The sequence below is a fragment of the Microtus oregoni genome, unplaced genomic scaffold (assembly GCF_018167655.1).
Source record: "Microtus oregoni isolate MIOR12 unplaced genomic scaffold, Mior012 000024F_ref0000369, whole genome shotgun sequence".
Lineage (NCBI taxonomy): Eukaryota > Metazoa > Chordata > Mammalia > Rodentia > Cricetidae > Microtus > Microtus oregoni.
In genome coordinates this window covers 9664158-9736246 of record NW_024543083.1, presented here as the reverse complement: position 1 = coordinate 9736246, position 72089 = coordinate 9664158, and the positions used below count along the sequence as shown (strand labels likewise).

Here is a 72089-nt window from a genome sequence, read left to right as displayed (position 1 = left end):
AAACAAAACAACAACAGCAACAAGTTTCCTTATAAAATACAAATACAATGTCTAATACAAGGAAACTCTGATGGCTCTGGTTATTTAGTCTGGCAATTCTGAGGATTGGGCAGAGGGCCTCACACATGCTAAGTAAGAGTTCTACCCTGTTTATTTTCTTATTTAAGTCAAGCTTTCCCATCTTCCCCCCTCTGGGATCCAATATGGACCGCATTCTGCCCTTGGTTCTCATGCTCCATTCATAAAAAGGACTCCAGAGTCTCTTTTCATCTTGACCCTTGTGCTTTTGAAGAGCAGTGGAGTGTTGTGCTTAGCCTGGGCCATCCTGCAGCCGTTTGGCGGTTGGATTCACAAAGAGTATTGGGCTGTACATCACAGACACAATGCTGTCTTTCTCTCCATGTCACGCCAAGAGTCACATGATGTCTGTTTCCTGAGTGGTCATGTGACCTTGCACACCTTTTTAAAGGTACATCATGATATCTGTATGTATAATATTGCTATTCTTCTGCCAAGAACTTTCCTAACTCATTCATTTTTTTATCTTCCTTTTCAACATAAATATGTAGTCTTTATCAGTTCTTATGACCCTTATTTGTGGGTTAAAAATAATAATCATTTATTTAGATACTCAAATTTTGATTTGACTAGAGAAAGGGACCTTTTCAAGTTTTTTTAAATGACATTTTGACATATCTCATTATTCTTTGAGCATTTCTTTTCTTTGGGAAATGTTATGATTTAGATATGAAGTATATCCCCAAAAGGCTTGTGTGTTAAAACTTTGCTTCCCAGCTCACTGTACCATTGAAAAGTCTGTGAAAGGGTTATGAGGCTACTCAACTTTATCAGTGAGTGAGTCCACTCATGAGTTTATAGCCGAATGAACTCTTAGGTGCGGATATGGGGATAGCATGAAGAAAATGGGTCACTAGGACTTTACCTTTGAAGGATACTCTTCCTTTAATGTCCTCTCTCTCTCTCTCTCTCTCTCTCTCTCTCTCTCTCTCTCCTATGCATACACACACACTCCCCCTTTCTCCTTCCTCCTTCTCCTCCCTTCTCACTTATAGGTACATACTCTCCCTTCTTTTTCACACACACACACTCTCTCATACACAGGCATTCTCTCTCCCTTGCCCGCTCCCCACCATGAGATTGACAACTTTGCTCCCTTACCTTGGAGATAAAAGAATATGGTGTATATGCTCCTATTGATGGTTTCAGTGTCCCAAGAAATTGTCAGTAGGCAGAGTCAAGAAAAACCTCGATGTACTGTAGCGGCGTAAACAAATGCAGACAGAGTGTAAAAATATATATATATAGCTTTAATGTAGAAATAGACTTACAGAACCACCGTTCCTGCGGAGACCAGGAAAGCAGAAGCGAGCTCGGAGCTTGCTCGCCAAATTTATAGGCAGACATTAGCCCGAGGCAAACACGCCCCTTAAGGGGCGGGACTTATCCCTACATCTCCCCTTTTTGTCTAAATAAGACAGAACTAAACCAAATACAACTACATACAATAACAACAAATAATAAATACAACAAACAATATTGAGAACAAAAGCTTTGCTAAACATTCTATCTCAAGAAGTCCAAAAAATGTAAAGAGTAACTACAATTATATAATCTTCAACTCAGTCAAAGATCTGAGAAGGGAATAAACACTACTCAACAAACGAGATATATCCAAAATGTGCAACAATTGACAGAGACAACTGACTACCTGGGCAATCACCCAAAGTCTCGTTTGCAACGTTGAGTCAACCAATTTGGGCTAAGGCCTAACATAACTGACATACCATTATTAAAGGCAAGGAACTTTTCAAAACTATCTTACCCTGTCTTGGCAGGATATGACAGTCCTGTTTTATCCATTGATGCACGCTCTGTGTCTGTGTCAGTGGTTGAGGTATGGGCATTTCTTTGCACAAAGGCCAGTTCTGCCAAATAGAAAGGCTCCAGGTGGAGTGTTTTTGGTGCTCAACATTTTCTCGGGAATAGAGCGGTGTTGCCAGGAGCAATTGTGTCTCACTATCACGAAACTCTGAGTTAGATTAAAGGCCATTTTCTACAGCTCTTTGAAGAGGTTGAAGATTATCTATCTATACTGAGTATAATCTCTATATATCTAAAGAACCTGATTAGTCTAATTATAAATGACAAACTTAGATGACAATTAGTCTATATAATTCTCAATATCTATCTAACTTAAAGAATAAGATAATAAACGACTGTGAAACAAATGAGGACAATGACCTCCAAATACAAACAATGTACAAATATACATTGCAGTAGGTAAATATATATCAATACACAAATATTATATAAGTATCTTAATCAGAGGTAGAAATGTACACTGCAATATGGTAAATATATACAATATATATATCAATACAATATATGTCAATACATAAAAATGTTTTAAACAGAGGTAGAAACATGCATGCGTACAATAGTCAATATAATTTAACTTTGTATCAATATACAAGAATCTATACCAATATATTTGTCTATTATCCCATCATCCCTCTTTTTTTTTTTTCAAAATGATCCCTGAGCTTATAAAATTCCTCTCCCAACCCTCAATCATATACTAATTATAATCAACCCCTAAATGATGTCCCTAAACCCAAGGGCAAACTTTACTGGGAGAGGGGACGTCGTTCTCTAGAATTACTTCCAGCTGTCATGGGGGCGACGTTCTTTCTGGGGGATCCTGTGAAAGTAAAATGATGGTTAAATTTCAAGATAATGTCTTTTAAAATTGCAAATAGTCTCTGAGTATTTTCGTGCAGGTCTGGCCAAAATGTTGTATAAGATGTGCACCATTTCAGCTAACCAAGTTGGAACTGTCTTGTGCAGCTGGTACCAAAAGCAGGTCTTGTAGTAGCGCTATCAGTATCATGACGTCATATCAACCAGGTGGAGTTGTTGTTATGGGGCCCCATCTTCTTCCTGGAAACTTCAAATGTCACTTCAGGAAAAACTCATTGTTCATTATGAAAAACTTAAACATTAATCATATAGACATATATAGACATATATATATATATATTCAATGAAAGACATGATAGATATATTCAATGAAAAGTATGATAGATATGAAGAAAAGCAAAGATGTTTTCTAAACTCATATTTCTTTCTGTCCCATATCATGGCTCTTGACATGAGACAGAAACTCCAGAAACTCTGGGTTTTTCTCTCACTAACAGGCTTGGAATTGGAGAGGGACTGAGCCAGAGTCCAACTTCAAAACCAGCTTTATAAATTTAGAAATATGGTTTAATATTACTTACACAACCCATTCAGTTGTCTTGATATTTCCTATTGGGCAGGTATTTTTCCATCTGTCAGTATCCAAACATCCAGGGTCCCTTGAATTTCTCAAAGATGAGTGTTTTCCTGTGGAGATAAGAACAGAACCCTGCCCCCATTCTATATGTTTTTCTTACCACCTGTATGAATATCATCGTTGTGGATGAGTTGTCATTTCTCCTTTCCAAGAGGTTTCTCCTCTTCAAATCGAAACTTTATTAATTTTGATGGTATCCACAATTTTTCTTCTCCTGTGGAAACAAGAGCAAAACCCCTTCCCCAACGTAGCACATCTCCTGGCTTCCACTGAGAGGTCAGCACATCTTTGAAATAAATCGGTTGATTTAGTTCAGCAGACTTTTCCATTATCCAATGTCTTTCTGCTGCTGTCGTTCCTTTCTCATTAGCGTTAAGAAAATTCAAGGTTAATAAAGCATTATGTAATCTATTTCTGGGGGTATTTTCAGTCCCTTTCTGTTTGTTCAGCATATCCTTTATAGTACGATTTGATCTTTCTATAACTGCCTGACCTGTAGGATTATTTGGTATACCTGTAATGTGTTTTATATTATAATAATCAAAAAAGCGTTTCATTTTCTTAGATACATATGCTGGACCATTATCTGTCTTTATTTGCGCAGGTATACCCATGATGGCCATAACTTCCAATAAATGTGTGATTACTGAATCAGCCTTTTCTGAGCTCAGGGCAGTAGCCCATTGAAAACCTGAATACGTGTCTATGGTGTGGTGTACATATTTTAATTTGCCAAATTCTACAAAGTGGAACACATCCATCTGCCAGATTTCATTCCTTTGGGTGCCCTTTGGATTAGCCCCTGCAGGCAGTGGCGTTTGGTTATAGAAAGAGCAAGTAGGGCATTTCTTTACAATCTCCTTAGCTTGTTGCCATGTAATTGAAAACTCTTTCTTCAAACCTTTGCTATTAACATGATGTTTTTTATGAAATTCAGAGGCTTGTAGCACACTACCAATCAATAATTGATCAATTTCTGCATTACCTTGTGCTAGAGGACCTGGCAGACCCGTATGGGATCGGATGTGTGTTATGTACATAGGGCAAAGCCTGTTTCTGATCAAATCTTGAACCTGGAGGAACAATGAGGTTAGTTCAGTATCATCAGGTATAAATTCAGCAGTTTCAATATGTAAAATAACTCTTTCTGCGTATTGTGAATCTGTAACTATATTAATAGGTTCTTTAAAATCCCTTAGCACCATAAGAATGGCATATAATTCCGCCTTCTGGACAGAAGTATACGGACTTTGTTCCACCTTATCCAAGTCTTCTGATTTGTAACCTGCCTTCCCTGATTTATTGGCATCAGTATAGAATGTACGGGCTCCAGTTATTGGAGCATCACGGACGATTTGAGGAAGAATCCAAGAAGTTCTCTTTATGAAGTTAAGCCGCTTGCTTTTTGGATAGTTGTTATTAATGTCTCCCAAAAAATTAGCACAAGCTCTTTGCCATGGTTCATTATCTTCCCATAATTTCTTTAGTTCATCAGCAGTGAAAGGCACTATAATTTCTGCTGGGTCTATGCCTGCTAGTTGACGAAGTCTCAGCTTGCCTTTTATAATTAACTCAGAGACTTTTTCCACATAAGTTTTCAGTTTCTTACTTGGTTTATGTGGTAAAAAGATCCATTCCAAAATAATATCATCTCTCTGCATTAAAATTCCTGTAGGAGAAATTTTTGATGGTAGTATGACGAGAATACAATCGAGCTCTGGATTCACCCTGTCCACATGTGCCTGTTGTAATTTTTCCTCGATCATTGTCAGTTCCTTTTCTGCTTCAGCTGTTAATTCTCTGGGACTGTTTAAATCTTTATCACCATCCAAGCTTTTGTTCAAATGAATTATTAAATCAGGTGTTATTCCAATAGCTGGTCGTAGACTGGAAATGTCTCCTAACAGTCTTTGAAAGTCATTAAGAGTCCGTAGGCGATCTCTCCTAATTTGTGCTTTTTGTGTCTTAATTTTTTGCAAACCTATTTTATAACCTAAATAATTAACAGAATCTCCCTTCTGAACCTTTTCAGGAGCTATTTGCAATCCCCATTTAGGTAAAAGTATCTTTATTTCTTCAAACAGTCTGTTCAAGGTATTCATGTTTGAATCGGATAACAAGATGTCGTCCATGTAATGGTATACTATAGATTTGGGAAATTTCTTGCGTATTATTTGCAATGGTTGGTTCACAAAATATTGGCACAGGGAGGGGCTATTTAACATACCCTGGGGGAGGACGGTCCAGTAGTACCTCCTCGAAGGTTGAGAATTGTTATAAGTAGGCACTGTGAAGGCAAAGTTTTCTCTATCTTCTTTTTGCAAAGGTATAGTGAAAAAACAATCCTTTAAATCAATAACTATGAGAGGCCATCCTTTTGGTAATAAAGAGGGCAAAGGAATTCCAGATTGCAGAGGGCCCATAGGTTGAATAACCTTGTTGATGGCCCTGAGATCTGTCACCATTCTCCATTTACCTGATTTTTTCTTAACCACAAATACAGGAGAATTCCAAGGGCTGGTAGATTCTTCTATATGTCCAGCATCTAATTGTTCTTGTACCAGCTGTTCTAAAGCCTGTAACTTTTCCTCAGCTAAAGGCCATTGCTTTGTCCATATTGGTTTCTCAGTCAACCATTTTAGAGGCAAGGCTGTTGGTATCTCTGAAGGGACATCAATTGCTTGTTCTTGTACAGCCCGAATGGCCGGTTTTCTCCGTTTGTAATATCTTTTAATATTATTCTCAGAAATATAGGCTCTAGATTTAGCAGGAATGTTAATTTCGGTATTCCATTGTTGTAATAGGTCACGACCCCATAAATTCATTGCGATATTGGCTACATATGGCTTTAATTTTCCTATTTGTCCCTCTGGCCCTATACATTCAACCCATCTCGTGCTCTGCCTTACTCGAGATAGGGTTCCAATTCCCAGGAGCTGAACATTTACATTCTGAAGAGGCCAACACGGATGCCAAGATTCTGGGGTAATGATACTTACATCAGCACCTGTGTCCAGCAGGCCAGTAATAAAAATGCCATTTACACACACTCTCAGTTTAGGTCTTTGATCATTTATAGAAGTTTGCCAAAACACACGTAACTTATCTTTCTGATCATTATTGCTTGTAACAGTAGGCATGGGGCTTCCTAATTGTCCTGATGAGGCACGTTCTCTGCAGAAACTGGATATGACTGAACCATGTTTGCCATGGGGGCCTGTGAGGCCCCCCCTCTCACGTTTCCCGGCTGTATCAGGTTGCCTTGTCTATCTCTTGTAGACCTGCATTCATTCGTCCAATGTCTGCCCTTTCCACATCTTCTACATAAACCTGAAGGCTGAGTCCTCCTATTTCTGTTATTTCTAGAAGATGCATTATTATTATTATTTCTGAAAGATGCATTATTATTATTATTATTATTTCTGAAAATCCGTTGTCTACAATTCCTTTTCATATGACCCATTTTTCCACAATTAAAACATTTGGTATTCTGGTGTCTCCTTTTACCATTGGAAATTGCTTCTTCTACCCATGCTTCAGTGCCATAATCAAATGTATCAACATTGAGTGTATGCAAGACCCATTCTTCCAACGGCGCTGATCTGAGCTTTAAAGGACCCAAAATCCTTTTGCATTCCACATTTGCATTTTCATAAGCCAAAGACTCAATCATTATACATCTTGCTTCTGGGTCAGATATTCCTATTTGTACAGCCTTAGTTAATCTTTGTAAAAAGTCACTAAAGGGTTCTCTCTGACCCTGTTTAACTCTGACAAATGATTCCATTCTCTGTCCTGGGTCTTGTACCCTGTCCCAAGCCCTTAAGGCTGCTGTAGTACACATGGAGAGTGTGTTTTCATCCAAATTAGCTTGTTCCTGAGGATCGGAAAAGAGCCCTTCACCTAGAATTTGATCTAGGGAAATGTCAATTCCCTTCGCTTTTTCCTGCTGTTCTAAGAGTCTAGCCTCTTGCCTGAATAAGCATTTCCATTTCAATTGCGGTCCACTCTCGAGTACCACAGAGCTCAGCTGGAGCCAGTCTGAGGGGGTTGCTCTGCTTGTCGTGGCCCAAGATCTTAGCATCTCTTTAACAAAAGAGGCTTGCATCCCAAAAGTCATGACAGCCTGTTTTATTTCCTTGAGATCATTCATAAGCACAGGCTCCCATGTATCCTCCTTGATGACCCTAGGGTTTTTGGAACCAATCACCTTCTCTGTTGTTATTACTGGAAAGGCAGGTAGAGCTGTAGGTAGAGCTTTGTGGAAATTGTCCCGGAGAGACTTACCCACAGATGTAGTTAAAATTTGCCTTTCTACCCTTTGCTCTTCCTCATCAGAATTTAGAAATTCCTCAATCTTTTCAATTCTATTCACCATTGCCTTCTGCAATGTCTGAATCTCCTGTCCAGAATTATGTTCCAAAGCCTTCATTGAGGATTCTAAAGTATGAAGTTTGTCCGTTAGAGATAACATCTCATCTTTGGACATAATTTTTATGGCATAAACTGTGCCTTCTTGTATTGACAATCTTTCTGTCAATCTGTCATAAGCTTTAGACAAAATCCGATTGTCACATTCAGCAGTTTTGATTCTCTCAGTTAATGTTTCATTTCCTACAGAAAGGGACTGAATCTTATGGTCCAGATCAGCTGTTCCGTCTTCCATAGTAAAGAATTTCTCCTTAACATCAGCCTGAAGAACTTCAACCTGATTCTTGAGAAGATTGTTATCAGCCTGGAGAACTTCAAACTGATTCTCGAAAAGATTGTTATCAGTCTGGAGAACTTCAACCTGATTCTTGAGAAGATTGTTATCAGCCTGGAGAACTCCAAACTGATTCTTGAGAAGATTGTTATCAGCCTGGAGAACTTCAAACTGATTCTTGAGAAGATTGTTGTCATTCTCAATTGTTTTTAAGCGTTCAATCTCTACCTTAAGAATGCTGGATTTGTCTCGTAAAGACTTTATCATATTTCTATTATCAAACCATTTGGTGCCAATGAAAACTACGAATCCCAGAAGGATCCATATATGTGGGGTGATAGACACCTCTTGTAAAATCTCCCACATGGTACAATTAAAAAAATCATTAAATTCTTGAACAGTAATGTGTTCAGACATTTTATTTATAAAAGAAAATTTTTTTACCTGCAATGATCAGTTCCTGCCAGTGGTGGTCTCTGTGTTTTTGGAGCCTGTCCTAGAACTAGCTCTTGTAGACCAGGCTGGCCTTGAACTCACAGAGATCCGCCTGTCTCTGCCTCCCAAGTGCTGGGATTGAAGGCGTGCACTACCAAGGCCTGGCAGGCCTCAAACTCACAGAGATCTGCCTGCCTCTGCTTCCCAAGTGCTGGGATTAAAGGCGTGCTCTACCACTGCCTGGCCGGCCTCAAACTTGTGATCCTCCTGTCTCTGCCTCCTTCAGCAAATCCTACCGGCGTGGGCCACCACAACCGGCCAAGTCACTTTGTAACAGACCAAATCTGACACTGTGGCAGCTTTTGTTGCAAAACCGCAAGTACTTGAGCTTCTGCTAATTCAGGCAGTGGGGTTCCGCTGCAAAACTTAGCCAAGGCAGGCAGAATGGGCCTGTGTAGCCGAGTGTGTCTCGGACTCGGCACTGGGGCTGGAGTCACGAACTGAAAAACAGCACCCGGGAGGGTGCTGTGTTAGCTAGCGGGCTACCCGCTTGAGTCGGGGCAAAATAGCCTGACGTTGGACGCCAAAATGTAGTGGCGTAAACAAATGCAGACAGAGTGTAAAAATATATATATAGCTTTAATGTAGAAATAGACTTACAGAACCACCGTTCCCGCCGAGACCAGGAAAGCAGAAGGGAGCTCGGAGCTTGCTCACCAAATTTATAGGCAGACATTAGCCCGAGGCGAACACGCCCCTTAAGGGGCGGGACTTATCCCTACAATGTACACAAATACTCACAAAGAATTTTGTATTTATTTGGTTTTGTGCATGTACCTTCATTTCTAATCCAAGACTTGAGCCCTCAAAATCAAACTGTTTCTCATGTTTAGAAAATAATCACAAATAAACAATAAAATCCCATACTATGTACATTTAGAAACATTTTAACATATCAAGAAAAAAAGAAAATCAGTTAAATTTGACTAGAGAAAACATCTATCTACTGAGAGATCTAATTGGTTTATAATCTATAACCAGACAAAGCTTTAGTTTTTGAGGTTGGTAAACTGAATATATTTTATCAGCCCTGGTGGAGATGGCTCTCTCATGCAAAGGCACTTACCATAAGCAAAAGGGGAAATAGTCTCATGAAACTTGATGAATCATTTTAAAATTTCAAGTAAAAGAAAATGTTAAGAATAACCAAGACAATGCTTTGAAAAACCAGAGAATGCTTATCCTATTAAATATCAAGGCATGTTTTGAACTTTAAAAAACCAAAGCAGGAGAAAAGAAGCAAAAGCATAGCAACAGGGCCACAGAACAGATTGTGTTCAAAAGCATAGCAACAGGGCCACAGAACAGATTGTGTTCAAAAGCATAGCAACAGGGCCACAGAACAGATTGTGTTCAAAAGCATAGCAACAGGGCCACAGAACAGATTGTGTTCAAAAGCAGAACACGTGAACAAGAGAGATTCCTACCCGACTTGAACGTTACAGTAAAGGGCACAGGGAAAGCCGCCTACACATCTGGTAAGCTTGCAAGACAAAACACAGGATATAAAAATAAAACTTTAATTCACAAAAGAATGGTGCAATAACGAAACAAAAACTCTTCACCTATAACTCTATACAAACAGTAAAGCGTATTCAGACAACTCACAGACAAACCAACAACAACATAAAGAATGAAATGAGGGAGGGGACGGTAAGTAATCATTAACATTACAGGGGGGAGCGGCGTGTAGTGTCCAGCGATCAAAGAAAATGCAAGTCAAAATGAAAAAGGATTCTTCCCACTCAACCGACAGGTGCTGAGTTATGAATTTCATGGACAACACAGGCAAACACTTGACTCTGGCTATCAAAGGCAGAAGGCAAATGGACACAATCTTTTTCCATTAAAACTTGCTATAATTCATTAAAAAGAAAACCATGGGTCTCGGCAACTCTGCTTGCAATCACTGCTCTGGAGAGTTTCATGCAATACTCACAGAAATGCCTGGAATGTTGTAAACCGAAGACTTGCTTGACCTAAAGAAATATAGTAAAATGTCATCCATATGGGATTTACTACCAAATCTTATGAATATTTATCTTGTATATATCTCTAGGATGCAGTGTACAGGAGGAAACAAATTAGAATGAAAATATATTGGGGGAGGGGAGGGAAATGGGAGGCGGTGACAGGGAAGAGACAGAAATCTTTAATAAATTAAATAAATAAATTAAAAAAACACAAAAAAAGGCAAATGCTTATTAAATAACTCAGAAACCTAAAAAAAAAGAAAGAAAATATGATACTCCAAGTTTAAAGAAAGAGAGAAAGCAACAGCTAACAGATTTTATTGTGCAAATGAATGTGAATATTTCAATGCAAATATTTCAAATTCATTTTCCCTAGCATTAGAATGCCAGAATGGATGGAGTTGCATTAAAATCAAGTTGCCTGTGAAGGTGTGACACCTGGTAAGGGCTTTAAATTGAGTGGAAGAGGCCAAACAGAAAGGATACTAACATGTAGAGCTCTCCCATCAAATGTCAATGTCAGTGTAGTTCTAATGAAGGGCCGAGAAGGAACAGAGAGCAAAGGATTGTTCAAGGAAGGTTTAGATATTACGGCCATTGCTTTAAAAAGAAAATGCAGACTTTACAATTGTTGGGCTATTTCCTTTGCCATTTATTAAAGATCTGCACACTGCAAAGTGAGGAACGAAGCCATTCGAAAGCAAAGGTCCGTCTACCACAGCTCTGCGCTACACTGCTGCCCCTGTTGGCCCATGTCCTTTCATTTCTGAATGTAACCCAGATTCTCCACCGTTAGCACCTGCTCTCCAGGAATTGCTCTAGAATTTCATACAATTGTCCAAAAGAATAAAAAAACCAAAATGGATGTAATGGCATGCACCTGTGATCCAAGCACTTGGCAAGAGGATTGCTTCAGGTTGGAAGCCAGCCTGGGTAACACAGTGAGTTCCAGGCCAGCTAACGCTACACAGTGAGACCCTTTCAAAAAGTATAAATCAGTTGAAAAGGAAATAGCTTGGGTCAGTGAGATAACTCAGCAGATTAAAGCACTGGACTGTATAAGCCACGCCTCTGAGCTCCGCCCCTGGAACCCAAAGTGAAGGAGAACCAGCTCTCAACAGTTGTCCTCTGACTTCCATACGTGCCCCATGCGTGTATGTGCCTGCACTCACATAGAACACACACACACACACACACACACACACACACACACACTGCCTCAAACACAAGCTTTGCATCCCAGAGGCAGGCAACCAGGTGTCTTTTTTTTTCTCATAATGCACAGTTTAATAATCACACATCAGGGAAAGGACTAACACAGCAATCTAACAACCTAACAATCTAGCTCTAAGAGATGCCATCAATGTTGAGAGGCAGAGTTCACTCCCAGGCAGCAGGCAGAGGAGGCACAAGCAAGGCACAGTTCAGTTGTTCAGGGCACAGCAGGCCACCGTGGTGGCAGAAGGACAGTGATTGGGTGCTGGTTCTGTATCAGATTCTCCTTGAGAGCAATGGGGGCTAGCTGGTGACAGCCTCAGTTGTGTTTGACCAGGGTAGGGGACAGTCAAATGTCACCAATGTCAGAGCCAGGCCAGAGGCAGGAGGTCCTGGGAGATGCGGTTACTGAAAGGGTCCCTTGTTGCGACTATTGGTGGCTTGTGTGGGTTGAGGTAAATTGGACACTGCCATCGGCTGAGCTGCCTGAAGGCTGAGATTCTGTGGTCCTCTAGAGGCTTGTCTCGTTCTTGCAGACTATTTGGTCCATGCTCCTGATTGGTGCAGGCTGTGGGCTCCCAGCTTTGCCAGTTATACCCAGGTGCTCCCTTTTGCAGTCAGCACATTCTAAGGTCAGGACCTTGAGCTGTGGTACCTCTTTGTTGTTTTTTTTTTATGTGTTCATTATACATACTAATGAATGTTTTTTTAAATAACTCCTAAAACAGGTTTACACATTGCTTCATTAGGCGCTTCTCCAGTCAACCCATACATTCTATGATGGACACACAGACATTTTTATTCTCACCTGTGCACTGACAAACTCGAGACCATGGGTGAGCTACCTCTGAAGTTGGAGTTAGAAGAATGTAGGTACATAGTCAGGAAAAATGTAGGTAGGCTCCCTGAGAGATGGCCACTACTTGTGGCCTATAAAACCACAAGCAAAATTGTTGGGAAGCCATAGCGGCCAATAGGAGAAGAGGAGGTTCCAAGCTAGCTAGCTGTTCAATAAACTACCAGCCTTAGGCTTTGCCCACCCCAAGTGTGGAAAGCTATAACCCCACCTCACCCCCCCCCCTTTTTTGTCTTTCCTGGTCATTCAATTCCTTCGTGGTGCCAGAGGATAAATTCAGCAATCCCCTGGACAACTGTTGTCCCCGCCTTACGTATCTTGGTGGCTCTTCTCTGGGATTTGAGAAGTCCTCGAAGCCACATACTCGATGGGAAATCACAAAAGCAAACTCAGAAGCAGCTGTGACCTGTCTTGTACACCAAGGGCCCCTTTGCCTTCGGAGTAAAGGGGACACTCTAACCTCGAGCAGCCTTAGCTACCGCTACCGTCTCCAGCGGGAGGAAAGGCAGGGACTCTGGTTTGAAAGGATGTGGCGTTTTGATCATTATTGACTGGAAGGTTTCAACCTGGAGTACCAGGGTGGCAGCTTCCTGAGTGAAATGATCAGGTGAAAGGCATCCCAAGGCGCCGACAGTCTTCTGAGGGGAAAAGATGGGCGAGCAAAGATGATTCACGTGATCCGCCTGGGAAAGGGACTTCTAAAGAAAAAGAGGTGTTCTGAAGCTGCCTGTTTCTGTTTAGTTCAGGTTCAAACTGTGAACTTCGAAGCAAAAGAAGCCTAGGATCAGGGCAGCCTGTGGAGACCACTCAGGGCTTCTCAAGGTCGGACCCCATCCAAGGACTTCGGGATGCAGGCGAGGCATCCGGAGCCGGGTGGGGTGAGGGTGGAAAACGCAAGGAGCTTGAGAGCAGGGCTTGTGTGATAAACAGAGGAAGCCCAAGGTCAGCCAAAGGCAGCCAGGAGAGGCATTAGCTTGGCGAGAGCAGATGCCTCGCAGAGCAAACAAAGCCCAGGGAAGCTTTTAAAGCTCGGTCAGCACAAGCTTTGTCATCTATGTTACTGCCTACCCGAAGGGGAGAAGGGCTAACAGACATCTTCAAACGCCGCATCCAAGAAATCAATTTGGTGTTCAACCATCACCTGTTAGGCATTCTAAATGAACATGACTAAATTTGGTTTATAATGGTTGAATGCCACTTTATAGATGGCTCAGTAACTTCCCAGACACAAGGCAATGGCAGGCTCAGATGACAGATAAAGCGAGTCGGATGGCACTGTCTGAGACTAGCCATTGTGGCGCTTTTGTTAGCATCAGTGTTTATCAGGAAAGGGAAAATGAGAAAAATGGGAGCCTGGTTCTGAAGCACCTGCTGCCCTATGAAGGCAGGCCTGAGGGAGCCACGGGAGGGCCACTCTCCTTTGTCTCCACCTGACAGTGTGACATCTTTTGCATTCATTTTGGGAAAATGCAGACACTTAAGGAAACGTTGAAGATATGGGAAAAAGAATCGCACGTGTGTTTGTCAATCGGACTGAAAGAGGTGTCCACATTTGTCACATCCAAACGGCACAGGAAGCCATAAAACCCCTCCCAGACCTGGTCCTGTCTCCTAAGAGGTGACCATGGTTTCCTAGTTGCAATGTGGCATTCACATTCGTATTGGTATGTGGGAAGACTTCCCTTCCTAATCAACCATCAGGGGTCCTGAGATGGCTTGTTGGGGTTGTTTGGTTGCAGTTCTTCGCCTCTGTCCTGTGTTTTGCAGAGCCAGGGATCAAACCTGGGGCTGCTCTATCCTCCATACAACCTCTGGAGCCTTGTGTTTGTGTCTAACAGTGGAACCTCGCATTTCATTCTCTTTGCTAGGATGCTGCACTGAGCACTTTCCAAGAGCAAGGGCTTACCGGCTGTCTTGGCAACAAGCAAGCTATGCCATGCCTTTACTGTGTGACTGGGCACACTCAGCCTAGAGAGAGGATCATGGGAGAGGTGAGCTGACCTGGAAACCATCTCTAGACTACTCCCTGCCTGCGGTGGGATGAGGATGAGCAGTCTACCAATGCTAGTAATCATTTTTATGATTATGGTGCAAGGCAGACATATAAATGGAGAATTACTCTAAACATGCTCGTCCTTTTTTGTTTGCTTGTTTGTTTTTGTTTTATTTTTTTCACAGATTTCAACCTATCCTACAGGGTCACAGTAACTGGCATACAAACAAACAAACAAACAACAACAACAAAACCAGTTGCCTACATCCATGAACTAGACTAGAGGATCTAGAAACTGGTCCTCTAGCAATTACCACCTGATTTTTGACAGTGATGCCCCAAACATACACTAGAGAAAGACAGGTGGGGCGGGGGAAATTTGATAAATACATGCAGAAAATAAATGAAACTAGACTCCTTTCTGTCACTTTGTGCAAAAACCAGTGCCAAATGAATCAAAGATCTTTAACATGAGACCTGAAGCTCTGAAATCATCCCAGGGAAAGTGCTTAAAGACATTGCCAAGGGCATGGACTTCCCCAGACTGTTTCTAATGGCCCAGGAATAATGCTAAACAGTGCTGTGGGACAATGGTCTTGTACTTTGTAAAGATTTGTCACTTGTATTTTAATAAAACACTGATTGGCCAGTAGCCAGGCAGGAAGTAGAGGTGACCAGAATAGGAGAATTCTGGGAAGAGAAAAAAGTCAGTCTATGGCCATCACCCAGACAGAGAGGAAGCAAGATGAGAATGCCTCACTGAGAAAGGTACCAAGCCACGTGGCTAACACAGACAAGAATTGTGGGCTAATGTATGTTATAAGAGTTAATAAGAAGCCTGAGCTACTAGGCCAACCAGTTTATGATTAATGTAGACCTCTGTGTGTTTCTTTGGGATGGAATGGCTGTAGGTCTGGCCAGGACAGAAATCTCTGTCAACAAAACAGAATTGCATAAAGTTAAAAAGCTTCAATATAGCTAAGGAAACAATCAGTAGAGAGAAAGAACAGCCTCACAATGAGAGAGAAATTTATGCTCACTACAAATCTGATAGAGGACTCATATATAGAATGTATAAAGAACTAAAAAAATTAAAACACAAGGAAACCAAGCAACCTAATTGATAAATGGGCTAATGAAATGAGTAGGTGGTTCTCAAAAAGTAAAGTGGAAATAGCTAGTGAGCAATGAGAGTGTTCAATCTCTGCCATCAGAGGAATGCAAATTCAGCTACAGAGAGAGTCCACCTCACCCTGCTCAGAATAGCAGCCATCAAGAAACAAAGAGCAGCCAGGGAGGATAGAAGAGAAAGGAAGAGACTAAAGCACTGCTACTGGGGATTTATAGACTGGCTCCCCCCACGATGGACGTCTGTGTGGCGGTTCCTCACGGTGGCCCAGCCGTACCACCCTTGGAACAAGTTGACATGCCACAGAGATGAATGTGCACATGGACGATTATTGTAGCATTGCTCGCAATAGCTGATAGCTGATAGATACTGTCTATACATGGAACTGAGAAGGGAAATCTGGTAGACATACAAAATGGAATTGTATTCAGCCACAAAGAAAAAAATTATGCATGCCATTTCCATAAAAAATACAACTGGAGATTATCATAGTAAGGGAATGGAGTCAGAATCAGGAAGTCAGCTAGTGTGTGTTTTTTCTTATTTGTGGGGTCTCATTTTCATATAAAAGCATGTATGTGCATAAGACCTAAAAGGAGACATGGGACTGGTGGAAGGAGGGGAAAGTGGGGGAATTGGTCAGAGTTCACTACGTATTTGTGAAAATGTCCTTTTGAAACCCAGTACTGCTATATATAATGAATGTACAGCAATAAAAATAAACATAAAATTACTACTGTCCCTGTCCCTGTAAGTGACATCTAACATCGCTGTTTTGTTTATCCTCAGAGGAGCTTCATTTTAGCTAACGAATAATCAGTTAGCTAAACACGTTTGAAATTACTTGGATACCAGTTTTTATTACCTGTTCTATTTATTCTTTTGTTCCTCTTTGTCTTCCTCCCTTGTTCGTATGATTAGATTTCTCTCTACTCCTTCCCTGCAGATAGTGTTTTGCTCTGGTTAATGCACTGTTGGAACTCAGCATACCTGCATGAAAAGTCTTAGCTGAGAACAGGCCAGGGAAACAGCGTTGCTATGTCTTGCAGTTAGTGCTGTGGAGGTGTTTCAGTCCTGGCCTCCTTCCTTTAACTGTCTTCGCTCATGTCTATAGTGAGCAACGACCCTGACCCTTCTCAGACATCTGCTCGCCTTCCCCAACAGCTGGAAACCCTTGTCAGATTCAGCATCTGCTGTGGCAATGGGGTCACCACAGTCCTTCTGGAATTAAGATCTCCAGGTGCTTCTAGCCAGTAGGAACTCTCCTGTCTCCCTCTTTTTCAGGTTAAAAGTGTATTAAGACACCTTTGCTTCCGTAATGGCAAACATTTCTATGAACTTAAAGCAGAGAGGTAGCAGCATAGCTCAGTTTTCCTGGTAGGGATCAGAGATGTTTTAAAGCAGTTCCTATAAATTAAATGCATGTGTGTAAGAGTCCATCTGTGTGTGTCTTTGTGTATGTGTGAGTGTATATGCCTGTGCCTATGTGTGTGTGTCTGTATGTGTATGTGTGTCTGTGCAAGTGTATATGTCTCTGTGTGTCTATGTGTATCTGTGTATGTGTGTCTATCTATGTGTGTCTGTGTGTAGTCTGTGTGTGTTTGTGTGTCTGTTGTGTGTATGTCTATGTGTGTCTGTGTGTATGCCTGTGTGTCTATGTATGTGTGTCTGTGTGTAGGTTGTATGTGTTTATCTGTGTGTGTTATGTGTCTGTGTGTTTCTGTGTGTGACAGTGTGTCGGTCTGTATCTCTGTGTGTGTGTCTGTGTCATGAATAAACACAGGTCACTTTTCAGTCCCGCCTGCCTCCCTCAGTCCCAGCCTTCACCTCTGACCGAGCCATAATTACCATCTGACTTCATAATTGCATTTTCCTGTTTTATGCAATAGCTTTGCCGCTTATATTAATTATGAAACAAAGTTTTTTTTCTGTGATTTTTTGAACCATAAGTGATTGAAATAATTACCGGTTGGAGCAATTGCTTACTTTCTCTTTGGGACTTAAGGACCAGCTGTCAGCCTGCAGTCAGCCCTTATGGTTGGCCGAGGCCGGGTTGCCAGGTTACAAGGAAACACTCTTGAGTTATGCTGTGTCAAGCAAAGTTGCAGTTTGCTACATGTAGAGGCAATTTGGGTCAAATTCTATCACCCAAATATGAAACATATTCAGGCCAAGTTTATTAATTTACCGTTGGTCATGCAAATCTAGGCAATGGTGAATTTGCTTGGTTCAAGGGGCCATGGCTTGCTGGCTCTTGGGAGACTGTACCCAGATGGATGGAGCCATTTGATTCTATTTCTTGCTGCAGTTCTCACTGACTCATTTCAGTGTTGGTCTGCATTTGAGTATTTTTCAAATTTCCTGCTGATATTATTGTGCTAGAATGATATTCTGCATAAGCGCACTTTTATGTGTTTTATAGAATATGTATCAAAGGATGAAAATATATAGTTTTCCTATTAACATACTTCTATTATATTTATATTACATATTAATAATTTATATTGATATAGACAATAGTATATTGATTATATATTATTATAGATGTAACATAGATTACATATACTTATGTATTAGTATTCATATAAAGATTTTGAAAATATTATCAATTACTACATACACACAGAAGTCCAGCAAGGACCATGGATGTAGCAATAATAGGAACGGCTGCCTGTGTCTTGGGATCCTATACTTGGCCCAGAAACAGACCCGTTGTAACTGCTGTGATGGAGGAAGGTCATTGGTTAAAAAATAAAGAAACTGCTTGGCCGTCATAGGTTAGAACATAGGTGGGTGGAATAAACAGAACAGAATGCTGGGAGGAAGAGGAAGTGAGGTAAGACGCCTCAGACAGAGGCCATGCTCCCCTCTCCCGGGCAGACGCAATGAAGCTCCGACCCAGGATGGACGTAGGCTAGAATCTTCCCGGTAAGCGCACCTTGGGATGCTACAGACATTATTAAAAATGGGCTAGTCCAGGTGCTAGAGTTAGCTGAGAAGAGGCTAGATATAATGGGCCAAGCAGTGTTTAAAAGAATACAATTTGTGTGTTGTTATTTCGGGGCATAAGCTAGCCAAGTGGCCAGGAGCCAGGCTGTGGGAAGAGACCCGCAGCTCCAGGACTAAAAGCAGGCCCGCAGCTCCTTCATCCTCGTTGCTACCCATTCTGTTGAAATAGGAGCAGAGCAGCGGGCTGCGTTCCTGGCACCCGGCCGCCAGCCTGCATGGCTAGCTTTATACCTGGAATAATTACACGGAAACTGTATTCTTTTAAACACTGCGTGGCCCATTATATCTAGCATCTTCTCGGCTAACTCTAGCACCTGGGACTAGCCCATTTCTAATAATGTATGTAGCACCCCAAGGTGCGCTTACCGGGAAGATTCTAGCCTACGTCCATCCTGGGTTGGAGCTTCATCGATCGTGTCTGCCCGGGAGAAAGGAGCATGGCCTCTGTCTGAGGCATCTTACCTCACTTCCTCTTCCTCCCAGCATTCTGTTCTGTTTACTTCACCCACCTATGTTCTAACCTATGACGGCCAAGCAGTTTCTTTATTTTTTAACCAATGACCTTTTTCCATCACTACTGGAATCTGCTACTGGGTTGGTTCTCAGGGAAATACTCCCACATCTCAGGCCTCAATGTACTCACAAGTAAAGGAGAAAAGGAGCCTCTCTTCAGATCCTACAAAGACACCTTTCAACATCAAAGAACACAGCTTTGAGTTAAGGATAGTGCTGGGTCTCAGGCTGTTCAGATATCCAGAAAGACCTAACCCTGGATCATCTAGGAGTGCTTCTAGCAGTTAGGGAAAAGCCAGCATTCATTAGGAACCTATGAAACTGGTTCCCATCTGCCAAAAGGAATCATTTCCCTTATGTACAGTAGAAGGGGTATTTGGTTGCCTGTGACACCTATCAGCACATCAAAGCCTATGTGGCCTCCAGGATCACAAGGACCTGCGACATATTTCAAAGTCCATGATAGCATCCTAGCCTTTCTTACCTCCTCCTCTACCCTAAACTCCCTTCAGCTCACAGGCTTCCCTTTCCCAGCTATTCACCCTTCTTTTAACCTGGGTATACTCGCTATCCTGTCTGTCTGTCCCTTCTTCTGCCCATTTGTCCATCCATCCATACAAACATCCATCCATCCATCCATCCATCCATCCATCCATCTGTCTACTTACCTATCCGTCTGTCCGTCTGTCTGTCTGTCTGTCTGTCTGTCTGTCTGTCTATCCATCTATCCATAGCAGCACTTGCTATCCCTTACCTGTGGATGGACACTTTATTGGAGAAGACCAAGCGTATGTGAAAGGGACTAAATTTGAAGGCATTTACAGTATGCCGAATAAAACAGAGAGTGGTTAAGACCATAACCTAGACTAGTGCTTATATGCAAGGCCCTGTGTTCAACCCCTCCAAACTCTTCCCCACATGAAAGTTTATGTAAGTCATACTGCCATCGAAACACCTCCTAAGGTAACAACTTTGTGTCTTTTTCAGATGGTATATATTAGTCACAAATATATTTATTACTTATTTATTTGTATGTACTATGACATTTATGTATGTCAGAGAATTCATATTCTAGGTGGCTTGCCGTTTGTTTCTGTCACCATTATTTCAATGCTAAAATTGTTCTTTTGGCCACTGAGCTGTCCTTCAAGCTGGCTTCTTTAGCAGACTGGCAGGCATTCTCTATGTCCCATGTCACTTTTGGCTCTGCCAGCCTGATCCTTGATGACAGCAGCACTGAAATGTTTCTTCAGGCAATGATTTTCTCTGTGCTGTGCTTTTGCCGTTAAACCTACTTCCAGTAATAATAGCATTTTATGTATTAAACCCTTTTAATGTTAATCAATTTGTGTGCAATTAATTCATTCGTTTCAACTGTCCATGTCTGAGAAAGGGGGGAAGAGTCACAGCCGCCCTCTCCAAAGAGTAGATGGATTATATGCCTGGGTTTGAATGCGAAATAATCTAACTCCAAACATAATTCTGAGCTTCCATGCTTGACACTCTTTAGTCTCTATATCATGGATGTGCAGTCCACATTCCCACACCATGCTACATGCCAAGGGCAGGTAAGAAGGCTCAACCCTCTATGATATGGCCTGCAACCCTGCTGCAGAAAGGAGTCTGGGCATGCTGGGGAGAGGTGGGTCATTGAGTGCTGTGTGGTTTGGAAGAAAATGACCCCTATAGGGAGTGGCACTATGAGGAGGTATGGAGTGGGTATGGCTTTGTTGGAGGAAGTATGTCACTGTAGGGGCGGGCTTTGAGGTCCCCTATGCTCAAGTTACACACACTGACACAGTTCACTTCCTGTTGCCTGTAGATCAAGATATAGAACTCTCGGCTCCTTCTCCAGCACCATGTCTGACTGCACGCTGCCATGTCCCACCATGATGATGATGGATTAAACCTCTGAAACTGTAAGTTACCCTTAATTAAATGTTTTTCTTTATAAGAGTTGTCATTGTCATCCTGTTTCTCCGCAGCAATACGAGACCCTAACTAAGACAAGCAGCCTTTGCTATTCCCTTCTGTGCCTTGGTCTGTGTTGGAAGCTATGATACCTAGGAAATCTCCTGCCTGCAGTCCCATCCCCTGGAGGGATTGCTCCACATTTTAGACTCCTGCTAGAGCCACCTTTGTCCATCTTAAACTACCAAGGAAGATACGTGACATTTATCGCCTCTTCCTTCGTGCATCTCTGCTTGTGCACAGGAGCCACGGTTATAGGGCTCTTCAGAAATCATGTCACAGAAATCACCTCTCCTGAAGCAAAAAGTACACTAGGGTGGAGAGTTATGGGGCTGAGTCACTCATGAACACTTTCCAGATGCAAGAGTTTGGTAGATGCACACCAGATATACAGGAGGCCTCTATGGACACAAGAGACCAGCCAGACCTGTCAGCTCTCTGATGGTGCTGGTCAGCGGACATAAAGACTGTGATTTTGATATTTTTCTGATGTAAAAATCTGAGTGACTTAGTGGTCCAGTGTCTCTGCTTTCAAGGTGACTTTTCTGTGTGGTTCAGTGCCCCCTCTGCTGGCTTCATCCCTTAGAGACTGAGGCATTTCATTATCCATTTATGCAACAATACTGGCTTGAGGGTGCCCGGCTCTTGTTAAATGGTACAGTTTAGGTTTTGCCAGCCAAGTTGGATGGTAAGGACCAGCTTGCATTGCACCTCATTCTGCAGAAGATGTGGAGTAACCCAGGCACAGTTAGGTTTCTCTTAGCATACAGAATGGAGATTGCAGAGAGATGGGGCAGGGAGTCCTTGCTGAAGAAAGTCTGAACTGAACACAAACAGCACAGCCACACATACAAGAATGGGGGATGGTCTTAGAGTTCAGCAGTGCCCTCTCTGCATCCAAAACTGAGAGACCTAGGTAGTGGATGAGGCAATTTCCTGAACTATGTGACCCTGAGATAAGGCCATGGCCCTCAGAGTTGGGAGTTGCCTGTGGACACTGCACCTCCATTCCCCTGCAGGCTCAAGGACTGCTAAATACCATAGTAGCTGTCTAGAAACCCAACAGTCGCCATTTTTCATGGGACTTACATTTTAAAGTATTTTACTTTTAGTTATTTTTATTTTGTTTTCTGGAGGTTTCGTTTTTATTATTGCTTTGTGCAGGGTCTCATTATGTAACCCAGGCTGGCTTTGAACTCACCATCCTTTTCATCTTTCTTCTTCAGTCTCCCAAGTACTAAGAGTATAGGTGTCCACCACACCCAGCAATATACTTCACATTTTAACTAGCATACCACTGTTTATATTTATGTGATGCAGTGTGGCATCCCACACATGTGTGTCCACAGTGCGCACTATTCAGGTCCAACCTCCTTTAGACATCTAGCCCATTTTCCTATTTCCCCAGCCTCTATTATTCACTATTCTACATTTAGGTAGAGTTTTTTTTTTCTTTTTAACTTCCAAATACGAGAGAGAACATATGGTATTTGTCTCTCTGTGACTAGCTAGTTTTTCTCACCACAGTATCCTCTGGTCCCATCCACTTTGCTTGCAAGTGACAAGATTTCATTCTTTGCGGCTTAATAAAACTCCGCTGTGTACACAGAACATATTTTCCCTATTTGTCTGCCTGGGACTGTGAGTCTTAATGTCATAGCAATACACACAGCACATGCTTAAGACAATGCAGTTCATGGCGTGTGCTTCTGCAGTTCTTAAAACCCTTGAAGGCCCTGCCTCATCACGACTCCCTCCAGGTAGCTTTTCTTGTCCTGTGTTTTTCTACAGCCCCGTCTTTTCCATGCAGCACTTGGTACACTTGGTTAAACTGGCCTGCTATGCTGTTGTTTGCTTCTGTTCACCCCCGGGTGAGTCAGCAATCAGTGAGAAGGAGCTATCCCCGCCTTTCTGTACTGCTTAGCACCGTGCCTGACTTACCTATGGTATTTAATGCCATCGACTGGATAAATAGATCAGTTCATAACAATACTCGATCTTATGTAAATATCTGCATCTTCTTATTCAGCCTCCTTAAACCTCTGCAAGGAAGACGAGGCAGCTCTTCAGGCCTCGCAGCTGGGACACTTCAAGTCTAAAAGCATTAAGGCGAGCAGGCAAAATTGTGTAGATCTGAAGCGAAGCCGCTTGCTGTCAAAGGCTTTGTTCCTCCTGCAGAATCCTCTGCCTTGGCTTCCTGATACACAGACATGCTCTTCCTCCCTAGTACCCCTTCATGAGTCTCTCCCCAGATGCTAATTGTGTGGCTGTACCCCAGCTTCCTTCTGCTGACTGCCACAGAGGTTCCCCAGACCCACAGTGTGGCGGTCCTCCTCATGGACACGACAGTTGACAGATGGGTGAAACTTGCCACCCACAAACATCACCTTTACTTGGTTCCTTTGCCTAAGTTTTTCTTTAGGAACACAGATGTTTGTTCCTTACAGACTGGTACAACCGAGAAGTAAGTATGTACAGGCTGGAGGTGTGTTTCGTGTCTTGTACTTTGACTGTGAAATGCTGCCTATAGCTTTAGGGAGTTGGTTGCGAATTGATTAGTCCTAGGGGCGTTGGTCCCTTAATGAATCTCTTCATCTGAAGTCATCACAGGGAGGTGATGAAAAGTAGGAGTTTCCTGCTCTGGGGCAGCATTTGCTCAAGCTCCTTCCTGCACCCCCAGTTATAATGTGAACAGCCCCTCTCCCCGCCGCAGTGGAGTAAGCCTCTGAAAGCTTGAGCTGAAACCGACCATTCTTCCTTTCGGTTGTCTTCCTTGAGCATTACATCTGAGCTGCGCATAAGCCTCACTAACACACTGCTCTGGGAAGCAACCCCACCCTGCCCCCGCCACGATGAGAGTGGCTGTCACTGGGTGAACAGCACAGGCTCTGATGGGGTGTTTCAAGGGAGTGTTCGCACAAGTGCTTTAGGAAGGGATTGAACTCTCTCTGCCTGCCTGTTAGCTCATGCACCAAACACACCCTTTCATGGCTTTTCTTCTAGAACACCATGGCGGCTCTTTTGTCTGTGCTTCCAAATATTACATCAAGTAAAAAATCACCTTCAAAGCACAAGCCTTTAATCCCAGCACTCGGGGGGCAGAGGCAGGTGGATCTCTTTGAGTTCAAGGCCAGCCTGGTCTATAAGAGCTAGATCCAAGACAGGCTCCAAAGCTACAGAGAAACCCTATCTCCTCCTTCCCCAAAACATCACCTTCATCCATTCTTTTAATCAAAGTCTTCTCTTTAAGGAAAACCAATCAATCCAAAACTGGCAAACCCACAAGTAGCAGAATGAAAATAAAGAACAGGACTATCTTTCTTCTATTAAATATTGTTGCAAAACACCCCCTCTTGCCGCTTGTTTCTCCTCCCTGGATCTTCCCAGATAGGTCACAAATCTGTTCGTTCACCAAACATCAGGAAGTCATTCTTCTTTTTGCCGTGAGCCTTGTTGTGAGTGCACTGGCTTGCTTCCTTGGGGGCAATTACCCACGGTAGGCTTGCCACTGAAACTACACCCAGAGCAGCTGCCAACCCCTAAGCCAGCCAGTTCTCTCTGCTCTTTGTTTATCAGAACTGGCTGAAATACCCGACTAGCATGCCTGGGAGAAGACAGAAGTCACAAACCATCGTGGTTGTCTAGGCTCCCTCAGCTGAGGCCAGCAGAGCTCACAGCATAATGGAGCATTCACTTCCAGACATACCTGTTTAGATCGACTGGGGCGAGCAGGGAAGAAAACACACCCAGTTGGCAAAATGCAGGTGAGAGCCGGCCCTAGGTGACCTTGCTTAACTATTTCCAAAGCAATTTCCGAAACCAGTTTCTCCAGCCTTGTAGAAAGGTTTGTTTATACAAGAGGCAGTTCTCAAAATCCAAAGGTCAACGTCCTTTCCGCCTCGTCCAGGAAAGGGACACTTCTGACTTGTGCCCTCCTTCGGCCTCCCTTATGATCAGGACTTCTACCTTATCGTCACCACCTGGCCACCACCTTAGCTTTTCCCCTCAGCCACTGCTGCACCTTGAGGATGGTGACACATCACAGGTGTCCAGGAAGAGCTGTGGGTACAGAGAGGCAAACTCGTTAGTGACAGATTGACCAAGACTTTCACCTTATATATATTCACATCCTATTGCTCAGCTCAGTGTCTTTCACTTATCAGATGTTAAATATTTGTCTTGAGTCCTTGGATACAGAATGGATTAATGAATATATTCAAAATTCATACAGTCTGACGGGTTTATGTTGGTTCTGTGCATAGATCCTCTGACTAATTAGCTCTGTGAATAGTGAGTGCTCCTTGGTTTTGCCAGTGATAAAACATGATGAAAGGTCTGTGGATGAGACCCCTCCTTTGTGATAGGATTGTGCCTGTACCACTGTAGTTATGGCTCACCTAAGTGAGTTGTGACTGCCAGCACTGCTGAGATCCAGCAGCTGAGAACTGTGACGTCAGCACTGCTGAGATCCAGCAGCTGAGAACTGTGACGTCAGCACTGGTGAGATCAGGCAGAAGTCAGCTATGAAGTCAGTACTGCTGAGACCAGGAAGAAGTGAACTATGACGTCAACTGTGGGGCCATGATAGCCAAGCCCAACCTGCAGGCACCATGTTACCGCCTGCTCTATCCTACTCAATTAGTGGCCCCAGAGAGCTCAGACCTGCCTAATAGTTTACACATATGGACTTAATATGGTTCCAGGCGTCCCTGAACCACGCCTTGGAAGGCCTGTGAGATCCCCATGACCTGCGGATGAGATAAGAATAAAATTACTGTGTTCCTGCTTTCTGCTTCTGTAGACTTGCTTGTCGCTGTGAGACTGGGATGAAGTGGTCTTTTCTTTACTAAACAAAGGGGAAAAGAAATGACTGAGGGGAGTAAAACCATTTTCTTGCCCAGATATGCCACTGATGAAAGATACCAAAAAATATATCCATGAATGGAGATATATGCTGCCTTCGCATGTTCAAAGACTCAATTCAGTAAAGCTGTCAGCTCTTTCCAATGCGATGCACAAATTTAGCAAAATATTTATCAAAACTGGCACAAAGTTTTCTTTGTATATACAGATAAGTTTATTCTAAAGTTTTATAAGGGAGAAAAGGAAATAGAATAATCTAGAAACAATTTTATAGAAAAGTATAGAGTGGAATCCAGGCATGACGATGCATACTTATAAACCCAACATTTGAGAGGTTGAGGCGGGAGAATCATGGGCTTAAAGCTAACCTGGACAGCATAGCTACCTAGCTTACACAGTAAGAATATTCTCACAAAGCTTGGCTCTAACATTGCATTTCCTGGTGCTCTTTTTTTCCTCAAACTGCACCTCTTGTGTTTCTCCTTGCCCTGCATGAGAATGATCACTAATAACCACGTGGCACAATCAATACTAGGTTGTCTTGAAATCTCTTCTGCCAATGCCACTCATTCAAACTCTCCAATTTAGCCTCAGGAAGATTTTGAGGGCAAGGGCAAAAGGTAGCCATTCCTTGCTAAAATATCCCAATAATGGCCTCTAAGCCAGCTGATAATATTTGTTTCCTCTAAAACCTCCTGAGCTGGGCCCCTACAGTCCACATCACCCTCAGAACTACTGTTTTTCATGCTTCCACTAGGATGGTCCATTAAGCCTTGAGTAAGAATTCAACTGTTCTTCGAGTCCAAAGTCCTAAAGTCTTCTGTATTACCCGAAACAGCAGCATGGGCAGGGCTGTCACAGCAATAACTTTGTCCCTGGTAACAGCTGGTGTTTTAGTTACTTTTTTGTTGCTATGAAGAGACACCATGACCGAATAAAGCATTTAATTGGGGGCTTGCTTAAAGTTTTAGGGTTTCGAGGCTAGTTCATGATCATCATAGGAGGAAGCAGATAGGACGGTTCCGGGGAACTAGCTGAGAACTTTAGATTTTGATCAACAGGCAGAGGTGGGGGGGGCAGGGACAGAGAGGGGGGGAGAGAGAGAGAGAGAAAGAGAGAGAGAGAGAGAGAGGAGGAAGAGAGGAAGAGAGGGAGAGAGAGAGAGTATGTGTGTGTTACTAGGCCTGTCATGGGTTTTGGAAACCTTAAATTCCATCCCCAGTGACATACCTCCTCCAGCAGGACCACACCTCTCAATCCTTCCCAAAAGCCTCCATTCCCTAGTGTAAGCATCAAATGTATGAGCCTGCAGGTACACTCTCATAGAGTCCACTATAGGATATAAGCAGGGGCACAGAGGGAGGGATCATAAAAGAAAAAGCTTCCATCTGAATCTCATACCTCATGCAAAATTAACTCAAAATGGATCAACTTAAATGTGAAATGCAGAAATTATAAACCTTTTTGAAGGCTTTGTGATTTTTATGTACAAAGAGCTATCATAGTCTCCTTGACTGGATAATCTAGTCAAGAAAGATCACTGGTCTAGTCCATAAAGCCTTCGCATTTAATAGGACTCTGGATGCAACTGGAACACCCCCTTCCTGTGTTGGTCTATATTTCTGATGAAATGGGTGAGGTTTGAGCTTCTGAAGATGGCAGGCCAAGAACCTGGTGGCTTTTCCCCATGAATCTGGTGGAGTCCCTGGTCATTCACCTTGCTCTCTGAGGCACACTGAGCATGCATGTGCTATGCAATATTCATTCTCAGAAATTATAATCTATTAACAATACATGTCAAGATTTTAAAACTAGGGCTGGGTATTCTTATACATGAAACCAAAACATAACCCATAAAAGAACAACTTCAAAAAACTGATTACCCCCCAAATTAGAATCTATTGTTCTATGAAAAAATATAACATGAAGAGCCAAGCTGCCAAAAGGCTGAAAATAATTTGTATCAAATACAAGAAGACATTCATGTTCCACATGCAACAAATTCTCTAAACTCAACAGTAAAGGAAGGCCATTCAACGAGACATGAAGAGACTTTTACCAGAGAGGATGTGTGGGTAAAAAACCAACACACTAAAGTGTGTTAAGCATCACAAACATTAGTAGCCTCAAGTCACAATGGACTGTCAGAGCAAACATGTCATAATAGTTAAAACTGATTTTTTTTTCCAATACCAAATGCTGGCCAAAATAGCTGCAAAGCTAACCTATACATCAAAAAGATGTATAGTTATATAATATATTATATATATACTTGTATACTTATATACTATAAGAATTCATAGCTGATGAGTCAATTGTGATAAAAATCATTATGGAAGGTGGGTACAGCTTCTTGAAAGAACAAACACACATTTGCCTTCCCCACCCACCGTGCCCCTGGGCATTATCCCAGAGAACTGGAAATCATGTTCACCTAGAATTCTGCAGAGCAATCTTCTTTAGCAGTTCCATCTGTAACGGTCCCAAGGCGGGAATGATTGACATGCCCACAGCAGGTGGATGATTAAAGCCAAACGCCTCCCCAGTCTCACAGAATACTAGTCAGCGGTCCGGAAGAGCAAACTATTGATACATCAGCAGCACTGTGGCATCTCTGAGGCATTGTGCTGAGCCCAGATGCCAATCTCCTAGAGTCACAGGCTGTGTGGTTCAGCTGTGCTGGTTTCTGGGGGCAGAGAGTCATATAAGTGGGTAGACTCCTGGGAACAGAGATGAGAGCATTTCATCTCTGTTAGAGCAGTCTCATTTAGGAAATAAACTTCCTGTGTCTCACCATACTTTTTATTTTAACCTTTAAAGTTTACTTAAATGGTTTTGTCATCCTATAGTGCCCTTCCTCCAGGGTGACCTCATAGCCTAAGAAAGTTGAGTCAAGCAGCGTGAACCATGCCCCACTGGACAGCAGAGAACCAATTTCCTTACAAATCTTTGCAGAGCAGGAACTGAAGAAACCGTAAGCCCAGGGATGCCTTAAGAACACCACTAGGGCCGGGTGATGGTGGCGCACGCCTTTAATCCCAGCACTTGGGAGGCAGAGGCAGGCGGATCTCTGTGAGTTCGAGACCAGCCTGGTCTACAGAGCTAGTTCCAGGACAGGCTCCAAAGCCACAGAGAAACCTTGTCTTGAAAAATCAAAAAAAAAAAAAAAAAAAAAAAAAAAAAAAAAAAAAAAAAAAAAGAACACCACTAGGTTTTAAAGGTCCTGAGCTGTCAAACCACGTAAAACCCACTCTTCACTCCTGGGTTTAGCCAGCACACTACAGGTTCTGCGAATTAGGAAGGTGAAAGACCCAAGCGGTCCAGCCTTCACTGAAGAATCTCAAGAGCAATCTGTGTGCTGTCTGGGTGTCCAGTCTCACTGCACACCTACAAGGAACTGTCCCAAGCTTGGGGGACAAGTGGGAGTGGAGCAGAGAGAACAAGGTATTGGACTGGAAGACCTCAATGGCCAATCAGAAGCAAAACTCTCAAGCTCATTAATCATGCAAAAAGAGAGTGGAAGGTGTGACCAGCATGAGAAATACACTCTGCCTCGGGGAGATATAAAATCCAGGGGACTATGAGCATAGAAGGCTGAAGAACTCTGAGGTCGCATTGGGCAGTTAAGCGGGTACACAGTCAGGACAAATGCAGATAGCAGTTCATGTCTAGGCTTTATATGTAAATAAGATGTGCCTACTGGCTTGTATAACTGAGGAGTCCAAAGGCAGGGCTGGTTTGGGGAACGATGACTTGGAAAGCAACCTCTAAATTGTCTTTCTCTCTCTCTGTTCTCTCCCTTCTCTACTCTGTCACTCTCTTGACTCAGTTTCCCTGTCTTTGTTCTCAGACCTGCTCCTTTTCTAAGTGAGTTCAAGCCTTCATCACCCTGAAGCTCTGGGGCACCAAATGTCCTGAGTCCATGAAGATCCCATGCCCAGCTCTTAATACTTTCTGTGGTATGGGTTCAAATGGAGGACTCTGTTGAAATGGGACCAAGTTATGGGGCCACATGAACACTCAGAAGAACTGGATTGTCCCCATGCTTGAAATATACAAAGCAGACAAAAGCCATCCTGAGACAGACTCTGAAATGCTGACATAGCAGGCGGGCACCCTGCAGCAAAGGTTGAACCAGGCACATGGTGTCCAGGAGTGGGCACAAAGCAGTGGGGTTCTTCAGAGGGGACGAGAGGCAAGCTCACATGCTTCAGTATTCTGTTAGAAAGGGACTGTGGGTGGGTCCCACACAAAGAAACAACTGGACATCCAGAAAGGACATCCACACAGAAGCACAGAGGGTCAAGAGTTAAATGGGAAGGCTGCATTTCTGGAGGACCACACTGGGCACCTGAAGTCTCCACACTTCACGGTTACCCTGAGAGGTCACTTGCTGGGAGTGAGAAGTTCTATTGCCCAGGACGAGAAGGCCAGGTTGGAGTCCCATCTGGACCATTTCCTTACACGACAACAAATGCTGGTAGAGTGTGAGGGGTGAAGTAGTTGTGCCCATCGTTACTTAGAGTCTAAACTGCTGGAGCCTCTGTGGAAATTAGTGTACCGGTTCTATGCATGCGTTTAATCCAGCACTCAGGAAGCAGAGGCAGGCAGATCTCTGAGTTTGAGGCCAGCCTGGTCTACAGAAGGAGTTCCAGGACAGCCAGGGCTACAAGAGAAACCTTATCTCAAAAGAAAAAAAACCAAGCCAACAAAAACAAAAAAAATCTCCTAAAGCTCTAATGACCTTATGACATAGCTAAACCACTCCTGGCAGATTCACAAATGACTGAGTCAACACACTAGAGATGCGTGGACATCCATGGATCTTGCTGCGTGACTCACAACATCTGGCAGTGATGTCATCAGAGATGTACAGCAAGAGACAAATGGATAAAGATCATGGTAAATATACAAGTGAGTTTACTCACCTGCAAAGACAGACAAAATCCTTCCATTTGGATAGAACTGGATATCATGAAATATAAATATTACATAAATATAAAATTATATTACATAAATATAAATATTACATGTTTTATTTCATATTCAAAGTCCTGGTTTATATATGTAAATGAATATATATGTATACACACACACACACACACATATATATATATATATATATATATATATATATTCACACCCACACATTTGTAACTTGAAAGCATATGGGGAATATTGGAAGGAGGAAAGGAAACAGTGAAACATTACCAACATTATTTGTAACGGAGTAGAGGATATGAGCGTTCACATGGCATTCACATACTAAAAAATGTCATAGTGAAATTTATCATTCTCTACAAGAAATACAGCTAAAACGAAAGCAAGAAAAGCATTCAGATCTGTGCACTCTAGAGAAAGAACACAGGTGGAGGTACCAAGACCTGAGCTCAGTGCCAGAATAAAGATAGTTCTGTACTGCCATGAAAATAGACAGACCAAAGACGCGGGATAGAGGAGCAGAGAGAGACCAACACAGCTGTGGCCACTGACGTTTCAGCAAAAGTGTCTCCAACATGCAGTGGGCCAAAGACAGCCTGTTCAACCAATGGTGCTGGCAAAACTGAGAGCCCACATGCAGAAGAATGAAATAGATCCACATCTCTCACGCTGTACAAAAATCAGTTCAAAGTGGATGAAAGATCTTAATTTAAAACCCTATGACACTGAGATGCTGGAGGTAAATATGCTGTCCAAGACACTGGGGCAGGCGAGAACTTTAAAGAGCACCCCTGAGGCGCAGTCCAACATTCAGCAGATGGGACTACATGAAATCAGTGTGCCTACAGGGCAAAAGAAACTATTAGTCCGTGGAATGGGAGAGAATCTTTCCCAGCTACACTCCAGACCAGGAGCTCATGCCCAGAATTTCACAGATATCTTATAATGTATGCATGTGTATTCTTATAATGTATGCGTGTATCTGTGCTTAAAATGCGTGCATATATTTATGTAAAGCCACGAGTGCTGGTGTAGTAATAGGGGTGGCGGGGCTGCGTTCCCAGCACCCCGGCCGCCTTCTTGGCTAGCTTATGCTCCGAAATAACAACACACAAACTGTATTCATTTAAACACTGCTTGGCCCTTTAGCTCTAGCCCTTACTGGCTAAATCTGATATCCCGATCAACCCATCTCTAATAATCTGTGAACACCGGTCTTACCGGGAAGATTCTAGCCCACGTCCATCCTGGGTCGGAGCTTCATTGCGTGTGTCTGCCCAGGAGCCAGGAGCGTGGCGTTTCTCTGAGGCATCTGCTCCCGAGAGGAGAGCTGTGGAGTCTGAGTTCACTTCCTCTTCCTCCCAGCGTTTCTGTTCTGTTTACTCCACCTACCTATGTTCTAACCAATAAAATGGGCCAAGGCAGTTCCTTTATTAGCCAATGACCTTCCTCCATCAGTGCTGGTAACGTCTAAAACATTTAAAAGGTGGCCAAGAGGATGACAGCTGAGGAGGAAGGTTGAAAGGCACAAGGACACAAGAAATAAGACACAAACCTATTCTATCCTAATTTAAACTTGGTGACAGCTTTAGCTTTTAATGATGATGTGCAAATTCAACTTTCTGCTGTTGAAGTGCCAAGAATCATGTTCGTCAAATAATCTAGCGTGTGCTCTTCCTTTGGGGCGGTTTGGTGAACGCCAGGCTTGTTTTTTCAACCCACTGGTCACTGGTGAAACAGGAAGTAGATGTGATGAGTCACTGAGTGTGTTTGTCACACTGCCCCTCTTGGAAAAGTGATTGTTCTGGTGGATGGATGGGGACTAGAAAGAAGGCTCATGGTTAAGAGCACTGGCTGCTCTTCCAAAGGACCCAGGTTCAGTTCCCAGCACCCACACGGTGCCTCACAACCAGCTCTAACTCCAGTCTCAGGGGATCAGGCGCACACTGAGCACCAGGCCTGCACATGGCACACAGACGTTCGTGTAGGACAAACATCTCTATACACAAAATTAAATAATAAAATCTTTAGAAAATAAATATTTAATACTATAGTGGTGTTATTTGACATATAAGTTGTGTTACTGTGCACAAAGCCAAGTATGGACTCTTGGCAAAGGAAGGACTGGTGGCTACCCTTAAAACCAAGAGTGAAAAGAACACAAATAGGCCAGGAATCTTGCCTGTATGACAGTGAACAGCATTTTGAAATTTTTCAAACTTATTTTTATTTCTGAGATTTTGAAACCTTTTAACTTGCAGGCAATTCGAGTGTGAACGCATTTCTCATTTGGGAAGATGGTCTAACACATGTTGCTACGTGCTTAGATATACATGTGCGTGTGTGTAAATACCAGCATACAGATGTACGTGGTGTTTATTTGTCCCTGCTCCAAAGATTACTTGAGACAAATGCACTGGGGATTCAAAGTTTGTCTGTGGTCAGCTTGTATCTAGCCTGTGTTATTTCCACCCCTTTGTAAAAACCACTGAACTCTTACACTATGCAGGTGCATAGGAAAGGTTAGAGGCTGGCACTGGGTCAGCTACTTAGTCTTAGGCATCTCTTCCCAGTCTTGTGCAAGCTTTCAGTTTATGATCTACTCCTTGACATCCTGAGTAATCAGAAAGTCCGTCCTTCCTCCTCGGACAGAGGGACAATCCAGGTGTGCAGCTCAGTGGCATCTGACTTTATTAGGTCCTTAGAGGTAGGCCACAAACCAAATTCCTATCTGCTTCCTCAAGCACAGAGATCCTTCCGAAAGCTGAGGCAAAGCCTTCGAGCTCAGCTCCTCTGAGCACAGAGAGATGGCTCAGTGGGTTAAGAACACTTGCTGCTCTTCCAGAGGGTCTGAGTTTGGTCCCCAACACCCACAGCCTGAGCTCACGATCAACTGGAACTTCTGCTCCAGGGCATTCAACTCGACCTTCCAGTCTCCACAGGCACCTACCCACACTTGCTGTCCACTCATGCAGACACATATATGTAAATAAAGAACAAAAGTATTATCTTTAAAAAATTCCACTTCTCTGTCATGCTAACAAGAAGGTTCCTAGTGAGCACACCTCTGGGTTCATGAGCCCAGAGGGCCGGTTACAAATGTCCTTTGCAGTTCCTCCTTTTCCACTGTAGAGGAGCCCCGGAGGTGACCTCACCATCGGGATGGGAATGTTGGAGTGACACTCGTGAGTTCTGGTGAGAAGGAGGCAGAGGCTGGCTTTCATTTCTCAGGCTCCTCTCCCACTGTGAGGGAACTTCTGAAACGCCATGACTTTTAAATTAAAGACTTCTGAAGTAAAGGGAACTGTTTATGACTGAACACCGAGTTAGAGATTACAGTGAAGTAGCCTGACTCACTGGCCACCTGAGGGTGATTCATCCAAGGAAATCTCCAGCCCAAGCCGTTATTGAAGTGACCAATTAAGACCTGCCTTGGCTTCCTGGGTTTCGCATGGAGGCTCAGAGATAGAACAGTGGGACAGGAGTTAAAGTTCCAAGAAGCCAGTGCTGAAAGGCTGTAGCCCTCTACTGATAGGGAACCAGCTCACGCTGCCTCATTACACACTTCCTCTCTCTCTCCCCATCCTTTGCAATTCCTGCTCCTTTGCCAATTGTGTCCGGATGGAGTAAGCAGGGCACATTGCTTATGGAACAGCAGAGAACATTGCATCAGACTGAACAATGCCGGTTAATCTAGGTTCCTACCTCTGTGCTGCTAAGCGCAGGTGGGTCGTCTATCTCCTCTGAGCTTTATTTGAGCTAAACTGAGATAAGAGTGGTGTTTGCCTAATAGGTTTGCAGTGGAACTGTGTGGAAGTAGTGTGTATGAAAACATCGCCTCAGCTCTGCCTACCTGCTCTTCTGGCCCTAGCCCTTCTCTCCTAGGCTGGCCAGGATGCTCTCTTTGCCTCGGGTTTCAGTCCTCAGAGCGCGCTTGATAGAGATTTTTTTTTTTTTTTTTTTTTTTTAAATTTATTTATTTATTAAGGATTTCTGCCTCGTCCCCACAACCGCTTCCCATTTCCCTCCCCCTCCCCCGATCAATTCCCCCTCCCTCATCTGCGTTCCAGCCCAAAACTGGGCTGGAGGATAGACCCAGGAAGTCCTTTGTCCCTGGGGATTCGCTACAGATTTTGGGGGTTACTGTAAAAAAAAGCGGATTCTTGTTTTTGTTTTTATTTTTAAGTGGTTCTTGCCACCCCCTACTTATGTCAGAAGTCTGGGTTGTATTTAGTCCTGACTAGACTGTCAGTCAGGGCGTCCCAATCCCCAAGCACCTCTCTGCCTCCTCATGTCTCCCTTCACTCCATAAACAGGAAATGGCCCCTGCCCTTGTCTGCAGTGACATCAGGGGACTCGCAGCTAAGAAGGACGCGTAAATAAACAGGTGGCTGGGGGTGAGGCCAATAGGGGCGGAAAGGGCAGCTGTGAGACATGCGGGTTTGGGGTGGGGCTAAGTCCAGGTGTCTGTGCAAGTTCATCAGAAAAGGATGGGACGGAGATGAGGGGGCACTGCGCTCACCCCACTCTACGGTCCTGAACTGGGCAGCATTAGAATACTGTGACCTCACACAACTGTCCTAGATCCTCTGGGACAGAGGGAAGGCAGCTCAGCAGTGGCTTGGTCAGGAGCCCCTGTTTGGGGGATGTGGGTTTTAGGCTTTAAGGGGGATGTTCTGTGATAACTGTCCTGGTTATAGCATGATCTCTCTGACCTTCCTTATTCTATTGTAACGCTGTTGTGTTTGTTTAAACATAATTGGGCCAAGATCAGTTCACATGGCCAAGGACTGGCCAGACCTTCAATGACTCCATGTTGATGCTTACCTCTGAATGCCCCAGGGCACACTCCTCTGTGAGCCAGCAAATACCGGGGGTTAAGGTTGGGCTTAGTTGAATGGTCACTTCACAGATGAAGGAAGCAAGGTTTGATTGAGTTATGGCAGAGAGGCAACGTGGATATTCATTTCACTGTATAAATTCTACTTATTTTTCAGGAGAACCCTGATTTTTATGAAACATCTCCAAGTCTGTCTTTTCCCATTAACTTTTGATATTTGGAAAATATTGCTTGTTGGATGCACTTAGTCAATTTGCTTCGAGGTACCAGAAAAAAAAAAAAAACTCTCATCAATAGAGTCAGCATTGAATTTAGATCCGTGGTGCTCAGTCTTCCTAACACTGAGACTCTCTAATATAGTTCCCCATGCTGTGGTGACCCCCAGCATAAAATTATTTTCATTGCTACTTTATAACTAATTTTTCTCCTATGATGAATCTGATATGCAGGGTGCTCTTAGGTGAGCCCCGTGAAAGGGTTGTTTGACCCCCCACAAAGGAGTTGTGACCCACAGGTTGAGAATCACTGCTTTAGACATTGTCATTTTGAGAAAACCATCGCTCCCTGTATCTTTTGCCTCTTTCTTCAATTTCTTGAATTTTTACAATGTTCTTCACTGACCAATAGCATTGGCTTTAATTTTGAAACTGAAAATGCTGTCTCCTTTCTTCTTTCCTTCCTCCCTCCCTCCCTTCCTCCCTTCCTTCCATTTTGATAGCATCCATTCTGAAGGACAGGGTTCAGCCTCAGAACAGCTGCGGGTTGAAGGCTGGCTCACACCCCCGAGTGTGCACTGGCCAGCCAGAGAGAGGACATGGACTCCGCGAGGCCAAGCACTGCCTTGGAATTCCATTAGTGGAGTGTAAACCTACCCTTGGTTTTCAAGGCTATCAAAATGCAAATCCAGTAGGCAATGTTAACACCTTCCTCCATCGCCAGGCTCTTATGTAACCCAGGTTGAAGAATCTAAAGGGCACTGAGAAAACTGCACCGTGGAAGAACTAGGTAGAGCAGGACATAGCAATGTGTGCTTGCAATTCAAGCTCTCATGAGGCGGAGGCAGCAGGGTTGTGAGTTTGAGGCTAGCCTAAGCTAATTATTGAGATTATTTTATTAAACATAATTATTTTATTAAACAGAAGGAGGAAGAGGAGAAGGAGAAAGAGGACAGGAAGATGGATTGGACTGAGATGGCTCGGGGATTGAGAGTGGGTCCTGCTCACAGAGGATGGGGTTCGGCTCCCAGCACCCACGTCTGGTAGCTCACGACTGCCCATGAGTCCAGATCCAGAGGGATTTGATGCCTCTGGCTGCAGCAGGCGCTTGTGCTCATGTGCATATACCTTCCCCAACTCTATAATTTAAAATAAAAGCTAAAAAGTAATAATAAATAAAACTTGCCATTCAGTGGTCACACACACACAAACACATGCACACTTTTTAGAGTCATAACATTTTGCCTAGTGCATGGCTGTTCTCGTAAATGATTACACTTAGAAGTCTCCCTTGTGACCATGACGTCCACAAGAGTAAGAGACAGCAGAGCAAAAAGATACCAAGAGGACTTCTTGGAAGCAGGGGTGATGGCCTGCCCCCAATTTTCTGTCTGCAGAGGGATGAGTGCTCCTATAGCCTTGAGCCAGGAGGCGGAAGAGTCCTCCTAAACTGGGTTAATAACACCATGTGTAGTTGATGACATCCCTGGGTAATTGCAAATAAGAGAGAGGAGCAGGCTGCTATTCTTGGGATTGTTTGCATTCTACAGAAACAGATGCTGTTCCACAGAAGAGAAGTCACCAGCCTGGGAGACCGGAAGCAATGGGACCAGGAGGTCAGAAGTGAAATGTTAGGTCTCAGCAGTCCTGATGGGCCCAAGATGTCGTATGTCCTCACCCAGAAAAGCAGCTCATGCGCCTATGGCCTTGGGGTACTATCTCTGGAACCCTAATTCTGGCTGTCAGGCTCCATGGTTCCGAAAGTGTTGCTGTTGTTGTTGTTTTGTTGTGTGTTTTGCCGAAGCTAAGACTGGAGCAGGGCACATTCACAGAGCATAGGCTCCATGACTGAGCCACACCCCAGTAGCCACAGTTCTTCCAAATCATACATACTTCTCCAAAACAGAGGATTCGGGCTAGATTTTAAAAGTAGAGAATTTGGGATAGAGAGATGGCTCGGTCCAGAATGTGTCTGTCTCACAGTCTGAGAACCTGGGTTCAGATTCTGACACACACGGAAAGCCACATGTAAGTATACACCTAGCTATCACCCCAATACAAGATGGGGGAAAGGGAAGGAGGCAAGAGTATAGACGTGTGGCCAGCCTAGCAAAAACCATGTTTGGTGAGAGACCCTGTCTCAAAAATTAAGGAGAGTAGTGACTGAGGAAAACACTCTATGATCGCCTAGCCCCCCCCCCCACACACACACAGAGTGTGCACACACTTACATGAACGTGTCCATATACCACACACACATACCACAAAACACATGTGAAAAACAAACAGCTGGGCATGGCCGCAAACACTGGCTATCCCGGTGTTGGAGAGGCTGGACAATGGAAATCACCGGCCAGTCAGTCTGGTCTAATTAGTGAGCTCCCAGGTGAGAGCCTTCCTAAACGAAGAAGGCAGATGAGCCTCAGGAGGGATGCCTGAGGTGTTCCTCTGACCTCCATGAACCCCTACATGCATGCGCTCACACACACACACACACACACACGCATACACACACACACATACTCATACACGCATGCACATACACACATACTCATACACGCATGCACATACACACACGTAATTTATATGATCTGGAATTTGATGTAGGGTGGAACAGCCTTCCATGGTAGCCAGGGCAGCCATCAGTGTCAAAAAACACTTCCCTAAAAATAAAAGAGTGTCAGGGGAAACTCCTGCTCTAGATGGGTCCAAGGCACTGAGAGACTAAGACATCTAGAGCTGGAGTTGGGTTCAGGACATGTTTAAGAGGAACATGTTTAGGCTTGGCACACACTGGCCTTTACATAGTAGGGGATCCATGTGGGTCACATGTCCCATTGAGTTACACACAGTGGGGGTGAGGGGAGAGCAAGGAGAAAGAGATTTCATGCCCATGCTACTGTCTGCAGGTTCTACTTCTTCTTGTTCTTCTTCTTGTTCTTCTTCTTGTTCTTCTTCTTGTTCTTCTTCTTGTTCTTCTTCTTGTTCTTCTTCTTCTTCTTCTTCTTCTTCTTCTTCTTCTTCTTCTTCTTCTTCTTCTTTAGATAAAACCCTACCCAATTACTCTCTAAGCCAGGCAACCATGTGGTTTTTCCTGTGCAACAGCGATCTTTTCCCCCAATGACTGGTCTTGTCACTAATCTCTTCCTAATTTGCCTTCATTAAAGCTTCTTGGACACTCAGATAACACTTATCGTGGAGACGGGGAGAACTCTTTTCCAGTTAAAATAAATATATCATTGTGTTCCTTTATCATATCTATTGTATGCCATTATAATTATTAAGTTTAGCTTTTACAAATAGACTACCGTTTGCTTTGGGGCCCACAGAGAGCCATCTGTGCTGATTTAATGCGGTTCTGGCTGAAGGCAGCACCTGGGGTGAAATAACTTCTCAAGGTCTTCCCAGTGCTCCTGCGGAGGGAAGGAAAGACTTCTAAAAATATGGAATTTTGCCTGTAACAAACAGAATCCAGCGCCCTTGAGAGTGCCTTTAAGATTTGCAGGTTGCTACTGCCCTCTTGTGGTAGGTAGTCAGAGCTGCAAGCAAAAACTAAGCACTCAACAGCCATTCCCATCTCTGTTGTTTAGGCGTGGGGTCATAGTGGGAAGGGATGTTGGCTCTACATAAGCTCCAGAGTTACAAATCACTGTAACACATTACCCAGTGAGTCCAAGTACTTTCCACGTGACCCAAATGTCCACATTCAAATTAAGATTCTCAGACTAAACACTGGGAGCTGAGCTCCGTCATAGAGTTCCTGCTTAGCATGCCTGAGGTTCTGAGCTTGTCTGTGTGTAGGCTTGCGTGAGAGAGGACGGTGTATATGAATGACTGCATGTGCCCATGAAAATGATGTGGGAGAACCATGGGTGTCCTCTCCCACTCTCTGCCTTACTGCTTGAGACAGAGCATCACTGGCCAGTGAGCTCTGGGGATCCTCACATCTGCACCCTGCTGTTCTGTGAACACACACACAGAGCCATGCTCAGGATCTTTATGAGTGCTTGAGACTTGAACCCAGGTCCTTACGCTTGTAGAGTAAGTGCTCTTGCCCAATGAGCCACCTCTCTCTCTCTCTCTCTCTCTCTCTCTCTCTCTCTCTCTGATTTCTTGAATTTCATCAATTCAAAATGTCAAAAAAGGTGCTAAAAAAGGGAATAAGATGAAAGACGTTCTCTGGGCAAGGCCGTGTGGTTCGGTAGCAGAGCCCTCACTGACTGGCCTATGCAGGTGCTCACTGGCCTATGCAGGTCCTCACTGGCCTATGCAGGTGCTCTGCACAGAATTACATTTCTCAGACTTCCTGGGGCTTTGTGTAAGCAGGAGACATAGTTGCCGTTGTTCTCCAGCTCAGCATCCTTCTCCACACAGCTCTGTTAGGTGGCATGCATGCAGGGGCTGCTCATTGACCACGTGGGCATCTCCCATCATTGGCTAAGCTCCATCCTCACTCTTGAAAAGCGTCTCGTGCCACACTCACTGAGTTAATACCAATTGCACAGCCAGGACAAACCCAGGAAGCAGACTATAAGCTCCAGGAGCTGTGTTGAAACCATTCTTTTAAGAATTCCGATCTTTCACACTCTAGAGCACAATCTAGAAGCTGGTGGATGTGGGGTAGCTTGAGCTCTTCAGACGATGAGGGTGTCTAAAGCCAGTTTATCGAGAGGTTTCACTTAGTTAATATCCTAATGTCCTAGCTTTTTGCAGTAAAGGATTAAAGAAAGAGTCTATGGTCCCAAATTGAGGGCTAAAAGTGACCAGTGGATTGGGCATACATTATCTACCTGCGTGGTCTTTGCCACCTTCCCCGCCTGGGTGTTGGTGTAGCCAGCAGTGACAGGTGATTCTGAGCAGTGGACCGTGCATTGTTCTGAGAGAGGTGGCTAAAACTTGCCACCTCTGTACATGGCGTCCCAGTGTGACCAGCCTTTCACTCTGAGAGTTGGCTTCCCTGCTGAGCTGCACTGAGACACAGTGAATTTCATCCTTCACGTTTTGGATACTGTGGTTGCATTTTCTAAGTTCTTCCTACATGTCTGAAAAACTAAGGTGACAGCAAGCGTTCACAAATCTATTTTATTTGTACATTTGAATAGTCACACCATTAATTATGACTGTCTATGTTAATTGACAGATGAGGTTAAGATAAAAGTATTTGTGTATTAGAAATAATGTCAATAGATGATAAAATAGCAGGTATTGCTGAGTTAACAAATGGTTTTTAGAATATATTGGCTAGAAAAGCTTTGTGCCCCATTGGCTCTAAAATGTTAGTAGCTCTGACCCAAGACTCCTGGCACAACCAACAGCCACCCCATCTCTAGTGTTGGCTAGGGGTCATAGTGCAAAGGGATGTTGGCGTATAAATTCTGCACACACTTCACAGTTACAAAGCAATGTGGCCCAGTGAGAGGGCTGCAGCCCAGGGGGCAATTGAGGTGATACGGACTCATGCACATGCTTCCTTCAGAGCACAGTAAATCGGCCCCCAGGTACCTGTGTGCAGAGGGAACAAACCCGTCTGAACGATTAAAGGTAAATGTGCAATGGGGTTGGTACGCCAGCTCTGCACAGAGGCGTGCGGCCTCAGAGATTGGCGAGTTTATAAAGCAAATGGCTTCGCAAAAAAAAAAAAGCTCATTTATTTTTTGATGATGCGTACACTCAAGAAATCAGTTTTTAATGTTTGCAGGCAGCAGATGCTAAATTGCAGCGACTAACTAGCGATCGCGTCTCAGAAAGTAGTAAAATCCGACTTCTTTATTAAGTTTACTGTTAAATGAGCGAAGGAAGACAAGCGTCTCCTCCATTAGCACAGCAAATACAACATCTGTCCACGGGAATAGCAGGACTGTGTTCCGGATGGGTTCCTCGTTCTGGAAGCAATGGCTGACTGGCAGGTACAGAGCGTTTTCTCCCCGATCCCAAACTTCAATCAGATCTGAAATATAATCTCAAAATCTCAACTCCCTTCTTTTCCGTCTTCCTTTCCCCTGCCTTCCCTGTCCCCCTTATTTCCTCCTCTGGGTTTTGAGGACACTGATGAAGGGTGAACCCTTATCCATGGAGACAGGGCTAGGCCCCCAAGGTCAGAACTGTGTGCACAAGACCCTCTTAGGCTGTTGCTCCTGTTACCAATGCAGGAGACAGTAAGACGCCATTCCTTAGAAGGTTGTGTCCATGCACAGCTGGAGTTAGCGTTGGTTCTTTTCTTTCTTCTCCTTCCCTTTTTTCTTCCCAGAGGGGCTTTACTTCCACACTTATTTGGAACAGTGAATGACAGTTTCCAAATGAGCCAGAGAAGACTCGGTTTGGGACTTGCTGCCTTGACTTCGCACCTTGACAGCTGAGAGGGCCGTGTCCCTCTTGAAGGGCAGCTCAGAGCTAGCTCAGAGTCAAGGCAGACTGGAGCTGTAAGCACCCTCCTCCTGCTGCCTAGCTTCATGGCTTTAATGGTTTTGCTGTCTGGATGTTAAAATCATCTGCGTCTTTAGTACTCCTCTTAAAAATAACCAGAACTCACTCCAACCATGTATGGACACAACCTTGTGAGGAACCGTGTCTTCCCAACTCCTGCACTGGTAACAGGGGCAATACCCCCTGAGAAATGCACCTGAGCCCCCCACTTAACAACACACTTTGCCCCAAACTCTATCCCTTATTTTCTATCCATCCTGAGACTTGATATCGTCATTTCATAATGAGTAAGAAACCAAGGATCAGTTTCTCTGTGGGACTGATAGAAAACCAAGCACACTGTTTCAAAAATGAGAACCACAGAATGGGAAGCTAGGTCTTACCCTGAAGGCCCCCCACTCTTTGGGAACAGCAAGGGGTGGGGGCATGGAGGTAACTAGTCTCCCTCTTAGATACTTCCTGGACCCATAACACACATGGTTCATCCCAGAGAAACATTTGAGATAAATAAGTACACTTGTGTCCTTGCGTGAAGCTGCTAAAGAGACTTCACCAGGAGCCAAGGACATCAGGTGGAGAGGAGGATTTTTTTGAGTCATTATAAGCTCAGGCTGAGGCTCTGGAGAGAACAAGAGACGAGGGTGCTGCTAAGCCCTACACCAGGAAGAGCAGCAGCAAGAGTGGTGACAGAGGAGCATGACCCTGGGGCTCTGAGAAGCCCTTATCATGGTCAGGTGTACCCCCAATCTTTGCTGGATGGAGCCCAGGGGATATGAGACAGGAAGAGCCCCAATGCCTTGGGGTAGGACCTGACTTGCGCCCTCTTTTGGAGCTAGCCTTCTCTCTCTTCCCCAGGTACTGAAAAGTAGAAATCCTAAGCCAATCTCATGTGTTTTTATGGTGGCAGGACTATGGAACAGCAGGACCATGGGGCCTGAAAGCCTTTTTAGATATGATGAACGGGGATGCTAAGTCCACCTGATCTGGATCCACACAGGGGCCAGGCATTTGGACAAGGCTGGGCAATGATCAAATGGTCCTCACTGATGCTCCCCTCCTAGACGGGACGATGGAAGGAAAGTCTGGTGCAGGTGTGTGTGTGCACATATGCATTTGAAACGTGGGGGAGGCCCAGTTAATGAAAATGGCTTTAAACGGGTGAAATCTGAGTTTTCTACTGTCAGGTAGAGTAAGACCTAGAGCTAGAAACTTCAAAAATAACAGCTACATTTATTTATATCCGAAAACATGTGGACTTTCTATTTATTCCTGTTTGGCTCACTTCGTTTCAAAGGGTCAATTAAAGCATTTTTCAAATACAAATTCCAGTGTCACTAGGAAAAAGAAAAACATTGCCCTAAAAATAGAGCAGAGAATTAAAATAGAATTCGCGATGACTCCACCATGTGGGGAAGACGCATCAGTTCCAGTTCAGTCGCAGAGAGTCCCCATGCTGGTGACATTTAGGTTTGTATGCCCAGCACCCTCACCCACATGTCCCCACTGAAGCATCTAACCCTCAATGTTGAATTCAGCATGGGCAGAGAGGAGAAGGTTGTCCCTGTTCACTGACGGTCCCCCAACCAAGGCTCTGTAGAGCAGCGCAGCAGGGACTTAGAGAAGAGACTCTACAGCCAGCTGTGGTGGGCCATGCTTACAGTCCCAGTGCAGGGGAGGCTGAGATTGGAGGATTGCCTTGAGTCGAAGGCAACCTGAGCTAAAACATGGTAAGAACCTGTTTCAAAATAAAAACCAAAAATAAACAAAGAGGAAGAGGGGGAGGCAACCATCATTACCATCATTGTCAGCAGCAGCGACATGGCTCACTGGCTCATTCCAGATACTCAAACACTAAGTCTAGCATGAGCTTAAAAGCTCAATACCAGCCCAAGAAACTCATAAGACTTTCTTTCAAAATGAGAAACACAGAGAGCTGGGACTGGAGCTCAGTGGTGGAACAATTGCCTGGTGTGTACGAAACCTTAGGTGTCACCTCCAGCAGGGTAAAAGAAAAGAAATGAAGAGAGAGCTCATGGCAGTTAGTACACATGTATAACCTCAGAAGGTTAAGGTAGAGGAATCACAGGATCTACTGGAAGCTGGTCTGGAGTAGTTTGATCCTGGGTCAAAGACAAAGAGAGAGAAGGAAGGGAGGAGGGATGGGGACAGAGGGAAGAAGAGGAAAAAGGAGTAAACACAGGAAGACAAGAAAAGGACAAAGTGGGGGGGGGGAGAGGGAGGGGAGAAAGAGGGAAGGGGAAAAGAGATTGAGAGGAGGAAAAGATGAGGTGAGAAGCCCGAAGGCAATTTGATTCTTTTAAACTTGAGCTTGGGTATCTCTGACTTGCCCACTGAATGGAGACTTGGTTTCAGCTCTCGGCTGTGAGGTAAGGGGATCAAGCAGGACAGAAAGGTTTCTAGCAAGCAAAGTGGCTGAGGGTGGGGTGGAAGTGGGAGCTACAGTTTATGAACAAAGAACAAGGGGTTCTTGGGAGCAAAAGTATGCTTGGGTTCAGGCAGAGCTCTGGTCCTGGCTCAGACTCCCACAAGGCGTAAACACAAGGATGCGGGGTGTGAACTGCTAAGCACAAGGATGCGGGGTGTGAACTGCTAAGCACAAGGATGTGGGGTGTGAACTGTTAAGCATTAGGGTTCAGGATGGCCTCCACGGTCTTCTCCCTGACGCTCTTCAGGAAGCTCAGCACTGCAGTTCCCCCAGTGCCCCTATCCTCCAAGGCATGGGGCGAGGGATGGCTCAGCATCTTGCTCCTGGCCCTGGAAGCAGCGGAGATGATGTAACGTGCCACCACATTGATGTGGTAACTGCGCAGCTGCACCAGCGCCTCCACACACTGGTTGTAGGCCATCAGGCAGCACCCAGCACCAGAGGTCAGTACGTAGTCCCTCAGCGAAGGAGCTGAATGCAGGTCCTCCAGGAAGGCCTTATGGGAAGGCGGCATGTAGTCTCTCATTCTGTGCAGAAAGTCTACTGAAAGAAACAGCCCGGAGTAAAATCTTAACACAAGGTCAGCATTCAGGAGCCTTTGCCTGCTGTTCCATATCTAGACACACTGGTACCAGAAGGGTTGGATAGGGGTCTTGTTCAGCCTAGTTGGTCTTTTGTTATAGCTTCCAAATACTCAAATGCACATTTCTGGATGTTGACAAGAGATGCAAATAAGAAAAAGAGGCAAGCATCTCTCAGATTGGACAGGAATCTACGAACTAGGGTGTATGTATCCCAAACCAAACATGAATGACATGACATTTCCTGCTGAGGGTCATGAGGCACATCTACACACATGCACACAAACCCTTACACTGACTGCCAGAACATCCTGGTGAATTCTGTTAGATGCTTCTTGTGGTGAAGGGTTGCACGGGTGGAACCAGCTACCAAGGGCATAGAGAAGACATTGGGAAACAGAAATCTCAGTAAAAACCCAGAGAAGCCAAAATACTGAAAACTCAAGTGTTTACTAGAAAACTCATTACCCCCTTAACTAATGTGAGGTTTTGTTTGCTTGTTTTGGTTATTGGTTTTTGCTGCTGTTGTGATTTTTTGTTTATAGAAAGTCAGTAACTAATGTCAAATGCTGAAGTCCAGGAACAGCTCTGGCTCTTCCAGAAAACAGTGCAGATGAGACAAGAGAGTTTCAATTTGGTCCTGATCCAAGTCAAAGTTTTGGAGCATGAAAAACCTTTTTTTAGCTGTTAAGGGTATAGCTCTGTGCTCGTAAGCAAAGCAATAACTCCTTCAGAGGCTTCAAATCGATGGGCTCCCTCTTCTGGCCCAGAGGGATTCAGCGGGAGTCTGGGCCATCTCATGGGAAGGGCACTAGAAGAGTTCAAACCCATCACTGGCTGCTGCAGACCCGGCCACACAAGGTCCTAGCCTTTGAGTTTACAGACTAAGGACCCAAGCCCACATGACAGTGACCAGCCCAGGTGTTCACCGTTCCAAGACTTTGTGTTAAAACTTGAAAACGAACCCAGGATCCTTCTGCAATCTGAAGCTCCGATATTGACTAACATGGGCACAACTGTCTGGTGGTTTAGGCAGGGACAAACTCCAGCACGTTATTATTTACACCTAGTTTTATAAGTTGGTAAAGATGCCTCCCCATTTTGCCTAATTCTCACCCTGAGAGAATATGTGAGACCAGATCGTTGCTTACCACTTCCCTTGCAATGCCGAATGCCCAGGAACTCGTCAAAGGCCTGAAGCACAGAACTCTGGGCTGCACTTCCTCCTGAGTACCTCAAAGGCTCCGTGGCCACACCCTCATAGAGCAGCCCTTCAGGCATGGCTGGGTTGTCCTTCCACCTAGGCAAGAACCAAAAAAAAAAAAAAGAGTGTAGAGGGATGTTCCAGGGCACAGCGTCTTCTCTGCCATGAGCACTGAGCCAGCGAGGAAGTGGGCATGGCATCAACTGTGGTTTGAGGAAGGGAGAGCGAATCTGGCCAGCTCCAGACTCCCCACAGAATAGGACCTGACATGACACACTCAACTTGCGTTCCAAAGCTGTGCTTCTGGAGTCCTTTCCTTAAGAGCTTTGCCATCTAGATCAAGAAGGGTGAGTCCTCTTCTGCCAACCAACAAAGCATCTGGGTCACAGGGTAAGTAGCAGGTTTGTAGTGATGTCTCTGTCATTCTAAGTCACTGTGTTCAGAGAAGGGAGATGCGTGTGCGTGGACCCCATATATTCAACAACTATGTGCTGACTCCCCCACCCCATGACATCCTGGACCTTCTCCAGACTCTGCTCTGGGGTTGCAGAAGTACAGAGGAGCCAGGTTGCCATATTTGGAGACAGTTTGGGGTCAACTGTCCCATGAATCTCTACAGTTATCAGCTGGGCAGCCACATTCAGGAAGGAGGCACAGCACAGAGGGCAGAAGGGAGGATACACAAGAAGGGGAGGCAGAGGTGTCTTGTAGACTGTGGGACAGGGGCTCTATCCTGGGAAGATACAGAATTCAAGCTCAGCCTCACTGTGTGAGCTGATAGGCCTGGCTTATCACATTTAACCTCTCAGAGCCCTGGCTTCCTTCTGAGTGGTATCAGTAGGAACTGAAGTTCCTGGGGGAGGCATGCCTGAGTTAAAGATTCTAATTGACTGAGTTGGTCACAGAGAGTTAGAATGTTGAAGATCCAGATTCAAATGACACTGGGCTATCTTTAACCCCCTCCTGTCTGACCCGGTATCTCTATGACTCTTTGGAATGTATTGACTCAGTAGACAAAGAGTTTCTACCACCCCAAAGCTGAAAGTGCCATCATACGCCATCTGTGTGTGACCTATGTATGGTGCTTTCCTTGGCTTCCTCTAGGTCACCTACCTGAGGTCCCCATCAATGTACCCACAAAATCCCTTGGTTGGTAACTTTCTTTGTCCTTTGTCCAAAAACTCTTCCATTCATTTCCACGTTGGGCCATGTTATTTGGGGACAACTTGAATCTGTGTTTTTTGGCCACTAATGTTTGGCCAAAGAATAAACTAACTCTTAGTCCTTTGAGGTAAGAGCTGTGTTTTGCATTGACATTCATATTTATCTTGTTGGTCATTGTAAGAACTAACTCAAATACTATTTGCCTGGAACATATTAAACATCCAGTAAGCACCCGCCATTTACCGTCCTAGCAACCCCAGGGAGCGCGAATGCCTGCCATAGCTCTCATCGCTCAGCCACAATGGACAAGCCTTCCTGAGCCTCTCCCTAGTTTGTAGGGGAACCTGCTTCCTGTACCTGTTCTGGGAGTTAAATGAGCTCCAGAGAGGTCTGCAAACAGTCCAAAGAATTTCAGGCTAGTGCAATGGGAGAAGGACATTTTCTGAGCAAGAAACGTTGCAGACATAGCTGCTGTGGGGATAATGAACCTAGTCCACACCAGCACTTGTGCTGTGATCTGTGTGAAGAGCAGCTGCGTGCATACACATGCTCCCATGTCTCTGTGGTCTGCGTGAGGACCCACAGGATGCATCCCCTCCAGCTCCTGCCTCATCTTCAAGATGATTGCCCCTCATTTCCCCTCAGCTGCTTCCCTTTTGGTTCACCACTGAACGCCTCCTTTCCAACCTTGTTCTTCACCATCCCACCCTATTCGGCAGCTGTACTGACAACCCAAAGCCCCAGACACATCGCTAGTTATCCCCTGACTGTGCCTCTCCCAAAGGAAGCCAGCCTTGCCCAAGCTGTCTGGCCTCCACAATGATGCATCCTTCACCTTCTCTGGCATGTTTGATCCCGTTCTTCATGCCTGCTCTCTTCTCAATGTCGTAGCAATTGTTCCCTTTGCTTGGAACAAGAATCCACATGGCCTGCTCCAGTGCCCAGGTATATCTACTCACACGTCACTTGGGATGTGGTATTTTTAGATCCCAATAAACAAGATACCTAGTAGTCTCTCCCTAGTACCCTACATCCTACTTGGCATTGCCCCATGTGGTAACACGCATTGTAGAATGTTTGCTTTGATTAGGTTTGTCTATTAGCATCTTCTCTCCACCCTGAAATCCCCAGCTCCACAAGGACCTTTGTTTTTCTTTTTCGCTGCTGTTTTCAGCACGTACGACGCTGTCTGGAATGTGGGAAGCCCTCGCCGTGTGTTTATTTGATGAAATAAATGAATGAAAAATGAGCATTCCACCAGTCAGTCCTGAAGGGACTCTGGCCAGCTCGAGCGCTGTGAGGCCTTGCCCCTCTCTCCCATTTCCTCTGCCTAAAAACTTTTAGATTACATTCCTGAAGCTAGCTCCCAAGTCCATTACCTTATTTGGCCAATCCCTCTTCCTGAGTCTGACGACCAAGGCCCAGCTCTCAAAGTCCCCTTTGTCTGGCTCACATAGCTAACTCATCCTAACACAAGGGTCCCCCTTTACCTTTATAAACCTCCATTTGCCTATGTGCCAGACTGTCTCCTCTCTATCCAGAGGCAGCCCTTTGTCCCTTCAGGACAAATACCCCTGCCCTCTTCCCCTTGTTCCTCTACCCTTCTCCCTCATCTTCTATGCCCTCTGCCACCACCTCCTGGCCCATTCTCACACAGACCTCTCCCTCTCTTCTCCGCTTAAAACTACACCTGCAAGATCATTTGCTGCTGTTTTACTGCCCAAGTCAGAAAGCAGCCATTTTAACTTTTCTTCCTTGCTTAATAAAGGAACTCTCTGTAAAAACAGGTGTTTGGGCATGGTCTGTGCTTCCTTGGGGTTGGAGAAGGAGCCCCCACTGTGCGGGAGTCCCCCTTCAAGTATGATACCACCAGAAGACTCAAGCCAAGTTCTTGAAAGGATCCAGCTAGCCTAAGGGAACTATCCAATATGGCGAAGGCCAAGAATACACAGGAAGGGTCCCTCCAGCACACACTGGAGTTGCTTTGCTATAGCCAGCCATGCTGAAACTGATGCAGGAACCTGCAGCACAAAGGGCAGATGACAAGGGACGTGGGTCTGCTTTCACACTCCACGGCCATGTGAGACTCGCTGTCTCTGTGAGCAGCTCTCCCAGGCACTCCCAGGCTGGGCTGCTGTTTGGGAAGGGATGGGGCCATGTTCATTTCCGGTTTCTATGGTAAGGTTATTTGTAGCCTTTCTGGTGTTATTTCTAGCGTTTTCAAGGAAAGGGGAAGTCAAAAGAGACAGCAAAAATGAGGTGACATTTTCCCCCAGAGGAGTTCCTGGCCTTTCTGGGCTGGGAACTGAAGGGAACACATCTCGTTTCCAAATGAAATCATCTCCTAAGTTTTTTTTTTTTTTTTAAATGTGTTTTAAGAAGCAAATGAGAAATCAAAGACCCAAAGCAAGGCAGATGCAGAGTGGGGAAACAGACATTTTAAAGACAAGTCTATTGTAAATTCTCAACACTCTGGATGCTTTTTGAAACTATAGCTATGCTCTAGGATTTGGTCCAGCCTCTTAGCCACCCAGAAAACAGTCTCAAGAAGAGAAACCGAGGACAGGCCTTTATGCAGACACCAGATAAAAAGTGCCATTACCCTGCACTTATTTTGATGAAAACCAAGCTACCTTCTGGTTCCTATCATGCTCTGAGAAAGGAGGAAGTAGAATGGCTTCCTTTGAAAGACACTGGTGCGTAGGACTCTAAAATTAGTTCCCCAAGATTTCCAACTGAATTCCTAGGACACTTAATACTATGAGATGTTCCCATCAGTGTGATCTATTATACGGCAAGGCAGAAGGACCATTCAGATGCGACTAATCAATTTAACCTTCATGTGGGAATTTCCCTGACTCATCCCTGGTGGTCAAAGGAGAAGTCAGAAAAATGTGTAGTTCTAGAAAAACTCCAAGAACCATCACTGTGTCAGAAACCACAATTGCCACATGGTGGGGCAACATAGGAAGCTTCTAGCAGTCCAGCTATCATTTCTACACACACACACACACACACACACACACACACACACACACACACACACCAATGCAAAACCTAATCTGCTAGCACTGAGTCAGGAAACAAAGTTTTGGTCACATTTTCAGCTAAAGCCGTCTAGTCCAGGTATGTTGGTGTATGTATACCCATAACCACAGAGCAAGGGAGGCTGAGCAAAGAAATCCCAAGTTCAAGACCAGCTTGGGCTACATAGTGAGATTTTGTCTCAACAACCTCATGGTTAGAGACCAGCCCTCCCTCCGATTACCTTGATTTCAACCTCTAGAGGCCATAACAGAAATCACCCTGAGCTTGCCTGCACTTTGGGCCCACAGAACTGAGAAAACAGCCAGGTGTTTAAAGCTGCTGAACACGTGGAAGTATTCTACAGAGAGCTGACAGGGGCTTCAGAAGTAGGGAACCACTTAGGGAGGTCTGGCTCACTGACCAGTCTAGTATATGCCTGCTGTAGGTCTCATATAAAGAGAGGCTTTTGTTGCCCCTTAGATCAAAATGGTTGCCATGGGGAAACGCTTGAAAGAATCGACCTATCAGAACATGAAGCTCTTCTGGTTTGGTTTGAGGTTTGGTCCTTGGACCTTTGATCTCATCACTTGGGCTATGACTGAGGGGTGCATCAGGGTAGAAAGAACATGAAGGAGCAAGGCTGGGGACCTTGGGGCTGGGGTCCCTCAAGCCCTTCACGGGTATGATTTCCTTCCAGGAGTCTTCTACCTCCTAATACTTCCACGACTTCTCATTGGCACCACAGACTGGCAGACAAGCCTTCAACACACAGCCTTTGGGGCTCCTTAGAATCTACACTGTATGACTGTTAGCTCACTCTCCTCTGTATTTCTCTCAGGTTACTCTCTAGAAATCTTGTTTCTAATCTTTACCCCCTCAGTAGGATTCACCTCCCAAGCCAGGCCCCCCTTAAAGTGTCCCACAGCTCTTCAATTTGAAGAAAGTATATTATATATGTATCCATTTTGTTTTTCTTCCAATGGGGCATAGCAATAATGGATTTGCATCTGGTCTGTCTCTTGCTGTGTCTAGGCACCACTTTAATTCTTTCTCTCAACAGTATCCCATGCACCTCCAAACCAACAAGACAGAGACATTCAAAACTGACCGGACACTGGTAGTTGGTGAACTAAAATCTCAAGACAAGGATAACTGGGAGAAGAAATGTGCTTGATGTGTGTGTGTGTGTGTGTGAGAGAGAGAGAGAGAGAGAGAGAGAGAGAGAGAGAGAGAGAGAGAAGGGGGAAGGAGACAGAGGGAGACAGAAAGAGAGAAAGAGAGATAAGGAATCACATAGCTCTAAGATAAAACAAGAGCACCCAGGATCAGCAAAGCAAGGCCTAGCAAGGGCCTTGAACTATTCCTGCCAGCACACAGCAAAACAGCGAGACTGTATTCCCCACCGCTCTGACCGCTCTGAAGGCCAAGGCAGTGACAGTTCAGTCAGGTAAAGATCTGGACCCTGGTTTCTAGATGGGTCCCTGGATGCTATGACCTCATGAGGTCAAAGGGCAAAGGGGAAAATCATGACAATTACTTTCCAGGTTTCCTCTTCACTCTCCCTCTCCTCCTCCTCTTCCCCTCCACACCCCTCTCCCTACTTCTATCTCTTATTTTTTTTTTTTTTTTTTTGCCCTTGTCGTCAAGTTAGGCTTCTAAGAGATCCATGGTTCTGGTCCAGCGGCTAAAGACAATTCCTTTGCACGTAGGTACCCTTCTTCCTTTTGATGGTGTGGGGAGGGTCTGTCCTCCTAGAGTAAACCCAGGTGGAGACTTTGCCAGCTTCAGTCACTTGCTGTATTTCTTACTTTAGAAAGCTCCTGTCTGTCCACCCTCACACAAATTTGGGAAATCATACCAAGGTCTCAGGCAGGAAACCGACGGCACTGTACTTACCCAGAGAGGAAAATCCGGATGACCGTGTAAAAAATGTCTGGGTCTACATAATCTGAAACACAATCAAACATGAACTTTACCAGAGGCAAAAAAGCAATTGGCCACATGTGCCTGGACCCCACTGCTTTCCTGGGGCTCCCCCACCCCTATCTGATCTATGCAGAGCCCAGAATGGAAGCAGCGAGCACAGATGGAACGCTCGCTTGCAGAGGGCAGGGGCTGTTAATCCATTCCATATGCTAGCCTCCTCTGCTTGAGGTACTTCTATTTTCTGCTCTTCACCACCGCCAGCAAGAGATTAAGGCCATCCTTTGAAAACACACTGGCTTAAGTAGACACGATGTGCAAGAGACTATGATAAGCTGAGGAGAGGAAAGCAGAGAGCGGGGACCACCCCCCTTTCTACAGGAGAGGCAGAGCAAATGATCAGCGTCTAGAAGTTTCTGTGTCAGCTGAGGGTTTCTCAGGGAGTTGTCACCACAGGTCCACAGGACTCAGTTAGCTCCAAGCTTCATTGGCCAGAATGGACAGCCATGCTTGGGGGAGGATCGATTCCACTCTGTATGGACTCCCACCAAAGGAAGTGTGCCATTATGGCTCTATTAATTCCAAACGTCTTTGGTCTGCTTTGAAAAGCTGGTTTTGCGACATTACTGAGGTCCTATGCCTTCTGGAGACTAGTCCACATTTATCTCACCCAGACTAATGCTTAGGTTTCTTGGTTTCTGAGAGAAAAAGAAATACCTTTTGATAAGGCTTAACTAATATACACCCTTCCCATTACCTTCCCTTCCCTCTTATCACACATGGAGTCCAGTTCTTTGTCTCTTCTCTCTGTCTACTTTCTCTGAAGCTGGCAAGACTTGAGATGTCAAGGCATCAATACTTTAAGACACTTATCAGTGTGGCCATACCCTCTCTTCTCAAGGTGACTATGTCCCGTGTGCTAGATGTTTTCTGGGACCTCTCCTGGATACTGGTGCTCTCTTATCCATATTGTTAAGTACTACAAACAGCTCTCTGCAAAAGGAGTAACACTGTGTACTAAATTGCTATTTGACACAACTTACTGTATTAACGGTAAAGCCAAGTGATCCTTGTGATAGATACAGCAGGATTTACATGAAAATGTTAAATACATTCAGTGAATATTTTAAAAGAGACTCATGAGAGAAGGATCAATGCTTCCATTTGGTACTGTATTAGAGCTCCTAGCCAGAATAAAGAAATAAAAGTTGTAAGAATTAATGAGGAATGGATGGAAAGGGTAAGACATTCCATGATGAAACCACATTTAAGCAATATCTGTCTTCAAACACAGCTCTACTAAAGGCATTAGAAGGAAAACTCCAGCCTAGAAAGGTTAACCACACCCAAGAAAACACAAGGAGTAAATAATCCCAGACTAGCAATCAAAAGAGGGGAAACACACATGTGTGCGCTCACACACAACACACACACACACACATACCATCACCACCACCACAACAAACTAACAGAAATCAAACATGGCTTATTGATTACTGTCACAACTAAAGGCCTCAATTCCCCAGTAAGAAGATACAGACTGATTGAATGGATGCAAAAACAGGATCCATTCTTCTGCTGCCTCCAAAAAACATACTTTAACATCAAGGAGAGCCATCACCTAAGGATAAAAGGGTAGAGAAAGATATTCTTAGAAAATGCACCTAAGAAGGAAGCTGGTGTGGCCATTTTAATATCTGACAAAATAGACTTCAAACCAAAACTAATCAGAAGAGGTGGGAAGGACACTACATATGCAAAAGAAAAAAAAATCTACCACGAGGAAATTGCAATTCTTAACATCTATGTGCTGAACACAGGACACCAAAGTTTATAAAAGAAACGCTGCTACAGCTACAATCACATATTGATCTACCTCAAGGGCCAACTGCACCACTCTTGGGCATATACCCAAAGAACACTTCATCCTATCACAAGGACACTTGCTCAACCATGCTTACTGCTGCTCTATTCATAATGTCCTGGAATTGAGAACAACCCAGATGTCCCTCAACAGATGAATGAATGAGGAAAAGGTGGTGCATCTCTGCAATGGAATATTACTCAGTTGCTAAAAAAAACAAAACAAAACAAAAAAAACAAAACCATGAAATTCACAAGTAAAAAATCATCCTGAGTGGGGTAACCCAGACCCAGAAAGATAAATATAGTACAAATTCACTTATATGTAGATATTAGTTGACAAGTCAATAGTAACCAAGCTATGATTGGCTGAAGCACAGAGGTTAGGTATAGTCCAGGGAACTAAATAGACTAGTTACAGATGGATGGGTGAAGAGGACTAGAATAGGAGAATCAAGTGGGGATGGGAGGGAAAAGGAGGGTGGGGGAGGGAGGACAGAGAGAGACAGTTAAAATTAAGGGTCATTGAGAGATAGTTTAGAAGCCTAATACAATAGAAGTTTCCTAAATTACAGACATATATAAAGACAATCTAAATGACATCACCAAATAATGGGGGACACAGAGCCCCAAGTGGACATCTCTTTTCATCAAATCCTCCAGTACTGGGATTGGGTTACATCTAATTTTGTTGGACAAGGGGGTCCCATGGGAACCCCCGAACAACCCATGTTGTTGCCAAGACTACAGACTGCTCTCCACAAACTGACAAGCCACTATTGCTGAAGAACACACTTATACAACCCAGTGAGCATGGAGAAGTCAAGCTGGTGCCCCTTGTGCGCCAGCATCTTTTGTGCAGGAAGGTACTCTGCAGGCTTCCAAAGGAGAACCATAAACAGGCCAGTCACAAACCCATCAGCTCATCTACACTGTGTCCTGCCTGCAAAATATGCAAAGGCATTTGCAGCACAAAGCTTGTGGCACAATTAACCAGTATCTGATACTTAAGGCCCGCTCCACAAAATGGAACCCATATCCAACACTGCTTGGGTGACCAAAAGCCTAAAACTAGATAGCCCAGGGGCCTAGGGAGAAACCAAATAATATTGGTGTAGAAAATAAAAACAACAACAAAAACCCTCAGCAATAAATTGACTACTAATGGCATGCTGCTGTACTCAAAGACCAGTGCCTTGCCCATCTATCATTAGAGAGGCTTCCTCCTGCAGTAGACAGGAACAAATCCAGAGACCCACAGCAGACATTATGCAAAGAGTGAGAGACCATGGAACATTCAACCCTGAATGGATTTTGATGTCTCCATCAAATGCTTCCTCTCAGGACTCAGGATACCCCGTGGAAGAAGGGGCAGAAAGAGTGTAAGAGCCAGGGAGCATGGAGGACACCAAGGAAAGCAGTCTTCTAACTCAACTGGATTGACGCACACGGACTCACATAGACTGAGGCTGTGTGCACAGGACCTGCAGGGGTCTACACAAGATGGGGTCCTAGAAAGGAGTAGTGGACACATGCCCCCGTCCCTAATCCAAAACCTATCTCCAGCCGGTAACCACTCATAAATGAAAACTTAGCTTTCTCTAAGGGGGTTGCCCTGGGAAAACAAACCACTCTTAAGGATAGGCTGGGATTCCTGTAGTAGACGGCCAACAGAAAACAGACTCGGGGCATCTTTGGAGGCTCATTGCTTCATAATGTCATGTCAGAACTTTTCTCTTTTTTTTTAAAGTTTATATTAATTTTTATTTTAGTTTTACTTTACCTATTGTCTTAGGTAGGGTCTCTATTGCTGTGATAAGACACTGTGACCGGAGCAGCTTGGAGAGGGGAGGGTTTGTTCGGCTTATGCCTCCACATCACAGCACTGCTCCTCATCAGGACAGGAAGTCCAATATGGCAGAATCCTGGAGGCCTCGGGCGATGCAGAGGCCATGGAGGGGTGCTGCTGACTGGCTTGCTCTCCATGGCTTGCTCAGCCTGCTTTCTTATAGAACCCAGGGCCATCCACTAAGGGATGGCACCACCATCAATCACTAATTAAGAAAATGCCCTACAGGTTTGCCTCCAGCTCAATTTTTTTTTTTTTTTTGGTTTTTTGAGACAGGGTTTCTCTGTGGTTTTGGAGCCTGTCCTGGAACTAGCTCTTGTATACCAGGCTGGTCTCGAACTCACAGAGATCCGCCTGCCTCTGCCTCCCGAGTGCTGGGATTAAAGGCGTGCGCCACCACCGCCCGGCCTCCAGCTCAATTTTATGGAGGGATTTTTCTCAATTGACCTGTGACCCAGAAGTATAAGGCAAATAACCCCCTTCCTCTCCAAGTTGCTCTTGAATTTGGGTCTTCTGAGAGCCAGAGAAAGCAAACCAGAATGGAGCTATAGATATACATATACATATACATATACATATATATCTATAGATATAGATATAGATGTGTGTGTGTGTGTGTGTGTGTGTGTGTGTGTGTGTGTGTGTGAACAGAGGGTTGGTTGTGAATACAGGGCATATCAAAGCTAGCCAAATCAGAGAGAACTGTGGAAGCCGGGCATGAGGGAGGGACACTGGGTGAGCACCTACTGAGCATGCTCAAGGGCCTGCACTCCATCCCCAGTAATGCGGAAAACAAAACCAAACCTCCAGCTGGCATGTTTTTAGGTAGTTTGATCCAGTACACCCCTTAGAAGTCGTCTGTTAAGATTAAAAATTCCTCAGCGCATGGAGAGCTGCCTTGGGTGTGTGTATTGTTATCCTTGCTGTAACCCCGACGAAAGCAGCCTGAGAGGGAAAGGGGTTATTTCATCATATAGCTTATATTCAGTTACGGAGGAAAGTCAGGGCAGGAACCTGGAAGCAGGCACTGAAGCAGAAGCCGTGGAAAAACGCTGCCTACTGGCTAGTTCCATCTGGCTCGCTCAGCCTGCTTTCTTACAGCAGCCAGGCATGCCTACATCAGCCATTAATCAAGAACATTCCCCACAGGCTTGTCTGCAGGCCATCTGAGGGAGGCATCTTCCTCAGGTGAGGGTCCTCATCTCAGATGAACCTAGCTTGAGTTATACTGACAAAAAAAATTACCCACAACAGTGGGTATATGTTTTCATACCTAATGCTGTTTAAACATGATAAAAGAGAATTAAGTCAATGAAACTGGATTTAAGGAAGCAGTTACATAGTTTGGATACATGCAGGCTAAGTAATCAACCCACCAGTGAAGGCCAACTTTAGAAACAGAAACACAAGTTTTATTAGATATAAACTAACAGGGAATTTCCATGTGATAATTTTCCAAATGGATTTGGAAAAAGAAATAAGTTTACAAACTAAAATTCAAAAGTTCTTTGACAAAATTAGACGATCAAATCGGAAGAGTCTAACAGCAAAGGCTCACAGTAGGGGCCCCACCTGTCTCCCTCCTCAGGGGACATCATCCAGCACTTTCTCAGAGGGGACATTTGATTGCTCGTTCCCATTAAAGGAGACGTTCTACCTATGTGTGTGCATGCCTGTGTGCAAGTGTATGCATAATGTACGGAGGTCAGAGGTCAATGTTGTGTGTCACCCCCAGCCCACCTCCTTTGAGAATAGAGTACATTGGGAGTCTGAAGTGCGATTAATAAAAGCTCAGGGTCAGAAATTGAAGTTCAACCTAAAGATCTAAAAAGCAAAACAGTCAGCCACTGGCTCTTACTTCAGCCTCAGTCTGAAATTTTGATCCTGCCTCCAGAATCTCAGTGTGTGTTGAGAGCTGTTTCCTCCCATTTTATAATCCTCCCCAGGGCTGGGATTAAAGGCGTGCACCACCGTGATTAAAGATGTGCACCATCTGGTTTCTTTGGCAACTAGTGTGGCTGCTGGGATTAAAGGTGTGTGTCACCATAACCTGCTCTGTAAGGCTGTCCAGTGGGACTCTTCTACTCTCAGATCTTCATGCAGTCTTTATTTATTAAAATACAATTGAAATGCCACTGTAGGAGTGCAGCTCACAGATTCTACTCCACTGGCTGCCGTGAGCGCCAGGATCCTTCTGTCCCCTCCCTAGCTCTAGGATTATAAGCATGAACCCCTCTCCCAGTTGTTTGCTCAAGTCCTGGGGATGGTTCTATCTTAGTTAGGTTTCTATTGCTGTGAAGAGACACCATGACCTTGACAACTCTTATCAAGGAAAAACATTTAATTGGGGTGGCTTATAGTTTCAGAGGTTTAGTCCATTATCATTGATATGGTGGCACGCAGGCAGACACGGTGCTGGAGAAGGAACTCAGAGTCCTTCATCTTGACTGGCAGGCAACAGGAAGTGGTCTGAAGCCCTGGGCATGGCTTGAGCATCTATGAGACCTCAAAGCTCACCCCACAGTGACACACTTCCTCCAACAAGGTCACACCTACTCCAGCAAAGTCACATCTCCTAATAGTGACACTCATGAGTTTGTGGGGGCCCGTTACATTCAAACTACCCCAGAGATTCAACTCCTCATGTTACACAGCTGGGGCTTTACATCTGAGCAATTTCCTCAGCGCCTAATAGAAAAAAATTGTCAAGTGAGTCAGGCTGAAGCCAGACTATCTGGTAAAACCAAAGGAAGGAAAGGAAATAAATAAATATTTTCTGGAGAAAAATACACAGCTCGAATTTTCTAAGGAAGCGTTGACTCTCAGCGGCATGACCTACTAGCTAGCTGCAGAATCATGCTTGGAAGTGATTTAAAGACTTGAAACCCCGAAAATATTTTGGCTGTCCAACAGGCCCCCAAATTCCCACCCATGTGGGTCACATAGGTAAGACAGCCCTCCAAAGACAGTCACACAGGTTCACAGTGCTTAAATGAAGCGGGTGATGACAGGTTGAGACGCCTATGGCTGACATGTTCAGAACTCTGGTGGCCTTACGGGGAGTTTGACTATGAAAACAGTGGTCTGGTTTTATTGTTTCAGCTGTTTGTGAGCACTGTGGATAACAGCTGTGTTAAGCTGGGCAAAGGCCTGGGGACTTGGCTTGTAGTGAAGTGGGGCCTCTGATGTCCACAAAAGGCATTTTTACCATACCTGCATGCCTGGGGGGGAGGGGAGTAAACCCAAGATGCTTGCTGAAGTTGGGCTCTGAGAAGAGTTGGATTGTCTGGTAGACTCTATTTGGGGGGCTGAAAGTAGAGGGGATCCACCCAGCTAAGTTGTCCATATTGCACATGAAAATTAGTAACTACAGATGATACGCTGCCCAGGGGATGAGCACACACCCCTGCCTGTGCCTCCCAGCCTTTGTTCTTATTAATAGCATCTCTCTTTTACGATTACTGTTGTGGCACGGCCAGCCAGTCCCATCCCAGTGACACTGAGTGCCAAGGTATCTGCAGAGGGCAAGGGAGTGGTGGCCTGTTTCTGTTTCTGTCCTCAGCACGGAAGACTCCTCTGAAGGCCCATTCAGTCCTTAGCCATGTGTCAACCTCCTTGTGTGACTTGCCATTGTCACTCAGCTTGGTGGCACCAGGATTCTTGTGTTCCCCATGGTGTCTCAGCACTCAAGATGGGAACTCGTAGGCCATTTCTGGGTTCGATGTTCTCATTACTGCTGTTTTGGTTGGAAGAATGTCAGAGGCAGGGGTACATCCTCCATCCTGAGATGAGAGGAGTGTCTGGCCACACTGTGAGGGGCTCATGGGGTGTTGAAGAGGATGTTGTCATCTTTGGAGAAGTGTGGACACAGGATCCCTTCCTTCCCCCATGAATGTAGAGACCTTGAAAATCCCATTGCATTAGGAAATTCGTCTTGGGATCAAACAGGGCCGAAGGGAAGGGGTCCATCTGGGAGCTCCCCAGGTCCTCCGACCTCCTGCAGAGGATCATGTAGGTCCTTCTTGGCCTGTAACATGCTCAAAAAACAGTTCTGAAAAGGCTGGGATTAGACACTACAGTGCATCTCTGGAGCACACAGTGTGACTCACTGGAGAGTCTCAGAACCTTCGCTAAGTTAAACTTAGGACTGGGGGGCATCTTGGCAAAGCTGCAAAGTATGTCACCAACTGGGGAGCACTTTGGGGACCAAATAATATGTCCATGAGAGCTTTAAGATTGAATCCAAGGAACTGGGAAGTGGACAGGAAGTGTGTGATCCTGTGGCCTCCAGGGGGACAGCGCAGAGCCTGGGATGACCCCATTTATTTATACTTTTCTTTCCCACCCTGTGCCCTGTCGACTGGAATGTTCCACTCATGAAGTCAAGACTCGGGGGAAAGGGTGTTTGACTCTGTTTCTCACACAAAGGGACCTCACACGCCTCCCTCGAATCTGCCTTAAACACCCAGGAAGCACAATTGATAGATTTCTGTGTTCAAGAAGATTAAAAAAGCCAGCCAGATGGTTTGCACCTCAAAACGGAGTCGTCCATCAGGGAAGGGTTGTCATTTACGCCTTCCTTTGGCAGCTCCTGCCAGCACTGGCCACAGAAGACTAAAGGAAGGCTCAGGTGTCTCAGAACCCACAGAGAGCAAAAGCAAATGAATCTGGAGGATTTGTGGACACCTCCACTGGACAGCCCTGTGCCCTGCGCCCTGTGCCCTGTGCCCTGCGCCCTGCATCCTAACCAGAGAGACTGAAGCACAACCAACCAATATTCTCCTTGTAACCCCATCCAATCACCCATGATTCCGCATAAGCTCAGCGTCCCAAAGACGTATCTGAACCCTGAAGAAGGCAAACAACCCCACTCACAGGAAAATACACAGAACAATTCTACAAAAATGTTTCTACAGCCTGAAAAATCATTCTCTGGTTGACTAGCGCCATCTTGTGGAGAGCTGTACCATCATCACTTAGGGCCCAGCCCAGGTCCAGGCCGCAGGAGGCTCCACCCATGCTTCTTACCGTACATTTGGGCCAAGGCTTTGGTCATTTCCTGGATGGAGAGTCTCAGCTGCTGCAGGGCCTGGAGCAGGGTGTCCCGGTTGTGGTGCAGAAGGGCCTCCACTCCCCGAATCAGGGCCTAGGAATGAGATCCATTTTCTCAGTTCACGACTTTCCCTTAAAGTCCAAGGAGTAGGCAGATCCCAGGGCAACGGCCCGCACTTCTGGCACACCTCTGGAGCGTAAGTCTTGACATCAGGGCCCTCAATGCTAGTATTTCCTCACTCGCTTTGGATTTCCCATAGCCGGGACATCCTCCCCGCAGATATTTGTGGCATCGAACAGGTTTCTGAAGACTTCCCAGCTTCACAGCTCCCTCGGCCCAGATGCCCTCCTTGTCTTAGACTGACCTCAGCTAAACCGATGGACTAGCATCACCTGCTGAATCTTCCAGGGGACCCGTGGGCGAGACAAATGGATGAGGACGGAAGTGGCCACAGGATTTCACTACCGTGTGGGCATGTGGCTGGAACCTGGGACTAAGTTCCTGCTTGACCATGGAGTTACACCCCTGGCCCAGACTTTCACTTTTGAGAGTGAAAGATTCTGCAGTAATTATGCCCTGACTAAACACTCTATTGAACAGCAGGCATCCAATAAAACCATAAACCACCCTAATCTAGAGATAAAGGGGAGATATGAAAGTTCCCGTCTAGCGGGGAAAGTTCCTTGCTAGAACCCAAGGGCACCTGAAAGAGGCAAAAAATAAATTTTGCAGCCCCCAGGGCTGAATCACCTGGGTGACTGCAAAGATGCCTGCGCTCTGGAAGAGGTTATTTCTTCTGCACATTTACAGAGTTACTCTCCTGTAAGAAATTCACACACACGCACGCACGCACGCACGCACGCGCGCTCACATCTTACCTCAGCTGCCATTTCTGTGGGGAAGTTTGCCTGACCCTTCAAGCATGCATTACTTTCACCTTCTCCTCACAGAACAACCTTTTTCTTTCTAACCTCTGTGACTCCAGCTGCTGCGGGACCATGAACTGTGACAGCCAGCTCAGCGGGTGTCCGCACACCCTGCCTGTGTGTAGACAGAGGACTGGTTTGCTTCGTGCTACAGGGACGCTGACACCACAGACTAGAACTCAGATCCCTTCCTTTGTGTTTGACCAAGTAGGAGAAGGCCTGTGTCTGTCCTTGTGGAGGAAACCACTGCGGGGAGAGGACAGTGCTTGGCTGAAGGTGAGAGACTGTGGAGCGAGAAGATACCTTAATGCCAGGCGCAGCTGCCTTCTCCACCAAAACGGTCACCAGTACGAAGGCCTGCAGGCTCTCTCCCCCGGGAAAAGAGACGATGGTTTCCAGGTTACTGGAAGAAAGAGGCCACCAGGAAGGAAGGAGACCATGTCAGTTAGAGCCAAGCTCCCCTGACCTGAAGTCTCTGGGTGTTTACCATGGCCTTGATGATCCTTGACCTTTGCCCCAGTGGAAGAGTCATGGGAACCAACCATGTTGGGCAGTTTTTAGGAAGAGGTTTCTGGTCCTTCAGGATTCTTGTCTTAAGGCTAAGGGGTCTTGGAGCTAAAGGTACTAAAACCAACTGTAGTTCAGGGAAGTAAGGCAGCTTATCTTATCTAGAGGCATATAAATGATTATTCGTGGCCAGATTCATAATAGTTTAAGAACTTAACCTGGTCTGCTCCCCCTTTTGGTGAGGCGGGGTCTTACCATATTTCATATTGTCCTCCACCTCACAATCCTCCTGCCCCTGCCTGGCAGATGTGAAGACTATGGCTGTGTGCCTCTGAGCCTGGCTCGAGTTCTAACCAAGCAGGAGATGCTGCCACAGAATGGGGCTGGAAGACTCTCAAGAGGGGCCGCCTCTACTCAGCCTGACATCTGACCATCGGATTCATATCTAACCCGATCTACAAAACCCAAAGAAGTCGCTCCGGGCAGCTGCTTCATCTCCAGCAAATATGAGCAAAGCCGAGACTCGAACCCCAAAACAGCAAAGCAGATGGGGGTCACGCATTGTCATTAGTTCAGCAGAGGTGTGTCAGCTTGAGGAACGATGTCTTCACCTCCCACTTGTACCCTTCACAGAGATGAGGGGGATGCACACGCAGTGCAAGAGCGGCGTCCCTGCCAGCTTTGCTGCCCACGGAAGGTGGAGCCTCTGACTGCAGACCAGACCTGCCCTCAAGGGCTCCAGTCCACCGGATGGCAAGGGCTTTCAACGGGACTTTCCTATCACTGTTGTCTGCTTGCATCTGGCCTTTCACAGACATGGTACACAGATGAGAAAGCCCTGTGAGACCGTTAGGCTCCGCCACAAAGTCATAATTTGCTGTTTTCTTACACTGCACTTTTTATTGTAGACATATGGTTATGAAAATTTAATCCCCTTACCTCTACAAGGTAGCCTCCCTCAGAGCTAATGCTCGGACTACTGAGTTTTTAGCATATTTCTTTGCCTTTTCATGAGTTCTTTCATGATGCTGTGCTTTCCACAGAGCTTGTCACGCCTCCCCTGTTGGTTCCTCAAAAGCCTTGAAAGGCAGCAGTGGTTCTAAAGGGACATCTTACCTGATTTCCCATGGTCTGGTCACATTCCGGTTATCAGCCATGACAAAGAGAACAAGAAAAGAACAACTCGGTTGGTGACCAGAAATAATTCTTGGAGTCCCCGGTACCCAGGCTCACACCCTCATCGGCAATGCCCACGCATACGTACTCATCGGGCACACCTAGGACACCACGGGTTGTGATTGGACAAAGAGCCACTGAGTGACAGCGCGAACAGGACCTCAGCTCTTGGTGCCAGTGCCCTGTGTCTGCGCAGGCGCGCGCTCATTATTGCCACTCTTGAGCTGGCCCTCGCCACAGCCCCATGTTAGTTACTCCGATCCTACCCACCTGTTAGATCAGTTTCTGCCCCCCCTGGCCTAGCTGCTTTCCTGGAATTCCAGAGATCCTGTTTGTGTTGCTCTTGGACATCCGTCATGAGCCGCTTTGGCCCAATATTGAATTGCTTTGGGAGTGTTTCGCTTCCCTTTCTTTCATTTCTGCAAAGCCCTAAGCTCTGTGTAGACATCTTAGAAGATGTAAGGAATGCGTTCACTTAAAAGGACGACTGGGGAGCCCCGGTCCTGCACCTAACTTGCTGGGACACTAACTTCTCAGCCCAAAACTAACATCCCCCTTTAAACTTTCTTTTTCCTTTTCCCTTGAATCATAAACTCAGCTTAGTCAACACAATGCAGTCACCACAATAATCCATGTCCATAATATTTATTATCTCACTCATTTCAATTGACTAATCCTAGGCTAGGTTTGATAGCTTTCAATGCAGACCAGTTTTTTATTACTGTAGAATTGGTCAAAGATCAAGTCATGGCTACCTATAACCATCATGCCAAGGAAGATCTTTCTCTCTCTAGCTCAACTTCTCCTTTGCGGTTTTAATTTATCACAAAAGTAAACGCTGCCTTGCGTTTACAAGCTGAAATAAATTTTACTATGAAAATAAAGTTTCCACAAATTTACTGCTTGTTTAAAAGTTAGAAGACAAACGCTTCTAGGCCCAACTCAGCTGTGAAGTGGAGCAAACTAGGTGGAATCAATGGCATCCATCAGATTCCCACACACCTAGAATCATTCGTTCATAACCAAATTGATCACTCCTGGACACCCAATCCTGACCTGACTTGAATGGAGGACAGAGGACGGATACACCGTGTGCTGAGAAAAGAAAGAAAGGAAGGAAGAGGGAGGGGGAGGGAGAGAGGGAGAGAGGGAGTGAGGGAGAGAGAGGGAGAGAGAGAAAGAGAGAGAGAGGGGGGGAGGGAGAGAGGGAAAGGGAGAGAGAGAGGGAGGGAGAGAGGGAGAGGGAGACAGGGAGAGGGGGGAGAGAGAGAGGGAGGGAGAGAGGGAGAGAGGGAGACAGGGAGAGGGGGGAGAGAGGGAGAGAGAGGAAGGAAGGAAGGAAGGAAGGAAGGAAGGGAGGGAGGAAGGAAGGAAGGAAGGAAAACAACACCAACAAAAAGCCCAGCACATTGTGTTTACACAAGAGGCTGAAATTCAGAAATCCAGGTGTGAAGTGGAAACCACAGGAAAAAGCATCTGAGGCCAATGTGTTTAGAGCCCGCAAAGAAGAAACATCTGCAGCTTAAACGTGTGTATCCACTCTTTCATGGAGCCATAGAGCAAAGGATGAGTGTGAACACACAGCTCACTATAAAGTAGCCCTAAGTCCGTGAGCCGTTTTATCTGAGGACTGCTGAAGTTCCGGGTCTTCCCAATCCTGAATCTCAGTCTGTTGGTGTCTGAAGAACCTTTCCCTCCTTACCCTTCTGGGTTCCTTTTGGTCCAGTTTGTCAGCACCAGGTCAGAGTGGACCAGGATGGGAGGGAGCCCCAACTTCCTGGAGACTTCAACAAAAGGAATGGCAAGAGTTCTCGGCAGCACCTTCAGGACAGGAATGCAGACAATCTGTGTATTCTATTGGCAGAGGAAGTCACCACGGTTGCCTGTGATAAGCGACCTGGGGACCAATGAGTTCCCTGAGTAGTCCACATCTGTACCCTATAGACTTCCTGGGAGAGACCTAGTGGGAATACTGTCTATGAGAACACACGGCAAGAGATGCAAAATTCAGAATTGGAGCATATGTACACACAACGCACAGAACCTCTGAAGACTATATAAAGTAAAGCATCACCAAAACGTTTAGTTAGAGACCTAAGAACTAGCAATGTAAATTGATCTTTACATAGATGATAGATTATAATATATATGATAGATAAATAGATATGTGATAGATAGATAGATAGGTGATAGAGAGATGATAGATAGATAGATAGATAGATAGATAGATAGATAGATAGGTGATAGATAGATGATTGATAGATAAATAAATGATAGATAGATAGATAGATAGATGATAGATAGATAGATAAATAGATGATAGATGGATAGATAGATGATAGATAGATAGATGATTGATAGATAGATAGATGATAGATAGATAGATAGATAGATAGATAGATGATAGATGGATAGCTAGATGATAGATAGATGATTGATAGATAGATAGATGATAGGTAGATAGATAGATAGATTGATAGATGGATAGATAGATGATAGATAGATAGATGATTGATAGATAGATAGATGATAGATGATAGATAGATAGATAGATAGATAGATAGATAGATAGATGATAGATGTGGTCAGAAAAAGAGAGATATAGAGTAAAGAGAGATTCAAAGACAAAGAAATTTTTTAAATGATTTACAGTGTGTTAAAAAATATGTGCAGGCTAAAAGTTGAAGTTCTTAAAGTAAAAAAAAAAGGAAGAGAGTTGTTGGGTGTGGTAGTACACAGCTTTAATCCCAACACTTGGGAGGCAGAGGGAGATTGACCTCTGTCACTTCAAGGTGTGGTAGCACACACCTTTAATCCCAGTGCCTAGAAGGCAGAGACAAACAGATCGCTGTGAGTTCAAGGTGTAGTAGTGTACACCTTTAATCCCAATGCCTGGGGGGCAGAGACAGGTAGATCTCTGAGAGTTCAAGGACAGTCTGGTCTACAGAGTTATTCCAGGTCAAAGATACAGAGAACCTGTCTCAAAAAGCAAAAAATAAAAGTAAAAATAAACAAAATAGAGGTTAAAATAAAGCGCACAAAGATGAAAAATAAACAGAGAATTTTGATACTGTATGCTATTATGCTATCTTTGAATTGTTTGAATGCTGAGGAAGGAGCAACAGCTGCTAAAAGATATTTGTTTTTAAATGCTGCTGAACTAATGCAACATAGATATTTTGAAAATGCCTTGACTTTGAAATTTGGATCTAAGGACATGATGCCTTGGAAAGGAGTTTCTTATTTTGTTTTCACAGAGGATGAGACCCTGTTCATTTCTTCTATTCCGATATGGTATGATGGACCACGCCCTCCTGAAGGGTTGCTGTAAACATCTTCAGAAAATTGCTTCACTCAACTGCCAACTGAGATGAAACTAGCACACAGGTTATACCATGAAAGACCTAATTAACGACGCCCCCCCATTCAGCAGGAAGCAGTTTGGAGAGAAAAAACTGTGCCCATGTTCCCAAATATGGTTTATAAACGTTCTTTTACATTTAAAGGGGGATATGATATAGATATGAATAATTTGTATTAGTATAGATTTTGCTTTATTGATAGAGATTTAAGGTCAATTTTGTTATATGTATATGCATATTTCTGCTATTGATTAAGATATTATGATTGTGTAGTTCATTAAAAAATGTAATGTATAATTAAGAAATACAGGTTAATGGATAATCATCAGTAATAGTCAAGCTTGTAGTCATGTTAGTTAGATTTTCTAGATATATAGAGATACATTTCAGTTAGATAGACATTCTTCATATCTTTCAAAGACTGCAGAATATGGCATTTAATGTTTTAATAACTTAGGATTTTTCATGACAACGAGACATGTCTGCTCCTGGAAGCACCAATCTACTTCAAGAAGAAGATGAGCATCGAAGAGGATCCTTATGGAGTTTGATAGCCATTTGGGCAAGAAACTGCTCTTGCCTGGACTATTGCATAAACTGGACACAGAGAATCCACAGAGAGAGGACTACTGAACTTGCCTAAAGGTGAGATGATCTTTTGGGGTTCCTGATTCATGAAAGAGTCTGCGAGACATTCTGCAGGACACAACAGATAGTGACTGAACTGACTTTGAAATGTCCTGCTTCATGGAAATGTCTCTGGATACCATGAACCTGTAGGCCGAAGATGGATGCCCCAATGGTACAGAGGAACTTTGGGTGACTGTCCAGGCAGCAAAATGTCTCTATCATTTCTAGAGTTTTAAAAGTTGCTTATTTCTTGTTTGCTTAGGTAATATTACATCCTTCTGGAGTCTTTGATGGAGTTAAAGAATATATAGATAGTTATAGTTTTCCTTAGTTATGAAAAAAGACAAAATAGATGTAAATATTGTAACTTTTACTTGATACCTGTTTTGTTATATGTAATTTTGCTATGTTAAAGTTAAAGCCTTCCTTTTTTTTTTGTTTAAACAGAAAAAGGGGAAGTGATGTGGGAGTGTCATATATCAATCTGTTGATTTCATTGGTTAAGCAATAAAGAAACTGCTTGGCCCTGATAGATAGATAGATAGATAGATAGATAGATAGATGATAGATGGATAGATAGATAGATAGATGATAGATGGATAGATAGATAGATGATAGATAGATAGATGATAGATAGATAGATAGATAGATAGATAGATAGATAAATAGATAGATGATAGATAGATAGATAGATAGATAGATGATAGATAGATAAATGATAGATAGATAGATAGATAGATAGATAGATAGATAGATAGATGATAGATAGATGATAGATAGATAGATAGATAGATAGATAGATGATAGATAGATAGATGATAGATAGATAGATAGATAGATAGATAGATAGATAGATAGATAGATAGGAGGTAGATATGCAGATATACAGATACAGGCATTGATGCCTACGATACAGAAATGGAAATAGAAATGTAGATGTAGGGTGTGAGAGAGAAACTGATACAGAATAAGAGACAGAGAGACAGAGACAGACAGACAGACATGGACAGAGAAACAGAGATGGGTGAATGTAGGCACATTCATGCCAAGTTGAACATGCAGAAGTCAGTGGACAACTTCAAGTGCCGACCCTCACCTTCCACCTGGTGTGAGACCCAGTGGTCTCTTGTTTACTATTGCCATGCCAGTTTTCACGTAGGATCTGGGGACCCAAGCGCCAGTGTCAGGCCTGCTTGGAAGTCATTTACCCACTCAGCGGCTCCCCAGCCTGGGACCAAGGACAATTTACAGCCCTGCGTCTGCCGTTCTTCCTTCCTCAGAGCTGGGAGAGAGGTGTGTTGTAGGAAGGGAACCATTGCAGAGTTTGCAGAGCGTGGAACTCCGTGGCAAGCTTCTGCAGGATGTAAGGGCTGGGGAGGATGGGAAGAAGTGAAGTGGTCCCTCAGTTGGGGGATCAGGGAAGACTTACAAAATATAGGTAAGGGTCATGAGACTGGGGTGGCCTTGGGGGCTGGACGTTGCTTCCCTCACCCCTTCTCGAGCCCCCCTCCTGATTCAGGAGAACAGTTTAGGGAGCATATGGCAAAGGAACTCATTACTATGTCACTAGCCTAAGTTTTCAAGTCTTCAACACTGGACATTAGACACTAGAGCTCTGGAGATGAGAGGCAATATTCTGCCGTGTTGGAATCGAGAGGAGCTGTCCTTTCCTCCCAGTCTCCGGAGTTTCCTTGTGGGACGAGAGACGTGATGAGCCTGGCAAAGCATTGCTCAGGGTTCTCACACAACGGGGCTGTCCTGGAATAACAGTAACACCTTGATTTCTGGGAAAGAGAAACTGAGGAAAGGGAAAGAGGAAATATCTGGTGCTCCTGTTGAATGGTGAAGTATTAACTCAGCACGCAGAGGCCCTGGATTCTATCCCAGCACTGTCAGCCAGAACAAACAATACAAAGGAGGGGCTCAATACTGGACAGGGTGGCGCGTGCCTGTAAGCCCAACACTTGGTGGTGAGGCGAGAGGATCATGAATTTGAGAACAACTTAGAAAGTCCTAGTCTATTTTGGACTACTTTGTAAGACCCTGACTCAAAAAAATGATTAAATAAAATTAATAGACTTTTAGAAAGGAAGGAAGGAAGGAAAGAAAGGAAGGAAAGAGAGAGACAGAGAGAGAGATAGAGAGAGAGAGAGAGAGAGAGAGAGAATGAAAGGTAGATAGAGAACTGGGGTTTGATGCCCTAACAGACAGACTGAAACTAGAAAGTCACACAGAGCTAGATAAAGGACTGATAAATGAACAGCAGGCTGGGCAGAAAGTGGTATTGAGGAAATAAGGGAGTGACCACATCCCTATGTGTACTGGGGGAAAGCCATCTGTTTCAGCGGAATCAGTTACTCTGGCCTTCCCACTGTCCTCCAGCTGCTCTGGGCAAAGGAATTGACCTTGAACTTGGGACAGCTCCCTGGATGACTGGACAACAGGGTGATTATGAAAATCATAATAACCGATGTATTTGAAAATAAAAAAAAAATGATTCAAGGTGTTTTATGAGTTCCTGGGATCTAAGGAAGCTTGTCCCACATTTTTGGAATGGGGGTGTCAAGAGCCTTTTTAACTGGCCATTAGTCTAAAAGAAAATCAGCTCTATAGCAGGAGGGAGAAAGTCCTAACCCTTTTCTTGCCTTCTTCTGATTTTCTGGAGACTATGCAGTGGAACCTCGGACTGGTGGCTTGATACTTGGTGCAGGGACCCCAGGATCACCTAATAGGCCTCTTCTTACCCCTCACCTTTGGGGGCTGGGTCTCTCCTTCTTGCCAAACGAATCCCATGGTGATAGCAGCCAGTACCAGGTGTGCAAGGCGTTGCTCACGATGACTCTTTAGGAACCTGCAGTCCAGGAGGGGCATCTACTGAAGAGACGTTAAGATCAGCAGCTGAAGCACTAAAGGGTGAGAGACTAAGGCAGGGGTTCCGTGCCTTGAGGCTTCTGCAGCTAGCTATTGGAGCTGTTTGGCTTTCAACAAACATCTAAATAGCTTCGTTTTTAACCCAGCGATGCAATGTGGGAGATGCCACGTCCTAGGGTGCCAGGACCTGATCTCATCTGTCGCTTTGAAGGTCGCAGAGTAAGCATCGACGTTGAGCTAAGTACCCCCCCCCATACTGGCCTCATCATATCTGCTGCCCCCCCCCCCCGCCACCGCGTGCAGCTTCTCAAACCCCTTAACCTTGTAACAGCTTTGAAAAGAGTAAGATCCAGTGGGCTAGGGATGTAAATTCCCTACTAAATCATGGCTCAGCTGGGTATAAGGCTTGATCGGGGGCCCTGGTAAATTACCCACAACCCAGCAAGATGAAGTGGCGGGGCTTTCCACCCAGCTCCGTCCCCACCTCGTCTCCTGGGAAACCCCAACTTCTGGTGGCACGGAAAGGTCACGCTGGAAAGCGGCGCCAGTACGCAGTCGAGCCACGCCAGCTTCCTTATCTAACCCGGGTGCCATCTGCTCATCCGCTCATCCCTTTGGTAGTCTGCACTTCGCTCCCTTTGCCCCACAGGCGCCTCAGAAGGCGGGCACCACTTGAAGCTGCTGGGTGCTGGGGACCCTGGTTCCCTAAGGGTGGGATGGACCGAGAGGGGGTGCAGAGCCCTTCCTCCTCCCGCCGCTAGGGGGCAGGGTCTGCCTGTGGTTGCGGTGGTGCAGCCAATGACGACAGTAGTTACCTGGTACTCGCTACAGGACGCTTAATTTAATAAAGAGTGTCTGAAATATGACGCTGAAGCCCCCATGCAGGATCCAAAGGACAAGACTGTCGCAGAGGCATTTGCTAACGTCACAGAATCAGGGAGGAATGAGGCCGGTCTGCTGACCGACCACAGCCCAGCTCCCTTGAATCGTGAGTCACAGGTTTTATTT

The 72089-nt window shown here is 44.8% G+C and overlaps 1 protein-coding gene across 1 annotated transcript; it reads right to left on the bottom strand.

The window, feature by feature from the left end:
- Window positions 1-42983: 42983 nt before the first annotated feature.
- Ido2 (indoleamine 2,3-dioxygenase 2) lies at window positions 42984-71682 on the bottom strand. The gene is made up of 9 exons (XM_041673823.1): window positions 71566-71682; window positions 70962-71081; window positions 65921-66039; window positions 64159-64173; window positions 62839-62938; window positions 61585-61702; window positions 52818-52869; window positions 46678-46826; window positions 42984-45488 (listed from the first exon to the last, which is right to left on the bottom strand). The coding sequence occupies exons 2-9, from the start codon at window positions 71079-71081 to the stop codon at window positions 45139-45141; spliced, it is 1023 nt and encodes a 340-aa protein (XP_041529757.1). The 5' UTR covers window positions 71566-71682; the 3' UTR covers window positions 42984-45138.
- Window positions 71683-72089: the final 407 nt, after the last annotated feature.

Bases quoted from the DNA above. Each gene is read 5' to 3' on its own strand.
- Ido2 (XM_041673823.1), bottom strand. From the start codon at position 71,081: ATGCCCCTCCTGGACTGCAGGTTCCTAAAGAGTCATCGTGAGCAACGC. The intron at 61,703-62,838 runs GTATCTTCTCGC...TCTCATTCCTAG, and splicing joins CAGCTGCGCCTGGCATTAAG to GCCCTGATTCGGGGAGTGGA. The intron at 45,489-46,677 runs GTAAGCAACGAT...TGTTTCTTTCAG, and splicing joins TCGGCATTGCAAGGGAAGTG to TAGACTTTCTGCACAGAATG.